The sequence below is a fragment of the Temnothorax curvispinosus genome, unplaced genomic scaffold (genome assembly GCF_003070985.1).
Source record: "Temnothorax curvispinosus isolate PA1 unplaced genomic scaffold, ASM307098v1 QBEX01009448.1, whole genome shotgun sequence".
Classification (NCBI taxonomy): Eukaryota; Metazoa; Arthropoda; class Insecta; order Hymenoptera; family Formicidae; genus Temnothorax; species Temnothorax curvispinosus.
Window position 1 is genome coordinate 99,592 of NW_020219228.1, and position 72,089 is coordinate 171,680.

Below are 72,089 nucleotides of genomic sequence, written 5' to 3' on the forward strand. Positions count from 1 at the left end.
CGCAATTGTCACTTATACAAATCACCGTCAAACTGTTGGAATTAACGAGAATTGTGAGATGAACTGCGAATATAGACGCCAAAAAGCTATCGTTATCTTGCAATTCAATTCGGAATTTGCGAATTTATGAACTTGCAGAGTCACATTCCGCTACATCCGCAAATAACTATAATCTGTAGATCTGTAAAGATACACGGATACTTACTCTTAAATTAGGCTGGATTGGAGGCATTTTATGTGACAAAATATAATGTTTCCATATCTAAGGATTGCATGAAGTATATATATGTAATCATAATGTTAGAGTAACACTAGCCGTTTTATATTTTCTATTGTATTCTTACAAAACCAATTCAATCGTATAATTCGTAGAAAGATGAACTGTTCTGATGTTACATATATCTGTTATTCTCATAAGTTAGAATAATAAGCGCCATTGTAATACAGAATCAACGGTGTGTTATCGGTTTCGAAATGGCAAAATGCAAAGCGATTCAAGTGAAAGTTAAACAGAAGAGTCGTCATTATTAAAATATATCGAACCAATCGAGAAGGTATTCCGGAGTGCTGGCTCGCGTGACTGCAGCCTCTTTCTCTTATCGACAGGATCAATTTAGAGCTCGTTGTAACTCTTCGGAAAGGTAACGCGATCGCTCGCAAAAACTGAAGCTTTCCAAATGAAAATTCGACTGCAAGTAGCTTAAAAAGTAAGATTTTATTTGCTCTCAACCCAAAAAGCTCAATTCACTGACCGTACATAATCCGAAAATGATCAATGCATGAATATTATCGTAAAACAAGGGTCTAATACCTATCTATTTCTTCGTGCCGCGCTATTAATTTATCTAAAATTACCTCACGAAATGCACTGTTATACGTTCCGGTAGCTCGACAGTGACTTACTGCTCTTTTACGATAAATTATCGTGACATTGATTGTTATTGTGCCGCGAACGAAATGCACGTCACGGCAAACACGGATCGAGTAAGTTCCCGAAAACCATTTCGTATCGTCTCGTGAAACTCTCCTCTTTCTCGTCTCTCCGATCTTCCTCTCCGACACCTAGGCTCTTTCTCCTTCAATCTTTCCCTCAACGACTCTCCCGTTCCTTTTTGTCTCTCTCTCTCTCTCTCTTACCATCGCGTCGTATCTACGGGTCGTTGATATCGCTCGCCTCGTATTTTTTCAGATAACGTGCATGCAGCGGCCGTCTACGAAACGCGGCACGCACTGCGCACCCGTGATAATAATTATTGACAGATGCGACCGACTAATGCGGCTTTCGTCTCGCTAACGCGCCAGTTGCGACGGCTTGTTTTACTGATGAAGACGTTACACGCTTGGCGTGAAGCCACGTAGAGAGACCGTGGAAAATTAATACCATAATTTCGCAACAACCGAATACTATATAACAATTCTCGGTGGTATAACTGGTAACGTACAATATTAGATTACGGAATTTAATTAGTAACAAGATCTTGATAATTTCGAGTGATTCTCGAGTGAGACGGTATATTCATGTGCAAATTATTTCGATTGTTTCTTTAAAATTGAGAAGCATACTACTGACCAAAATATTCATTATAAAACTTCTTCACTTTTTAAAATTTATGTGTACTTGTACAAGGAGTAATAAATGTCTGTTGAATTTAGTACTTTGATCTTCAAAACGGATCAATGATTTAATGAACGAGACAGTATATTTCTCTATAGTGTAGTATACTAGATATATTGCATCTAGATACTTTACTCACCCGCCATTATGAATCCCGTATCGTGAATAATTGAAGAGCCCGAAGCAATACGTGCTAAGTCCCACGAGGGAAAATTTAGTGAGCTTATCTCTGTCTACGGTTCCGTTATAATTTCGTCCAAAATATTCTCATCAATTTCGGTGATAAAGCAATAAGATATTATTAAGTAATAATTAATTATTAAGATTATATTCGCGTAATTTTTGCTGGATTCCTTCAATTAAAGAGATAATATGCCGGACTGTGTGTGCAAATTTTAAATGAAATTTTTATTCTCTCTGTTGCAGTTTATGAATTTACTTTTTGCTCTTGACTGTTATGAGAGAAAACGTCTTTCGTGAGTTATAATTATAACATTAGATAATCATCCCGTAAAAAACAAGAGGAATAAACGAGTGCGTCTCTTTAATATTCTCATGGGTGTTACGAATAATTCAATTAAGAGATAGTTACATTTCCAGAGTGTCATTTAAGGAGGATACAACAGCACACCATTTTTGAAAACATATCAAACAGAACGTGACGGATTTCGCTCCCTCGAGAGAGATCCATTTTCGTTATGAATTCGCCAACAGAACTGCAGCGAACAAACAATCTTTTCATACCATGTTAGGGACATGAATGTTTGAGTTGTTTGACTCATAGCTAAGCTATAATATAAAATGGATCATTTTTTAAATTTCGTCGATATTAATTAATAATTTCATACGAGAAAACTGTTAGCTGAAAATAAACGTGAGCAATGCAAATAACATTGGCTTGAAAAAAAATTAATTACACACGGTTCTAATAGAGCAATACATTTCATGAATCATGAATGTCTTGAATTAGCATAGTGATTAAAATCGGGAATTAGTAAAATATAATATTGAAATATATAATTATAACAATATACATTAACATTAGATATATGTAAGACTTTAATTCAAATTTTCGTCATAATTTATGACGAAATGCAACTGATTCACAACGGGACGAAAATCAATATCGAGTTAACATCAAATATTAAAAATTGAATCAGCCGGTCTTAATATTCGTGACGGAAACGTTTATAACGCAATTTTCATCGCTCGTATTCAAACGCAAGCGTGAAAGTAGGAAATCATTTTCCGTCGCGACTCATTATACGAGAAATTGCTCGTCGTGAATAACGTCGCGAAAAGAAGGACCCGTTTTTCTTTCGGGGACTTTACGATTCTAGAAACGCAGTAACGGAAAACGCAATTGGAGACAAAAAAAATTAAATAAAATGTTCAGTGACACGTCTTTTCAATAGCTGAAGACAAACTTTAAAACTGTTTTTCATTCCTACGAGAACAAGTCGCGGGCTTGCGAGCGGCAAGATAAGGCCATCTTCTTTCGTTTGTTTTTCCGTGATAAAAAGCGAAAGCCCGAGGAATTAAATGACTCACGGAAACGATCGTGCAAACTGTGTGGCTTTCTATCCGAAACTGATAAAATTTACAACTCGCAACGAAACATAAAATAACTTTGTTTGAAAATATTTGAGAAATGTCACGTACTTGTAGAATAAAAGAAAAAGTCTTTTTTAACGAGTCGCACATGTGCCCCTAAAATAATTAGTATTAAAGCAATATGATTATCGTGTTAGGAATTAAATTGAGGCAATATAACTGAAGTTGAGATATAATAATAAAGAACGGCAAAAAAGAAAAAAGAGAGAGAGAGAGAGAGAGAGAGAGAGAGAGAGAGGTTATTTCCGACAGTATATTATATTATAACCCATTGCCAAGTTTTGTAATAACAAAAGTCAATGAATAAACGACGGACGATACCTATGCAGGAAAAATATTATGAGAACCCACATATCCTCCCGTTAAATGCAATCGCCATAATGCACACCCCTCTCGGAAGTAAATTAAGGTTCAACGTGCGCTACGCGCGCACTCATTCATGGAAAACCGTCTACTGCAATTTGCATTATAGCCGTCTAATTTATAATGTGCCATGTCATTACATCAAGTCCACTGCTAAATAACGATTACTCACTATTATACGCGGAACATTCCGCCTAGAATGAGAATTGGCGTGTGTATACTCCTTTCAAATTTTCATACTTGCTCTACAAAAAGCTCAATCAACAGTTTAATCATGACATTATTTAAAAGCAAAAATCCAAGAGCCATTTCTCAAATGATGTTTCAAGAACGTAAATAAGGGGTGAAAATTTATTTAGCGATTAACTTGAAATTTCGACTTTGCTCAAAGAGAAAATTTAGATTGCGCAATGTAACTTTAAATTTATTTTATAAATTTAATATTTTACAAGAAATAATTTAAACTTTAATTAATAATACATTACAATATAGAGGGAAAGCTTGTAATAAAGTTTCAAGCACTATAAGCACTAATAAGCATATAATTTGTTCTTTTAAAAAGATTATATCTGGAAATATTGTTGCAATTGTAAATTAAATATAAACAAAATACAAGTTTTCTAACCGTAGGAATATTTGCGGTATTGCTATTGAAATCTCATGACAATTTATCTAGCAGTGACTATAATGCTTCGCAATGCACGATGCACTACGTATACCTCCGTGTTCGTTTTGCTCGCTTGCTAATGCGCCTGCATTCACTATACAGGTTCATTTCACAAAGCGAATCAACCGTTTCGGAACCGCCAGCTTCGGCCAGCAAAACGCCAACGATAAATTCTGTCTAATGTGCCCGTAATTAAATCAATTCGCGATATATCTAAGTTTATTCGCTGTAAAGAAACGACCGCGTGCTACCTGCTAAGTATCGTTATACAACAAGTACGTACGTGCTTCTTTGAACGCACGTTAACCTTGTGCGAGCGAAGAAACGGACGATTTTAATGTAAGGAAAAAAAAATTAAACGCCAGTAGGTTTTGTGCTCTTGGAATTACAGACGTCGCGATGCCTCGTTAATATTTATACGAATAGAACTGAATTCGCGACGCAACAACGCACAAGTTACACGGTATACATAATATAGTAAATGCGTGTTTAAATTTAAACTTACTCGCTGATGAAAATTTTGTCGGAGAGGTCTAATTAACCGCGGGTAATATTATTAAATCTTTCCAAGAGATAAGCTTGACTTTCGAGGGTGGAGGGTAGCAACAGCGGTGCAGTTCCCGAGATTAATGTAACGGGAAACGTGCGGTAGGTGGGAAAAAAAAAAGCTCGCCTGTTGCTGAAGCGAACGAATATACGAATGCAGCTCAGCGTGTACGGAGGCATTACCACACATCGAACGTAATAGTACGGTGTGTACACAATGGTAGCGAAGTCATTCTGCGCTCCGAACATTTGCGTGACAAATGTACGCGACAATGTTGTGTGTTCAAGTCGACAATACTGATCGCCACAATGAATCAACTCGCCCCCGCGATACCGGTGTTAGGTGAAATGTATTCGCGTATAATAACATTTTCTCGCGCGTGTATTTACAAGTGCACCGGCGCGGCGCGGCGTGCGTTTTGGGCGTTTTATATACGCTGATATACGAATGCATATTCAAAGTCGTTTGTCGGGACGCTCTGAATATGCATTTTTCGCCGATACATTTTGTCCGATACTTGTCCAATTTCCCAGACACTCGGGCGGTGCTTTGTTAATATAATTACTCAAAAGACAAATTGCGCGTATTCTCAGCCGCAAATACATTTTAATTTGTCGGGCTCTCCTTTTCTTTCGAATATTTGATTCGATGTAAATCATTCTAATCCTACTCATCGATAAAAGAACTACTCCCCTACATTTCTTTTATGAAAATTCAATCTGTCGGTCTCGACTATTTTTAGTAAAATTTTGTCTCTTTCTTTCAAATAGAATTAGCTGAATCTTTCTAAACGGTAAGAACTGTTCCTCGACATTTCTTTCACGCACTCGACTTGGACACAAAACGCAAAACGGACGGCACATCGAGCTTACCTTTCTCGAACGCCTCCGGCAACGAATCGTCCTTCCGATGGGCGTCCACTTGCAACTTCCTCTCGCGCACCAGCGCAGCGCGGTGTATAGTTATATATACCGGTGCAGTCCGTCCGTGATAAACAAAAACACAAACTCGCGGCTACTCCGATCTCGTTCCCTCCTCCGAGAGGCGGCGTATGTCTCTTTCTCTCGCGGTATCAATCGCCCGCCGATTCTCCTTCTTCTCGCATTCGCTCGCGAGAAAACACGCGGCGCGCGAGCGAGCGAGCGAGCGAGACGACGTAAGACGGCCGCGAGGTGTGACGGAGGAAGAGGAGGCCGACGGAGCGGGAGATGGAAAAAACGCGCGCGAGGAACGGAGACGAGAAATGATACCGGAGAAAGAGGAAAGAAAGAGAGAGAGTGAGGGGGGGAGGGGAGGCACGGGAATGAGCAGAAAAAAGGCGAGTGATACTACGCAAGGAGCGAGCGTGATAAGGAGCGAGCCGGGCACCACAAATCACAATTTCCTGCACCGCCACCGCGAACGGGACAGGCGGGGAGGTCGCGTGTCCGAAGTCGGCGCGACAATCAATCCGCTTCGGCGTCGATCCTCGAGCGACGATGGCCCCGCGATGACGCGCGTTTGCCCCGCTCGACGTCAGTCACATCATCACATTTCTGCCGCTCGCGGTCTCGCGGTGGTGGTCGCGTGGCGCGGTGCGCGAAAAACGGAGCGCGCTCCGAAAATGACTCTCGAAGGACGTGGTGCGCGCGCGCGCGCGCTCGCTCGCTCGCGAGCGCGCGTCGCAACGGTTGCGGTCTCCGAGGGAGGGCCGCGCCGAGGGAAAGAGATCGTCCTCTCCTCCACCTCTTCCTCCTCGTCCGCCGGTATGTTCCTGCTCAGGATCCGATCGAGCAGACACTGACCCCACGAGACGACGTCGGTGCGAAGGAGAGAGAAGGAGAGTGCGAGAGAGATGGGGAGAGGGAGAAGAAGTACGACGAGAAGAGGAACGAGTGGAGCGCGAGGGAGAAACGGGATGGAAGTCGAGTGAGAGGAAACGATAAATAATACGGGAGGAAAGGATGGTGAGAAGGATGACGGGGAGGGAGCGAGGAATCGGTGGTTGGATCGCGAGAACACGAGATCCGTTTCGAATCTTCACTTTCGTCGCGACATTTTTCCCCTCGCGGCTCTCGGACACGCGCGGCTTTTAAAAACTGTGAGTCACGGTCGCGGAAAGTGAGGAAGAATGAGAACCGGAGCGCTTCTCCCGCTTATCGGTGCCGCGCACTTAGTTTTTCAAATTTCATGTATATGTCCGTGGCACGCGTGAAAAAAACGCGCGATCTTATCGTTCGAGATGCATTATCGGGGAAGAGAGAGAGAGAGAGACGCTGATCGCGTCGTCGGCGGCGACGATGCGCGATGGCGGCGCGCTCGCGAAAGGTAAAACGTGACAACTCGTATCGCGCGCGCCTGCTTAACATATACTGAATACGTCTCGGTCTCGACCGGACTGCCGGAGCGCCTCCGCTGTACTGACGCTCGGCCGCCATCGGCCGGCCTCGGCGACCTTCGGCCGCGCAGCCGATCGCGGCCGAACCGACTCGTCGCCCGGCCGACAAGGCCCGCGCTCTCACTCGATGCACTCGATCGCTAGCTTTGCACCGTGCAGGTCGACTTACCACGTTCCTTACTCGCTCCGATTTGCCTCGCTACCTGTTAAGACATCATATCGCTATGCTTTTTAACGTTCATTCAAAAGAGTTTTTTAAAAAACGGTAAGTTATATATGAGTAAATTATGTATCTAGGACCCTGCAACGTGTTTCTCCTTATAAATCTTTACGGATTATAATACAGATAGTGCATGTATATAATTTACGTAGTGTTGAATGTTTTATAGATGAATAAGCAATGTAATACGTATGCTTTTCTTTCGTTAAGTTTATTTAATTAAATTTTAGGAAATTAACATAATCCTTTTCGCATTTTAGAATTTAATGCATGTTTAGTTAATGCATATTAGCATATCATGAATAAACAAAATCTATCAATACATATACTTAAGAAATTAATTCTCTCGAACTGACCTTACACCAGAATAAGATTTTTGTTACGTGAAAATCACTTAAAATAATTCATAAGTCAAAATTATTTAGTAACGACATAAACTTATGTCAATTAACAAAAATATTCTCAAACGGAATAAATAATATTTACTTCGCCAGTAAATATTCTCATGTACCTTGCAATTGTGTATTTAAATTTTATTTTATCACTATATTCTTTTTCCGAATAATTTATTACGAACGGAATTAATTCTCGCTGTTTATTTTCTTAAAAGATCAAAGCACGTGGCTAGTGAGGAAAAATACCGTATGAAATACAATATATCATTGTAACAACATCGTTACACACGGTATATCGTTACACGACTCGGATATACGTGATACATTAATCGTGCGTTATTAATCGTCGTTACCGGTCTTGGACGTAAAGCACGACAGTTTAAATCAGTTTCCACCTCATTTGAAAGTACATTAAAACAACAGAACCGTGTCCTGCAGCATCATTAGTTTGACAATCGTTCAGTACTTCGAGAAACTGGTATAAACTCGCTTAAAACGCGGACTCGTTAAAGTTTGAAACGCTGAATTGTTTTACAAGTACAGAGAATTGTAAATCAATTCAGCACATAATACGATTATAAGGTCTTATTCGCGGATGATATCGATTCCTCGTTCTGAATTAATTTAACACTAAACATGATTTTATTATGCAAGATTTTATAATTTAAATACGGGTTTATAATTTTATTATTCGAAAGAGAATCTCTCTAGTCGACAGTGTGCTAACCGCGCACATCTTGCATCTTTAAAATACAATTAAATTTTTTATCCTCGCGAACTTCTGGTCTTTTCAGCGATTTTATTGACGTTAGCGGACGTCAATGATACTTCCCTATCACTATATAAAGGCAACTCCGCATCAAGGCATTGTCAAGCATACGCGTTCGCGTGTATACATTATGCAAATTGATTCCATCGATTGGCCGTCAAACTCACTGCGCGAAATATATAGACTTGTTGCACGTTTCAGTAGCTCTATCCCGATCTCTAGAGCATGCTCGTTACGCGCGTAACTTGTACTTACTACGCAATTTCAAGAAAATAACGTCATATTAGGAAAAAAAACTAATGTGACAACGAGTCTTCCAGCAGTGTCTAATTATCCCATATTGCGACACTTTGTAAGCGTTGTTTCTGTAGAATATGATTTGCATCCTGATTTGAATTGCGAAAATAAAAAATTACCTACCCGAACGTAAAAATTAAGAGCATAATTGTATCAAAGTTATAATTTTTGTAGAAATAATATAAAAATTTTACATAAGTTTTATATCAACATTACGGCGGATTATGAGATAGAAGACAATTTTATTTCCCATTAGGGTTCCATACTTGGAATTGTAGAAAATAATAGTTGCTGTAAGAAAAACGAGGCCAAAAATAAAATAATAAAACAATTCATTTCTATGGAAAATTGCTAAAATTGCTAAATCGTTCGAATCTTCTATTATTTATATCATAGTGTATATAAATTTCTTATTCCCCTATAATGTACTCATCGCGAATGCGGACGGTGCTATTTCGGTACGATCGATTCATCGATCCCATCGTTTTGATGATAGCGTTTCTCCGATCGTTTCGATTCCGTTATCGATTACTAGTCGCACGCAATTCACCGAGCTGGTAAAACCAGCAACATTTTCTCCGAGTTTACAGACGATTAAGGACCGTCATAATTATTTTAAGAGGCTTCTTCGTGGGAGCGGTGCAGTTGCCGATTACTGTGTCGCCAACGACGGCGCCGCTCTTCTCGCTGACACTAATGCGAGTGTCATTATGCGCGATATGTAAGCACTTTTCACGATATTATCTAATGCACTTTTATTTGACTTAAAAATTTGCACGAGAACGAGTAATTCGTAAACACTTTAAGAAAAAAAATTATTTTATAGAAGTTACGAGCTGTAAAATATAATGTCATATTTTATTTTCGTATTTTTTTCATTTTGCTCGCATTCGATAGGTAGATATTTGCGCAAAATAAATCAGAATAAGATGAAAATCGGCAGCAAAAATAAATTATTCGATCTAGTTGAGGATCGATTTTTTTAAACCGAAAATTTAAACAAAGATAACAATTATCGTAATATTTTTATTTTCGCCAAATACTTCCGCTTTTACATCTTTCATTAAATATGTTTTAAATATAATAAGTAAAAAAGATAGAATGTCAATTATATAATATTTGGTTTTCAAATTATAATTGAATAATTATTCTTAAGCATCTGTTCGTTTATTGCTTTTTAATTTAATATTAAATTAAGATTAATGTTGTTTGTAACTCTTTTATCGAGTGAGATTCAAATGTCGAAGAGATGGCGCGTGCTAACGCGACAAAGAAAAAGAACAAAGCCGATGCCGCAGATTTCTTTGTTGTCTTCAGTATCTCTCTTTCTTTAAACCAGAACTATAAAAAAACATATTTTTTTATGTTGTAATAAAAAATCCCTTAAAAATATGTCGTGCGAGTGCGAGAACACATTTCTCGCGAAAACAGTCAGAAAAGAAAAAGACCAACGAAGAAAAGGAACAAGAAGACTATCGTGTTTTTAATGCAAAAAGCATACTGAAGAGTACCTATTACGATTCGCGGTAAATGATAGGTGGAACGACATCATCGATCCTTATCGCGAGCTCAGCTTTGCTAAAAAGAGCAGCAAGTCGAACGAGTTACCTTGCTGCCGGGTAGCCAAGAATCCTACGGGATGATAATGAGAACCCACTATTTCATGCCAAGCCAACCATAATTAGCTCGTTGGTAATACACGGTTGTCGTCGGCGCGATTAGTGCCGTCTTTTTTCGCGAGTTATCTCGTTTTATCGCAAATTGCCGGAATTGGGTAACTGAATAAGAGTTCTCTGATTGCGCGAGCAGCTTTTTAGCAGTCCTACTAAACTTGCTCAAAATAGATGGAATTTTCTAAGTATTATATATAATAATCTAATAAATTTATTTCGTCGTAATAACAATTATTAATAGACATTTTTCGCGCAAATTTGGATACGTTAAGATGATGACTTCGTAGCAGGAGATTATATACAATCGATCTATGACAAATCTTTTTGAATTTTATTAATTTACAGAACACTGCCTTTTTTCATATATAATAATAATGATGTAAATCGACAATTACAATCGTAGTAACTAATTAGTAATTACAATCGACTTAATTAGTAATCGTAGTAATTAGATACCGCAGAATTTTAAGAGTAGAATTTAATTGTACGATTTTTTGATAGAACGCGCTAAAATAACATTTAATGAAATCCTGTGCAAGTGCCTATAGCAATATATAAATAAGTCAATATAATATATTTTCATTGGAGCAAAGTCCATGTTGAGATTTTGCTCCGTGTTAAATATTCTTTATATTACTGGAAGGAATTGCAAAGGAAAATGAAAACAGGATGTATCAAATTTATTTTAATACTGCAATGATCTTTTTGTTTGTATATCATCCAATATCGTTCTGAGTTCTTCGTCTTCTAGGCGTCCTTCGAGACTCGGGATAAGAGCTTTCGCCTCCTCTGGAGTTTCGGGACACAAGTTTGCTAACGAGGCAATTTCAAATTTATGTAGCTTCTTTTGCATCAACAAACTGCAAAGTAAAAATATTACATTTCGCATTATATTTAATTTATATATTTCATGATGTTATAACATATTACCAGCATTTTCTATGTAAACTTCTATTTTAAAACAATTTATGTATGTACATTAAATAACTGAAAAATATATAGCTACCTTCTAACGGCTGCGATCGTCTCTTTATTTTTCAACTTTCCGAATCGGTTGGTGTATGTCAAGCTCTTCATGAAAACTTCGGAAAATTCCTGTTCTTCCTCAGCTGATTCATTTTGAGCTTTTCTGTGCTCAAGAAGCATGTATACTTCCGATATCAACAATGTCTCTGCATTTTCAAATTCTGTGAAGGAATTTAGCGCCTTCGTTATTTAATTAATGACGAAAATCTTAATAAAGATAATAGGATGAAGGAAAAGAGGACTTGAAATCTATTTCACAAACTTCCCTAAATGTAAAACTTTATTTATCAGAAATTGTTAAAACTTAAAATTATTATTTTTTTAATATTATTATAATATTATTATTATTAAATACCGAACATTTAATATAACTTAATTTGTACTATCACAGTATTCGCGTGTTATTGTTATTTCTGTATCAGTTACTTTAAAATAATCATTAAGAAGGCTTATTTATGTATTCCTTTTCCACCAGGAAGTCATATATCTTTCGCGTTTTGTTCACGTCGATTTTTAGGAGGATACGGGCCTGGGCTAATCTAAGATAACCGTTCTTCTTGCTTTCCAATATCAAGAGCTGCTTAAAGTCTAAAAAATTAGTAGGCACGATTCTCACGACGGAGCAAAGCTCTCTCTCATCAGCGCTCAGTTTCTCGTATCCTGGTAAACCCTTTATGGCAAGAGGGGGCGCAGTTTTACGTTGCGACGCGCTTCCGAGAATCGGACTGCTGCAGCTAACAACGCTATCGGGCAACAGACTTCTCCAGCTGTACTCCGGATTGTTCAGATACAGCTTCTTTTCTCGCTCGTTCTCCTGTCTCAGTTTACTCAGCTTTTGAAACGTGGGTACGCTGTAGAAGTGCTTGAGACCGTTTCGCCTGAAGTCCAGTAGCCTACTGATATGATTTTTCAGTTCACCGGCGCGGTTAAGACCCTCCATGAGAAAATCAAATTCCATCCCGTCCACAAGCTGCATGAATATCAACAGTCTCTCTGCGAACGGTCTCGTTATCATATTCTCATATCTCTGTATCGACGACATGACCTTGCGAAATGCGATTAGTCCGTGGTCACGTACAACTCTCCGTCTTCTCATGCGTTCTTTTAATCTGTTGTTATATGCTTGCGCTATCGCCGCTTGCAAGGCCTGCCCTAACTCGTAATCGTTGTCGCCCGGTTGAAATTCATCCAATTCGAGATCGGATACCAGCGATTCCGCGTAATGATCGAAATTTACTTCGAAATCTGACCTAGCCGCGTTATAACCCGCCAGTAGTCTGCCGTTGAACGTGTTCGGGGCGAATCTAGGAGGTTCTTCCAGATCTTGCAACTTGTACATGTAAGGAATCGGTTCGCAACCAAATAAACTCGCTCTGCTCTCCTCAATCCTCGGCAAGCCCGGCAGAGTCTGATTGTCTATGTAATGTTGCAAATAATGCGTCTTGCATTCTTCAGCCGACTTTCCATGCATCCTACGTCCCACGTCTATCCAGTTTCCAAAGCCGCATTGTTGAACAACATTCAGCAACTCGAGTTCATTCTTAGCTGTCCAATTGCTGCCGTCGATCAGAGGAAATTCGTTCTTTATAATCACGTAATCGTGATCGTTCTTGTGTTCGTTGATCTCACAGCCCTTGGCGAAACAAGGAGGGCATATCTCAACATCGTCGCTGCATATGGCGCAACGAATGTATGGTTCCACGAGAGTAGACCTGCACACGCGGCATTTTGGATCTGAGGCAAAAATTTTATCCTTCAAGACTGACACCTCGACTTCTACGTCATGCTCAGACTTGTCTGTTGGACTCAATAAACAGTCTGAAAGAGGAAAATCGTTACCTTAGCCTTGGCCGCTCGGATGTGCAGGTATTTTAAAGTAACGTTAACGCAAAAAAAACGAATAGTTAGCGAGTTTGTTTAAAACTGCGTGTGCTTAAGCCTCATAGTATAAACTATAAGTCAAGATTTAAAAGTAACATTAACATTAGCATGTTAACATGTTAGCACCGCTATTACAGCAGCAGATTACATTTGCATTTACTTTCTTTCTTTAAAAAATAAATATCAGATAAATATCAGTAGAGTCAGAAAATAAGATAGCTGGTTAAATTTGCGTCTTTTAATACAATTGTAATCTATCTAAAGCTCGTGTTATTTCGAAACCCACGCGATTAACGTCACATTGTCAACAAGTATTACAAAAGTGAGGTTAGCTACAGCGTTTCTGCAAATTTCCGTATAACGATCAGGAAATAAATGTACCTTTCGGAAACTGGAGATCCGCCGCATCCTCCTCTGTCATATCCGTAAGAATAGGATTAGCCATGACTGACTTTTATTGAATACGTCTCGTATTTACTGTCGATTAAAAGGACGCTGTGCCACGCCAAACACTCCATTCATCTCGATTCGTCCTCCGTCTACGCACGATCAATCGCGTGCTACACGTGGAGCAGGAGTGCTTAGTGGCGCGATCAAGTGACGGAATAGTGAACGTTTGTAGAAGATTTTTGATCAGCCGGTATAAAGATCTCTCATTATTTTTATATTTTTAGAAAATATATTTTCCTCATATTCTATTTTTTTATATCATTTAGATTCATCAGATAAAAATTCCGCGTGTTTAATTTGTTAAATTTATTCATCTGAGTGTCTCGTTTTGTTATAGTTTACATTTAAAAAAATCACGTTGTGACCGTGAACACACATTGAGAGACACACGTGATTTTTATTAAAAAATAATACGTGCAAAAACGTCCGCAATTTTTTATAACAAGCTAAATGTTTGCAGTATACAGTCAGCAATTCGACACTGAATTTAATTAAATTGAGTCACTTAATTATTTAACTGGCATACTAGCTCTGATAACTCTGTAAAATGCAGACATTGAACTAGGTACGTCCTGAACAATAAACCAAACGTCGCTTGAAAATGCGGGATAATTAAGGTCAAATGCAAAGCGATAACATCGGAATACCTAATCGAGAGAATCCGCGTTGAAATCATTAGTATGCACATTTGTCACCTTTCAATGAGAAACAATGAACGTGAGACCATGAAAAAAAAACCGTCAGTACGGTTGTCAGCGAAGAGAAATCATTATCAGGATGCATGTTATTATATCGCGATATTTTCTAACTTTCGCTTAGAAGCGAATACGTAAAGTATCATTAAACGAACATTGTCGCAAGAAAAGTGAAAAGAAAATGTTAAACAATAAGAATTGCGAAGAAATTCACTTATAATATTGTCGTATTAGATGAATAAATAATACGCACGCGCGAACAAATTATGAATGAAAGTCTTCCTACATAATTATCTTTTCTCTATATGACTCATTAGCAAAAGTGAAATTTTATAATGAAGAAAAAATCCTAATTAGCGGTATAAAAATTTTGTACATGTTGCAGACGATTTTGTCAAACTTTTGCTACTATTAAAATAATTTTTGCATAGTGAAATGGATTTATAATTCGCACCTATAACGAAATGGTTTTATAATAAAAAAATATGATACTACTTTTCTGTCTGCTTTATAGAATTTTACTTTTATTCATTATATTCCCTTAAATATTCGCGTCAGTAAGATCTTCGGAACAGCCACTTTGCAAGTGCATACGTAACAATAGTATCATTATGCGCACATATTAGCCGAGATTTTGTGAAAGTATCGGATAAAACGTTTTAAACATGCTAACAGCTTTCTATACCGAAAATGTGTCGCCAATAATAAGAACGGTAATTAACCTTTTGCGACTTTGTGAAAAATGGAGATATCTTCTCCAATCATTTCTGCATCGTTGAACCGTAATTTGCAAATGCTTCTTACATTTTTAGCATAATTCCCTAAAAATTTAGCTTTCTCTTGCAAGATTATTCAACCGAATACGATAACTCACTTTTTTGAAGGCGTGCGAAAATTATCTTACAATTAATTGAGAAACTGAATATAGAATAGTTTTTACGAATTTATTAAAAGAAACAAATTATTCCGCCTACAACAGCTCTAACAACCGTTCAATTCGTCCGGGATATTCTGTACGTTAGAACACGAGGAATACTGTTTATCTTTTGCTTCCTATATATGCCTCACATGCGCCCTACGAATGTCTCCCGAACCGCACCGTCCTTCACGCGACGCGTGTCCTGAAAACAATAGAAACTCGAGCTATACACAAGGGAAGTTTGTTCCGTGCAGTTCTCTCGCGCGAGCGTGCATTTAATACGCGAAAAGCTCGTCGGTCGGTCGCGGTTGCGGGTAGTGTCGACGAGTGTTACACGCGAGAAGTCGATTTCCGTGTTTTCGACGGGATACGCAGCCTCCTGCTTAAAAATGGAAATAACGCACGACGTGGAGCCGGATTTCTCGAGCGCGAAGACGCTGCATTTCCGCGAGCCGATAGACAAGATTGACGAGGATCCCTCGACACGCCTTAACATCTTCGATACTGTTTACAGAGCAACGACCGGAATGACAATTAAAGGGTAAGATTTCATGTAATATATCGTCTGGCTTGTCAGAGAAATTAGAGAAATACTGGAAAATTACTCGGCGAAACTCAAGGAGTTTTATGAACCTTTTGTAAAAACAATCATTAACCTTCATTGGTCGCAGTATATTTACTAGATAAAACATAACAAGTTTCAAATGAAGTTTATTTTTTTTAAGTTATTATATTTAAAGTTATAAGGTTATATATAGTTTTTAACGTGCCGTCAACCTCTTTATTGTAGGTTATATATGACACTTCTCTCAAAAAATACTTTAATCTTTTCGATTAAATTAAGGTTATATTTAAGAAAATTGTAAGGTTATATTTGAGAAATAGATAAAATTTTACCCATATGTATTTTCTCTAATTTGTAGAGAGTTTGAAAATAAGAAAGCGGAGCAAAATATTTTCTGCTCAAACAATTTTGTCCTTTGGTTACATAAAAACATGCTATATAGCAGCAACTGATATTGACTAATTATTTATAGCAAATTTTAATTGTTACATACGAAAAATGGAAGATATATAATTCTTAATATATATTTCTTTTTACGTTTTAAAGGGTAAAATTTACTGATTTTAATAAATCAAGAAAAGAATTAATTATTACATTTTTGCGCTAATTATATTTTATTTTCTTAGGGCCGGTTGTTCCAACCTGTTGGTATGCTAACTAATAGTTAAATCATATGTCTATCTTTGTCTAATTAATGTAAAGGATAAACGAAGACATATCTACATATGATTTAACTATTAGTTAGTTTACCAACAGGTTGGAACAATCGGGCCTTAATCTATCAAAATCACACAATTTTATTCTTTTTAGAACGTAAAAATTTGACACAAAGTAACCAATTAATTATACATTTTTTCGATTATAATAAAATAAATTTTTTTTCTCCAAATGTCAGATTTAATATACGATAATAACCAATTAATTGAAATTAATTTGAAATGCAGATAACAAAATTTTCGACTTACGTTTATTTTGTAATATTTCATGTGACGACGAAATATTTCAAGTATCACAAAATATATACAAGCTATAATTGCCATTCTCGGTACGGGATGGCTTACCGTTGTTTATATGTATACATGCGGTTACCTCGAAGTCACTGCGCAATGAGACTCACGATTAGGTACCTACATCATATTAACAATTCGATTGTGTCACGTAGAAAAGTGCAATGGAGATTCATTCGATGACAATGAAGCAATTTTCACGGTAATATATCATATGATAATAAATCATCTTTCACTATAATTAACTTTATAAGAAACGTCTCAATGTTTTCAGCTGAGTTTATTAAATTTCTAGAGATTCGACGAAACGAATAAATGCAAATGAAGGCCGTATTCTCCATTGTGTTTAATAATTACGAGTGTGTTTTATGAAACGTTTTATGAAAGGAGTTGGTAAAATTTACATGCTATATGATTTATACTTAAAGCATCGGCGAATAATGTTACGTCATCGTAAATTACATTCATAAACGTAAAACCGGTGTGCTGTTCATCGACGAGAAAAAAATTTCAACGAAGTTTCAACAAAATCTTGTCTTCCGAGTGTCGAATATCGACATTAATCATTCGATTTGACGACTCGTTTATATAAATCTATTCTTAATGGTACAATTGAAAGGCGATGTCCATGTGAAAAAACAAATCAAATATGCAGAATAATGAAGAAACTCCATATGTCTTCGACACATTGTTTTCCCCTTTTTCAGTTATATTATTAATAACAAACCGTTCTATGAAAAACTGAAAAGTTTTCACTGGAAAACTACCAACGACTCTGATTAACCGGATTCCGAGATATCGATTGTTAGTGACAGCATCGAGAGAGTTAATATAGATAACTAAGTTATATAGAATTTTATATCTATGTGAGTAATCATGATATTTTGTTAAAATGTCAAAGCTAACTATACCAACCTAATAGACACCTATTGTCAGCGTGGATCTTCAATCTTACGACTCCGTAAAATACACAACAGCTACAACGACGTCAGTTATATTATCAATAGTAGACTGTCAAACGCATTCTAAAATTAATCACGTACGTGATGTCTGGAGCCTAGAGATTTCGTTGCGAAAGAATGCGATGGGCCCGACAGACTTGACATAGCGAGTTTGAAGAATATCACGACGCCTCCGTCTTCGCTTGAACATTAAGAAATAACATCTCTCTCTCTCTCTCTCTCTCTTTTGATGGAGTTATTCAACCTTTTACGGTTCGGTTACGACTACAATTTATCTCATTAACATCGCCGCGAGCGTTTTCACATAACGGTGCACTAGCGCCGGTCTCGATCGCGATGCAAGGCACTTCATCGCGCAACCAATTTACAGCCGAAGCTGCATATCGTTAGTTAGTATTGCACTTATCTTTCGGCGTCCTACTGTTAATTCCAAATTTATTGACGTGTTAATATTTTACTCTCGATATATACAAGCTTCTCGAGAAGAGCGAAAGAGAATAATTCAAATAAATGCAAAATATAGAATAATCTTTTTATGATGCTTATGAAAAAATTTTAAATAACCGTCGGATGTGCGTGCATGCAGGATGCATTATAATATCTATACACTGGGTCAAGAAATTTACATTTGTATGTATAATTTATAATATCGATCGCGTATTGCGCGGATAGAACGTGATCATATCTTTATTATACTTAATTTATATGCCAAAAAAATCTTACACGTGCCGATTTGTAATTCAAGCGGAATGTAATTCTATTATAATAGTATAGAATTCTAAGAAGTTCTTCCTGAAGAACCACTCAATCATGGACCTTCGAACTATCTTCATCTAATTTCAGGCATAGGCAGGTACCACTTAAGATCGATGAATCGATCGGCCCTGCCTCACAAACATGATTTCTTCTTAGTTTGCGATCGCATCTTCGTTTCGATCATAATATTATGTTCGTCTATCAACGATCACAAAGCTCATGTAAAAACTCTTTGGAAACTCTTTAAACGTCTACTCATTTTAAATGCAACAGGTTAAGCAAAATAAAATTAATGAAATAAAATAAGGCGTATAAAATTAAATTTTATGAAATATGACTTGAGAGTCGACGTGAAATTTTTATCGTTAAACTCATCGACATATTATTGCTTTTTATTTAAAAAAAAAAGATTCCGTAATTTTGAGAAGATATTTAACGTAGGTTAAAATGTACCTTAAGTCCGGTCTTATTAAAGTAATGTCGATGAATATTCATGAAGTTACTTCGGTTGAATCCTACCGGTGTTCACGGACGCTACGATTATATGGCTCCAACGCAAATTACGATTTGCGTAAGCTATCGTGATCGATGATAGCGAGGTCGACTTCACCAAAATGTAGCCTCGCAGAGAACGGATAAAACGACGAAAAGGCATCAGCTGGCAGACGTCGTAAATATATTCAAAAGTGTACAGTTTGTTGAAAACAGCGCTCGGTAAAACCCAACACTCGGATAACCATCAGCGATCTCGTCAAGAATCATTCTTTATTTAGCATCCACTTTCTTCTTATTTTATCATCAAAAATCGCGCTCTAGAAAGTGGAATTTCTAAATATCATTGCAGATGAAATATCGCATTCCAAAAGTTTCAGTTCTCTCGTAAAATAAAGGAACATTCTTGTAATATAAACGTTTTTTGATAATCAAATTAGATATTACGATTAGATATCAGGAATATTCTTACAAAAATATGTCTCAGTTTTTATCTAACTTGCCGTTTACATTTGTAGAAATATAGAAAATTTGTATAATATTACTCCATTATTTTAAAGTTGAATATACAAGAATTTTTTTTATGTACTAATTCCTTTTTGCTAAACAATAAGTTTCGTAGAAGAAAGAAATGTCATACATATTAACATGAAAATTATTATATACAATTTATATATCCAATCAGTAAATTCAATAAAACTAAAAATATATTTTTGCAGAATTTTAATTCTTTCTTTTAAATTTCCTATATTTGATCAAAAATTGTGATGACTTCTAATTCTGACAAATATTTCAACATGAAAGAAATTGTTAAACTTTTTATTATATTTCATTTTCTTATAAATATTATTTGACAATTCATAATGTAAAAATAATGTTTCATATGCAATGATCAAACAATTTGACAAGCTCGAATATTAAGATACGATCATTTAACGCGAAAGGAAAAATGAGACGTGTATAATTTTGTTGTGCGCATAAAAGACATATATTTTCTTATGCTGCATATGTATATAGATAAGTCCTTCGATCCACGATAGACTGTCATTATGATAATTTAAAGAGTATAGGATTATGTTGCGAGACATACATGACGATGGAGAACGCGAAACTACTTTCACCAGTCGTTAATCGGCGACAAACCTTTTTGCCACTGTTCGGTCGATTAAAGCAACTTAGAAAGTTAACAGCAGCATCGATCGAACGCGCGAATTGCCATAGTTTTGTCCCAGCATAAATAATTCGTTCTCGCACTTTACTCCATTACCGCACTTAGCGTGAAATATTCTAATTGTGAGTCATTAACAGTTCTTTTTTTATCTAATATACAGACTGATGACGTAAGATACTAATTAAATCACGATGAGTGGGTCCATATTCTTGCTTCTGTTTGACATTACATTTAGCACTAAACGTGACCGCGTGATTTAGAGTTTTGTTTATTCGAAATGACTGTAGTTCCAAATTTAAACGTGAGACAAAAGAAAGATCCAAAGTAAGAGCTGGTTGTCTTCCCTGCAATGACAAGGTATTTTCTTCGCTGTATTGTCTTCGCTTACGTTGAGAAACAAGGTTTGGGTACTCTGAAACTAACTGTCATGTCCCGGAAGCAAGAATAACTCCGAATAACTCTAATTTTGTTGCGCAACGTCATTCGTGATTATCATGCGTGCATTCGGTTTGCTCTTTGCGGATGTATACGGAGACGTCAAGCATTTTTCATGGCATTCGAGCAATATCCGAGACAAAATTTAGAACGTGTAACATTAAAAGAGTGATTTGTTTAAAATTCGTGAAAGGTATGATAATAGTATCATTTTGAAAAAACCTGAGTTCAGATATAATTTCTAGATATAAAGTGATCAGATAATATTAAAATAAAGTAGGAACATAAAAAAAGCCAACGTAGAATCATATAATTAACTGTTAATATTTTACATATAAACTGCAAATTTACATTAAACACCGTTTAATTACATTGATCTATACTCTCACTAAATTTCATAGTTGATCGTTTAAGTATATTGCACGCTCCGCTAATTATTTCGAACCCTAATTATTCTTCGCGGAAATTCTAACGAAATGTTAATAAATCGTAGCGGATCGTTGTTATCGTGCTCGTTAACGGTCATATGACTCCAATTTTCTCAACAAAGAGAATATTTACAGATGGTCTTCGATAAAACCGCTGCACATTACCTGAACCTAACGGTAAAATAAGACCGATAAACATTGGACCACACTGTGGTAGTGCCACTCCTAGTCGACTGCTGCATACGTGAGATTATGCATCTTGCACGTATGTATACATCCTTCGCGTATCCTGCGTATATAATTGACCTGATCCGATTTAATGTGTATTAGGTCAGATCCTTCTTTGAGAGAACTAGACATATCGTTATTAAAGTCTAAAAACGTGTTGGAGATTGAGAATCTCAACTTCCGTTTAAAATATCTTATCAGAACTTTCCCTTTTTTACTTATAAGTATTAAAAACGCTTCGAGTGTATACATAAAATATGCTCGTGATATAAAATCACAAACAAATAAAAAGAGAGAGAGAGACTGTTAAAGCCTAAGCACAGCAAGTATACGTGCGTAAATATTTAGTAATGCCTCATTAAGAAATACACGTAAAAGTCAAGCGTATATAATTTAAAATATGACTGCGTAACGGTGAAGCTATTTTACGTAAAATATTTCTATTTTGACAACAGCTCTCGTCCACAATTTGTGCAATATACGAGTAATTTGAATATATGCAAATTATAATGACCAATGAACTTTCAAAAAATCCCGAAGATTTTTGGTACAGTAAACGATTATTATTATAATATATTTCGCGAATCAAGATGAGTATTCATACCTTAATATCAGAATACCGACACCAAGTACTTATAACTGTTTATAACACGGTATATCCAATCGCATTATAGCAAACATATGAAAATGATTTAAGCACTGAATTCTACAACGTGTTATTTATGACCTCGCGGCCGGTTTATGATTATCGAATAGGCATAAGTTATGAGACTGCCGATTTTAATAAAATACTATTATGTCTCATATGTAACCACAATTCTCGGATTCCAATAACTTATGATAAGCGATGATTTCTGCGAATGCTAGATATGCGAATTACCATATCAAACAGTATTGATCCTCGAATTTTCTCATATGCCGAAATACGTCCACAAAATAAACATTCAAATCGAATCGAATCATATCGTATCATAAATCGTCAAAACTGTTCGCTGATATTATTCTATCATTTAATCTTCCAAATAACTTCCGAAAAGTTTTCGGAATGATATAATAATCATTAGTCGACGAATTAGTTTGTTCACATGTGTGCAATAAAAAAAAAAGAATAGAAGATTTTGATGAGATAGAAAAAATAGTTATATTGGACTAGCAGCTGAAGTCTGTCACTCGGCGGCTCAATAAATAAAATGTTGATTCCTTCTAGTCGCAAACAAGTCCATTTGCATTGATCTAATTCGAGAGAAATGGAACTCGAACGGCCGTATCAGATCATCGTTAAAATTTGACTTACTTCCAAGCTATGTAGCAGCTTGTAAACCGGTAGGCAATATTGAATACGATATCTTAGTCATTGGATTTTTCTCGGATTTTTACGAGTGCACCGAGACAAGTCAAGTGCATATTTTTGCCGCGGTCAGTCTAATCGGTTATCATTAATAAACTGGTTCGCGCGCACCGACGATTGCCAAGTGGAATGAGATGACATGGAACACTGACCGGTTGACTCTGTTTTACAAATAGAAGCTGCTCGAGACGTACGATAGGCGATCGGTGTCGCCGCTCGGTTGTATTAGGAAGAGCGACCATTAACGACTCCTCGATATCGTTTGATAACGCGTGTGGCGACTGGCCGCCGCGACATTTGCATATCTGTTATACGACGGCGCGACGTGTACATCACCGCCGGATTGCCTCGGGAGTCGCAAACAAATCTCCGACTAGAGAAACGTATAATACCTACGCTTTATAATCGAAATCGGTTATAACTGTATTCCAAGTGTCACGCCGAGTATATTTTCATATCTGATTGGGCGACGGGTAGTGTGTCCACTCACCGACCGAAGCTTGATTATCGCGCGAGTGGCGATGCAGGAAACCGGATATACCGTGGAAATAAAGGGCGTGCTCGCGGCGATTATCCTCGCCATCGTGTATATTTGCCGTATCAAGTGTACCTCGTATAGAAGAAATACCAGAAATCCATTGCGATATTTGCACCGTTTCGCAATCATAGTCTCGAGACTATAGATTCTTAATAGGTACCTATATAATCACATACATGCTTTAAAGTAAATGTTATTTTATATTTATATTTGAAAAAACTTGCTTCATATTTATATTTTATATCTTTTCTCTCTTTCTCTCCAAACAAAACATTATGAAATGTATTCATCACTCACTGCAAGATTCGTTAATCATTTTGCTTTTCAATGAAATATTAATAAGCGTATGTGTGATTTTAGGAAGAAGATTGATATTTTTTATTTTAACGAGTAAGAATTAAACAAAAGCTTAGAAAACCTGTATTTCGAAGACGAGACTAATAATCCAGGAAATTAATTTAAGGTAGGATTAATGTCCTACTTTTCAAACTTCGGGATGAGTTTATCGGGACCTAATTTTGTTCAGATTTTTTTAACGTGTATTCGCATTCCAATCGTTTAACTAATGTTAACAAGTATGCCAATAATGTTTCTTGTACGATCTGCGTCCCAAATCGAAGCCTACCTGACATATCGATCTTTTAATGTCACGCGCTAACGGTATATCTCGTATCTCCCTGTTTGAAGCGCTATCGCACTTGCGGGGATAGAATTGTATTTTTATTCAAAAATATCGCGTAAAACAAGAAATATATTATCCGTCAACTCCAGGAGGCTTATACTTAATTATTGCAGATTGATTATTTGCAAGTCTGTGTCGGCAAAAAGCGATCGAGAAATCTTTATATATAACCGCGTGTATTTATTTATTCTCTTATTAACTGATAAATATTTCATTCTCTCGTTAAGTGAAACAGTTTATTTTGCCACGCTATATCGTTTCGCGTGTATCTCTTGCAAAATAAAGTACTGCAGCACTCGAAGTTACGTATAGGCAGTAATTCAAAAAAGTCGCAAAAATCTAAGCTGATCCTACATTAATCCTGTCCGCAGCGCGAAGATCACGACAGCATCTGGAACGGATGTTCCATGTTCTCGAGAATATCGACGCGGCGCGATCTATCAACTTTTTCCCTTCAACGTCGTCATTGTAAGGCGTCGTCAACCGAATAATCAATGGAATTTCCTTAATTAATATCGGCACACTTCCACACTACCGTTCACTGACTTTATTCCAGCTCGACTTTCATCTCTCGCAGACGTTTCTTTGCCGCAACTGCACCGACGCAAATCTCATTCTGCTCGACGACAACGATGGCGACACGAAGAATGTCATAATGGTCCTCAATTGGATCCAATCTATTATTTTTTTTAAATACTTACAGAAATTATATACGTTGTTCGCTTTCTCTCTCTTTAAATGCTTTATAAAACTAATCGATAGGCCAATACGCCAATTGACGGAAATAATCGTGTATCAAGGCATTCTGATCTTTGCCTCGAATGAAGTAGTTTCGATATCAGTAAGTAAAGTTCGATATACGAGCAGGCAGTTATAATATTAAAATAACGTACGTATAACGTTGAATTGAGTCATATTTCAATCCGGGAACAAAATTTTGTAACGTTTATTTAATTAACACTCGGTCGAGTCATACTCTTCGCTTGAACGAAGTGTGTGTTTTATTCGTAATGAACAAACACAAAGACACGTGCAGAAACGATGACAAATTGCAAAAGCATTCCTCGACGATCGTAAAGGTTTCTACGAGGTTTCTACTGCACGCCGTGTAACCTGATTAGCATTCGCCCTTGGTCATTACCCTTAATAAAACTTGTACCGACTGTACTCGTAACACTCGTAAAGAAACTTTTGCCACGTGGAAACGAAAGAAGGTGAAGGATGAACAGATCATCAACCGCGATCAAGCGCATCGATTGTTTCCCTTTGAAGCAACATGCAGCTATTCACGTTTATATAAACTTACATATACAGTCTACGTACAATAATTCTAAAAATGTTTGTTTGCAAAGTAAATAAATAGTGAATTCGGGCGCTTGCACTAGTGCACACTGAGTGCGCACTAAGGCTTGTTCTTAATTAATTGTTATATTTACAGATCATCTCAAATACTTCTTAGTCTGTAAAATAATTTGTACAGCATCCATATAGATCCATATACAGATTGTTTTAGTCGCTAAAAAGTTTTTAAATGTGTATTTAAATGACTTTAAATAGTTTAAATATAAGAATAGATTATAAACAAGCCTTCAGTGCGCACTAGTGCAAGCGCCCGAATTCGCTAGAAGACAACGAAAATTAAGCAAAAATTTAAGTAATTATTAGTATGACATAACACGCAAATTGTAACAGAAAAACTAAGTACATAATATTAATTGAGTTCCATATATATTATGCAATTTAAGCGACACTCCTTAACACTAACAAAGTTTATTTATTTATGCTCTTCTCTCTTCCCCCCCTTTGTCTCTCTTTCTCTCTCTATTTGCAAGGTGAGAGAAGTTATCCTTCAAATTACGAAGCCATTAATCGTTCATTACGTCCTTGCAATCAACGATTGCACACGCGACTTATGTACGTAAGTTCAAGCCCTACTAACTGAGTTCTGAAAAGCGAGATTTCCGTCCTTGTTCAGAATGTTCAGAATGCGCTATTGAAGAGTTTCAAGGTTGTTTCTGTAACGGAGAACTACTTACTACTTACGTATAGCACCTACTGAGAAGTTCGTCGAGCCAAGTTTCCCAAACTCGGCCAAATTCAGTAACACTATACTATTCATAAACTCATTTGCTGGTCATTAAACCGGTCATTAAACTTTAACCTTCAACAAAATTTTTTTTTAATCCCATCATATTTAAGGAGATTTGCGTGGCTATTGTAAATGATTATACGTAACATTAATTATAATTTTCCTTGCAAGTTTTGCAGCTCAACAGCATATATTTTCGCGACGATTTATCAATATAACTTCATCAATTTCACTTATTTAATATTTTATCAGAATAAATAAATAAGTGCATTAGATGTTTCCCGAATCAAAATCAATCAAACTTATCGCGTAATTAAACTGAAGAATTATATCTTGATATCCTTGTCTAATTTAATATACTTATGATGAATTTACAATATTTAATTGATATTTTTAATATGACATTTATATAAGGAAATAAAGATTAAATAATCGGTATACTTTGCCAAATATTCCGAGACAAGTTAAGTACGTACAATTGTAGACGGAAACGTAGAATTCTTGGAACGTTCAAAATAAATTACATTGTTAACAGTTCTTGCAATATCACGACATTTACAAATGACCACAATTCTGCACTTACCATAACAGATTTCTCAAAGTGCTCATTTGTGACATGCGTCAGATTCGTCGTAACGTTTCTTACCGACAAATCGAAATCGTCAAGCGCACTAATGAGGAAGTATCCCCTTGTTATTCAAATCGACTGAATTAGTAATATCCAGAGCTTAAACTCAGAGTTTAAGATCTACATTTTCTTTCACGCTTTCTTATTATTCTATCTTTTATTTTAATTGATGCATGGATTTGCTCGTTATCGTATTTGATCGTTAAGCTTACATAGTACAAGTTACCTCCGAAATTCATAATAATACAAAAGATATTATTTAAAAAATATTTACAAGACATATAATTATAGAGAAAACGAAAGAGAAGAAAGAAAAAAGGAGAGAGAGAGAGAAGGAAAAAAACGAAAAAGAAATAAATTTTTTTCACAGAGGTTTTTTTCTTCGAAAATGTCTTATAGTGTATACTGCGAATATTTCTTCAAACGTGTCTTTCATTATATGATCTCAAAGATACAAATCCAAAAAATGGTCTGTCTTGCCCAAAAAATCATACCTTCTTTGTGTCTATTTGCCTTTTCTTTTGGGCTGCGAAATAATGGACACACTGAGTACATTTTCCTCAGATTTTCATGGTAATTCGACCATACTGGGGAAATATTCTCGCAAGGGAAACGCGGGAACTTGCATGCGAGAGAGAGACAGAGTGAGGGAAAGAGAGGACGCGGCATGGAGGGAGAGGACGTTTAAATACAAGCAGAAGCGCGCGCGCTACTTCAGTCCGACGCTAACAGTCCAAACTGATTGGTATCTGGATCTCGGAGGAAGGCAACAACCTCCCTCTACGATCTCTTCTTTTCTCTTCGATTTTCTTCGGAAAAGGATCGTCGAATAGATAACGGAAAAATCGCGAGAAGAACGAGGAAAACGTAGCGTGGCCACGAGAAATTTCCGGTTGACGTCCCGGAAACGATCGCGGCTCTCCCGGCTAAATTAAAAGCCGGGACGAAAGGAAGAGATACGGGGCGGAAAGAAAGAGTGTGTAGTTATGTGCTAGTGAGAATCGAGAAAGAACGTACCCCAACCAGGCATAGAGAACTCGAGTCGCGATGACCAACAGCATGAAGCAAACAGTTATTAAGTGAGTTACCGCAATAATTATCAGATACAGCAATAACTATCCTTTACGAGAGTATTTATTCCTCGTACCTCGTACATTTTTTTCACTCGAAGTGCAACTATCTCTAGTTTCAAACTAACATGATGAAATTTTCATGACGCACTGACATGGAAAACTATTCTACTAACTATGTTACAGTTAAAGAAATCGAATGCAGATAATGCTGTTTTCGTAGAGATTAACTTCTTCATAGAAAATGATGATAGAAAAATGACTTTTATGAGATATCGCTTCGCATTATTTGCTGAATTGTACAATTTATATCGACATTTAAAATGCAATTTATCATTTAACAGAAAAGATAAAACAATATTAATAGTATTATATGAATAATAATAGTTGAAGTTGCAGAAACTTTTGGCTGTTCTGCATCAGAATAGATAAAGCTTTTGCAACAATTGTCGTTGCGTGATATTCATGTATTTTTTACTGCATATTGATTCGTTTACTGCATATTTATGTCTTTTGACTGCATTTGACTGCATTTTAACCATTTATTGCATATTTATGTTTCTTTTACTACATATTGATTCGTTCACGTATATCTATAAATCCTTGAAACAATTTATAATTTTTGTTTCACAAAATGTTACAACGCTAATAAATCTTTATTTTTTAAGTGATTACAAAGTTTTTCATGAATTAAATTTGAAGCGCAAGTAGATAACAAAAAGTTCTTTCTTATTATATTCGAGATGAACTTTGTCCTTTTTTTTACGCAAACTTCCAGCGGGGATAACTTTTTAACTTTTATCTATAAATGGAAAACTTTTATACATTTACATAGAAAAGACACGTGTCTGGCAGTCGTAAACGGCTGACGCGCTACTCATACCGAAACACCTTTTACGATCTTTTTTCCTTTTATCATTGTGTATTAGTAAAGTTTTACCATGGACTACGTGCCCGTGGCTTATGCAACGTTGTTAAAAACTGGTCGTTCAATGAAACTTGGTGAAATAAATGGGAATGGAAGAGTATTTCATAAGAGATGAAAGCGTTCTTAAGCCCCTGATAACGAATCGCAATTATTATGCGAATTATATTATTGATCGATATCGGGGATTCTCTCTTATCGTTAGGTGTGTTTCACTCTTCTGTAGTACAATGTCTTAAATAAGAAAGTAAAATAATTTCACGAAAAATATAGCGATACTTTTATGGCAAAATACATGTCTTACGCTTACAGACATTGACACAATTTTATATCGAATGTGATCTAAATCCGAGCTTCAACTTTATTTATCCAATATGCAAATCGATTCGATATAAAATGAGTCTAAACGTCCAGTTCAAACGTATCGCTAAGTTCAATTTAAAGGTATTGATGCTATGCAGTGTACAATACAGATACTCGCAGACGAATCGTTTTCACGTTGCTCCGATCATATCATGATGATTATGTAAGACATTGTTTTGCAATTACAAGCTTTGCGATGTGTAAATGTGGCTGACACGAGATCTGTCGACATCTCACATCTCGCTCTACTCCAATTTGTTATCATGATTTATAGATCAAGATACCAACGTATTATCCATATTTCATATCTTTTTGTAAGATAGTTCTACAATTCTTGTTTTTTTAGTAATCTATGAAATTGATTAGATAGCGTAGTAGAATTTCTATTATACGAATACCGTTTATTTGAACGTTCGATTATCCAAACACGTCATTTAGAAAATGAAAGTAAACATTCGAGTTGAGACTAGCAGCTCAGAATAATTGGAAAAATAGAATCGACGATGAAAAAGGCTGTTAAGTTATTGCGTTGTTACATTTGTAACTACTGAATAAATGAACTTTCTTTAAGACATACTCGTCCGATTATCTGAACATCTTTTCGCTCGATTATAGCTTGAATAATAAATTCTACTATATATTAACGGAATAATCTAATATTATTTATTATGTTTAATAAATCAGATATTGCAATTAATGTGAGTTAAAAAACAATGAGTTATTGTCAAATCAAGGCAATCACTCAAGAATCATGATAATATTTTAATCAATCTAATTAGTTTTAAATTATAATAAAATCGATGCAAACACGCAGTTATATAATAAGTTACTTTTGCTTTCGAGCTAAATTACACGTCCCATCTTACTAAATAAATTTCTAGTAGACTGGCATCCGCATCGGATCTGGAGCATCATAACGTTTATCGGTTACCGAGGCAAATCGCGATATCGACACGAACGAGTCTATTAAGGCTGCGGTTCAGCTATGCAGATGAAAGAACGTGACATTTTAGCGCAACGAGAAATCTCGCGATTTCAATGCACGCGCAGGGACAGCCAGTGATAAAACGTACCAGGCGTTGATGTTACGCTGAGAACCGGCCGGCCATTGCGCCGCACAGACAAAAAAGAGCGGTCGAGTTGTAAAAAAAATCCTCTTCTTCGAAAAAGTATCAGCCTTAGCCGGGATTCAGTTACGTTAATAAATATTCATATAATTATGTATCATGCTATTTTCCTCGACAATCTTGACCTTGCACTTGACTGTAAAGGATATGTCATAAAACTCAGCAAAATTATTCCTTAACAAGTTGTGGTGTAAGGGTGTGCCCGGTGTGCCTCGTGTGGAAAGAGACCGTTTATTGCACGAGTATACAGAAAAACGCCATGACTCGTAAAATTAAAATCGCGTAACAAATTGCAACTTTTATTTGCGGGCACAAAAACTTTTTTTATGATTTGCGCGCAGTTGCAATTTGCACGTAGCACATGGCGAATGAACTTATGTTTAACTTCAACATTGTAGTCATCAAATGCAATTATACATCATAATGCATCATCATATCCTCATCTTTACGATAATCATGTTCGACGTGCTCTTGAGCGCTGCTTAGCGATCTTTAACTCTGCAGTCGTCTACGTATAAAGTCTATTGGCACAGTTGGCAGTTCAAATTACAGTCATGCTACACTACATAATAACACTAACGTAATCTACTCATTAGTAATTTATTTGAAAAAAAAAACAAAGAAAATTATACTATAATTTACATGTAATTATATATGTATAATTAAAATGATACGATCATTTTATATTTATATGTAATTGGAATGAAGAATGTTGCACGTTTGTATCTGGTCTGATTGTAAATATAATTGAAATATTTTTAAAATGGATGCGGGATGTGATCATGATACGGATACGGAAGTAATTTAATGTTGAGAGAGAAAAAAAGACAACGTGTCATGCAATAAAACGCGTATAGTGGCAAAATCGAACCAAATTCATGAGCTCATGAGTTATATGTGTATGATTGGTTCGCACGAGGTGAAAGTCTCTTACGAGATACGGCGAACATTGGAAATGTTTACGGCTCATGGTGCAAGTTTACAAACGCTTGTATCGAGTTATTATGATGTTACGAGAGCCGCGCCATCGCGACGCAATATGTATGTAAAATTCGCGCGATCCCATTTAACTTCCTGGTCGGATAAACCGACTTTCGGATAAATCGATTTCACGAAAGTGTAAACTTAACCATGGATTTTGTCCGCGGCACGTAATTATACGAATATTTTGTGCATATAAGTGTACCTAAATGCACGCAATTCGCTGCAATAGTATAAGGTATATTTAAAATTTGTTAAATGTAAATTACGCGCTATTATAAACATGGCTTGCGTAAAATTACTTTAAAGAGATGATAAAATTATAGGGGTATAGTATTTTGTAGTATTATACGTATCTCCACGCATACGCTTATCACTCGTTATGTATTACTTATGCAAAAAAGTAAAAAAAAAAAAAAAAGATTATGCTTAGCTTAGAAAAAGCATCATGTGATAGAGATAAATCCTCGAGGCTGTTTATCTGCTCTACTTAACATAATGATAACTGGATGTATTTACATTTCTTTGACCTGCATATTTATCCCCGAAACTTCGACGGAAGTTTTGATAAAAGATCTAAGTTTCTCTTCCAACGTATAGCAGACATTGTTCCCTGAATTTTAATGTACTTATTGCTTCAACCAAGTAGTGTACTTTTTTTACGTATTAGAAAGTCTAACTATCAGATTTTCTAACAGACAAGAAAAGAGCAAACGAAATTTTATTCACGTTGAGTGATGATTCAGTCATGTCCTCTTGCGAAAGAATCTCGTGAAAGAATCAACTCGTGTATAAGAATCGCTGACTGAACGATATTTTCACGTGGCCCAGAATTACTAATATAGTGACATAACACGACTTATAAAATAATTGGTAACTCATATTTTTTAAACAAATTAATATAACAAATTTATAAATCCTATAAATTTCTCCCTATTTCCATATAAATATTAAATCACATATTTATTATAAGTACCTATATGTATTCGAATTTTTTGTATTCGAAATATTGTAGATTATTTTATTAGAAATTCTAAGATTTACACTACGAAAAAATTGTTACAGTAGGTTACATACACATCACGTTATTGATAAACGTAAATAGAACACTTAGATGTTAATTTTCGGAACACACATCGACCATCAACGTCGCGGCGTCGTAACAGTTGCCGTGTATCGAGTTTCATAAGAGATACGTGTCCGGAAAATCGTGACTTTTACCAGCATTCCTTCAGATTTCGTAAAATAAGTCAGGCGCGGTCGAATTTATATTCCAAACGTGTCCAGAGAATCCGTCACATTCGCGATGGCCCACCAACAACGAGAATCGGAATTATAAATTTCACGGGCTTAAAGGAGGTCTTCCTCTCTTACCTTGCGATTTACGCGAGTCGTGAATCGCCAAAGGTCGGCTGAAAGACGAAAAAGTCACGCTAATCCCCACGCCAACTGCCATAATTTGATAATTGGTAGTAAATTGAGAGTAAGCCCGGTTCAGCTTAAACGCGACCTTCTCCGATGCGAAAATCTGCCGTTACGCCGTCGTCATCGTCCTCGTCGTTAACGTTGTCCCGCGCCCACTCAAACTGGCCCCTAGTCGACCTCGTTGTCGTACAACGGGAATATCGAAAACACGCGAAAGCTCATGACACTTGTCGTCCATCAAAAGTACACCTCACCTGCTGTCCCGTTAAAAAAATTTGCACACACGATACTCGCATACACGAATTTTTTAAGTCAATTTTAAAAGCGCTTCTCCCAACACTTTACGTCGAAAATAACATGCTGATACGATAAATGTGAAATTTTTTTCAATCATTCACTTCATTGAATTATGACAATTGGCATACGATTGACTCGAGAAAACCATACGTGTACTTATTACTGAAAAAAAAAACACGATTTAAATTTATACAAATTTATATAGAAATATTTTGAATTAGGGTATAACTTTCTTAATTATCTTATTGTTACTTTCATTATATGTGTCATATTTATTGGTTTTTATTTTAATCATACAAAAGTGCGTTTCTGTAAGCGGTATTGCGTGTTAAATCAGACAACACTATTATACTATAATTTTGAGTTAATGAACAATTAAAAGTAGTTGATTTTTTACCAAAGTGTAATATCAAGGTGTATTGCTGCGTTTCCTGGCGTAGAACCTGAAGAATATCTAACATGAAGCATATCTAAGCGACGCATTGGTGGGGATTGATTATCGCGTGCATTATAATACTCGCGGAGTCCGGCAATGTGCTATCGTGTAATTTACGAGAATTGGAAAATGTACCGTCATCAGAACTGCCCACGAGGAGTCGTGCGATGTCGCGAGTGTGAACGGAGTGTGAACGGAGCCAAGGAATGAGACGCGAATGCATAAAAAGATAGATCAATGAACTATAGCGTACGATCAGTCATTTAAAACGGAGTCGTAAAGATAATAAGGCCACGATACTGAAAATACAACGCGTTGGCCAAGATACTGAGAAATGAACGTTCATAGAGGCCGAAGGACTCGGAGATTACGAGAAAATCATGCACAAACAGAAATTTGAGCAACCAATAACTGTTTCAAATAATAAGAACTCTACCGATAATTTTCAATAAACTACTTATAACAGAGAATAACACATATTGTTACAATTGTAACGAAAGATTAACGCACCTTTATCTTATTTTCTTGTTAATACTAATCAAAACATTTACTGCGATAATTATGAATCTATAGTGTTAAAAATTTCTCAAAGAGAATACTGAAGAAAGATGCAAATCATCAAAAAATTATGTCGACTAATTCAATATAAGTATCGGAAAAATATCGGCCGTCAATTCTGTCGTTGATATTGATTAATATTTAGCAGCGTCGTGTTCTCATTTCTAAGAAAGGAATAATTATTTATACGATTGTAGAGAGGTAAACGCGGACGCATCTATTGTGACTCACTTCCATTCCGGAATTAACGTTGCGACGTTGCGTCAAGCGACACAATGTGACGGCACGGTATTCTAACGTATAGAGGGAAGAGGGTCAGGAAGACGATTAAGAGGCGCCAGGTCACGGCACGTGAAGGCGATGTCACGCGCGTCTTTCTCGCGCTCGTGCGTCTCTTCATTACGATGCAGCTCGCGCTGCTTTGCCTTTCAGCCGGTCCTGCGGCGACACAGTTTCGCGGTCGCGGTACTCCGCCGCGTCGGGGCACACCAGGGCACACCAGGCCGTCACGTGCGCCGGTGAACGTATCCGCGAGGACATAGCGCGCTCGATGGAGGGCAACGGGGTGTTCCGATAACACCTATACCTATACCACGCGAATCGATTTTCCATGCGACGTGAGGCGTGACGCCGATTACGCGAGCAACGGGAATGGAAGTTTTAACAGGCACAACTTTGCTACGGGATTATCTTCTCGTTTTCCAGGAAATTCAAAAATTACACTCGGCGGTAATATTGTTCAAATTATATAAATCATAAATCGTGATACGATCGTGAAATAATCTTACATAAAAAAACCGACTTTATCTAAAAATTCTAACTTGGAAATCTCAACAAATAAATTTTTTACTGAACATGTTTTGTCCCTTTTCTTATATAAATACGTGAATTAATCAAGAGGAAACTTATATAAGTTGAAAATTCAACCTCATTCTTCACTTCGTGCCACGATTACACGATTACATGAGTATGCAACATCAAAGTTTATCACAGGATCGCTAAAAGTATATTCATTCTCACGTTCAATTATGTCGTCAGGTGATGCTGTTTGCAAAAGTGCACGTGTCAACGTGTCTGAGAAAATAATTATATCCTGTATCATAATGACTTTGACATTGCATCCATTAATCATCACTTTTATCTCTATATGATATTATTGAAACCGGAATTTATCGTAATAGATCTGTAAATTTTGTATAAAGAAATGTGAAAAGTAAAGTTAGAGAAACGTTATCAAACGATTTAATGAACACCATTAATCGGAAAACGCATATATCTACCCTTCAAATATTGATGCAAATTATTGCATTGCACGTGTATTACTTTTTCTTATTGACATGGTCGTGATTGCATACGTACACATGTCAAGTCTTAGGTCATTAAACTCGTAAACTAAAATATTCCACAACGCGAATATTGCTATCAACTCAATTGCGATACAGATACGATCTTATATGTACGTAAATTTCGCATATAGTCGCCTCGTCGATCAATCCATCGCGATACGACGATGAGGCTTGATTGCTTGGTTAGTGACGCGACAAATATGGAATACGGACCGCAATCTCTCGCCGAACCCCGGGGGTAAATACCGCAAAATCAGAGGATAATCATCCTCTAACCCTTTTCCACGACCTTCCGTCGTTGATACGTTGATGCACAGTTATTTAGAAGCTTGTAGTATAATAACGATATAGAGAATAATGAACCGATAGAAATTATCTACGGCCTTTTCTTTTTATTCAACGTAGCAGTAATATACTAATTTTTCTCACTTATTTCTGCGAGAGAGAGAGAGAGAGAGAGAGAGAAATGCCTAATTTTATACAGTATCTCAAAACAAATATCACGTATGAATAGCCAATTTTTTTTTCTTTAGCTATGTCATTAAATCATATAAATATTAAGTCCTGTTAAGGGCCTATTTTGTAACTCTTAACGACTGTTTCATTATTGTCATATTGTCGTTGCGCAGCTTTTTTATCATATATAATTGTATAATATCTGCGCAACGACAGTATAACGATAACGAAACAGTCGTTAAGAGTTATACAGAATAGGCCCTTTATTAAATTTATAAATTCGTTCGTATTGTCAGGGTCAAGACCGTGCATCAGATGTGGACGATACGCGGCATTGACTCCGATATTACGCAATGGGGGATACTTCGGCGTGTGTCGCTGCATCTCGATGAGGTCAATACACTCATCGTTGCATTACACGCGGTATGAGTTCCATTATGCGCTCTCTATCATCCTAAGTACACTCGATGTATTTACGCGCGCGTGCGCGGATACGTCGCGCATTGTCCGCGAGACAAAAATATGTGCGACAAGAATCCATAACTGCTATTATATATCGATTATTTCTTACGCAAGTGCAGTCAGTAATTGCACTTTCTGATTGCCCATATCAATGTTGATAAACTCTAGATGAACTTGATTTTTTTTTATTTATTGTGTTCATATACGGATATTATGATGTAGAGATGAGAGGGAAAGAGTCAATTAGCTAAGATCGCGAACGCGTAGTGAAGTAGAATAAACAATTGTGCGATAAGAACGATAAATTCAACGATAAATTATGACTTTTGATGTTCAAGGCAAATCGATTCTAATTAATTGCCGTCATCGGCAAAACTTACGTAACTTTTGTGGCGCCGTGAAGAAAACAGGAAAGTCTTAACCGTTAACATTATTGAATCTATAAAGATTAAAAAATACCTATATAATATATAGTACTATCGTTACGGAAACCTCCGTATTACTGAAATGTTGCAAAAATCTTGCAAAAATCTTGACGGTAACTCGATAAAGTAGCATTGCAAAATTTTCATATACACTCGATTTCAATCTGTTTGTATTCCTCAACGCGTTCTCGGACAAGGTCTCAGCCGATTATGCGAGAAACTTAATGCGCCACGATCTCGCAAGATGATCGTAAAAATAAAACACTGAAATGGCGCGCGGCTGGGACGAAGATAAAAATCCGACTGCGGTTTGCCTTTCGCTCGCTGCGCGAATTGTCCGCCGGTAATTCTCTCGGCGGATAGGAAAAGCAATCCATAAATTCCGACGTGCTTTAGATGCAAGTGGCATTTTACTGCGCGACGGCATTGAACGTATACGTACACGCAATATAAAAACATGGAGAATCGATTTTACGTGCGAAATCAATCTAAAATTAAAAAAAAGTACCTTTAAACATGTATAGAATAATATTCTATGCATAAAACAACTCTTATTATCACACAGCAAGAAAATGACTAATCTCTTTGTAATACCCTTATTTACATTATGTAAACGATATGTATAGTTTCTATGCACAGATATGTATAATATTTCTTCGTAATATGCATAAAGATGATAGTATATGGGATACAGTATTCGATAGCATAATACATTATTTATACATAGACTATACGTAGATGATCAGTATTGTTTCACGTGCGATTAAACTCGGAAACACAACACAGAAATAGCATAATTATTGTGAGGATTGCAGCCAGAGGATTTTGCAGTTTGTATTACAAAGCGTAGATACTATTCAAAGCAAATCGCGCCAATATCTTGTACGCGACTGTGGACACGTGCAGTGCAACGCTCAAATAATTGCATAATTCTTAATTTCTGTTAAAGCCAAGTTTATAGAATACGAGAAATAAGCAGATTCCCTTCCCTCAGTTTTACACGCAACAACGCGAAGAAATTATGATTTTTGCAGGCCAATACAAAAAGTATTCCGCGGAGAAAAGTGCGAAATTACCTTGTTATATTGATACTGATATTTTTTTTAATGGCTTTAGTCACATTCTTAGGGATAATGTAAATTTTAATTGTTTTATTTCTTTCACTTTATGATTTTCGTGCAGAAACCCGACATGGTGGAAGAGGCGGTCCGGTTTGGAACGCGGATTAACGGTGATAGCGGTTTCCGGGTTTCTCTTGTGCATCGCTTTGGCGGTCGCCCTCGGAATTTTGGCGGCTAACACGACATGCAACACCACATCCAAGACCGGTAAGAGCACTCACTTTTATAGCGCAACCTACAGTGCAACACGAGCCGTTCACCATGCAAATGCAAGCATTGTTTGAGAAGCACAGAAGCGAGACCAGCACTTTCCTCTTTTTAGAGATTTATGTTGAAGTCGTAAAAAACCTCACGCATGTGATAGCTTTGAACGGATTGCTTGGATCTTCTTTATCTCAAAATTGAATCATCAAAAAATACTGAATGTTAGTTTTTTTTATACGTTTTTATCTGGAAATGATGCACGGTAAGATGTACGGGATGAGTCACCAGGGAGAAACAGAAACAAGATACTTAAATATCTCTCTTGAGTTTACAAGTGGAAGAAAGAAACCTATAGGACGCGATTTACATGATTCTGAATGTCTCGAGGATTCTAAACATTCAATATAAATTAAATAATGTATTTTTCTGTTTTTCTCAAGATATTCATTTATTTTGCAGAATAAAACTGTAATCTTTAAACGAAGAAGATCTAAGCGTATGAATTTCGTATTTATGTTCTTTATTTGTGAAAGTATTTATGTTTTTTATTTGTGAAAGCCTATTACATTTCTACGTATGTAAGATCGGGTTTATCTTAATAAAGCCGCTTCCCTTTTGCTTTTAAGATTTTCTCAATTGTGTAAAATATGAAAAATATTAATATAACACTTCTTCTTTTACTTTAATGATGCTTTTGTAACGTCCAAGTTTTCGAAAAAAAAATCTCATTTTACCTATTCCTAATTTATGTATATCTATAAATCCGATCCCGCGCATGTAATAGCAAAGTATCATCCACCGACATCCCAAGACGTACATCAGTCTCGTGTTGCGACAAAGACATTACTTAACATCATCCAATTGCATTAATGCCTGAAGCGAAATTGCTAGTGACGAGAAAATCATAATTCCTCGCGACATGGCAATGGCAGACTTCTGTAATAGCTTACGCGGCACGGAACTTGCAACAAAAAATCTGAGGTTTAATCCTTTAAAGTTTAAACGACTATATTTTCAAATCCTGATCTAACGAAATACGAAAACTTTACGTAAAAAATTTCATACAAAATGACAAATTTCTGATGCTTTGAAACAGACAGAATTTTCATTCTCTTGTGTGTCTGTATTGTTGATAAGAGTTGATAAGAGAAGAGAGTCATTTACAAATTAAATGCTATTTGGAGGAAGAATATGTGAAACGCGTAGTAAAAGTTGCTAATAAAAAAGTTAAATTCACTTTTCGTATTGGGAAGATGTTAATGGAGATTTTAATGGAGGTACTTAAATTATACTGTTTTAATTGCCGTTAGAAGTATCGTCATGATTATTTTATCGGTACTTACAAATCCATGTATCGTTTTTCTTTTAAATTTCGAGAAAAGGATCCGCGCTTTTTAACGCAGCAACCGATGAATACATTTACGATCGAAGCCGCTCGGTAACGGTACGTACTCGCGTCGTAAAAAATTTTAACTGTGCGAAAGTAAGACGCGTAATTGCGGTGCGGTCGTCGTAAATTTTATTTCTACGTTGGCGCCTCGTACCATAGTGCTCCACCCGCTCATTAAACGGGTGAAAGAAAATTGCGCCACAAAAATGCTTCCGCATTGGGTTACAAGAAGCTCTATCATTTGATCGGCAACGTATATTTAATGTAACGACGCGTCTTAAACAAATTTGCGAGGAAGTCGGTAGCAGCCTAAAAAAAGTAACGGCGAAATTCATGACGTGCAGCTCGAAGTGACGTCAACGAGAGAGTGATTCTGACGCATTTTGATATTTCTAGTGAGTAAACGTTGTTTCTGAAAATTACTCATTCGCCGTGCGTGTGTGTTTGCGCTAATGTAACGAGCCGTTAAACGCGTAATCGCGCCGGTTTACGACGCGCACACCCCCCGTGATCTAATATTTTGATTGCGCGTCGATCTGGCGTTGAGCCTCGTTACTGACGCATTCGAGGTATTTTCGGAGAGTATTTAAAAAATCGACGGGAGTACACGAAACCTTAGTCAGCGCTCGGTGGTTTGACGTTGCCTTTTCCTATAACGTGAACATGTGTAGTGATTACAGGCGTCATATCCGACGAGAAATAATAATAGATGAATCAGCACGCGACGTTTACGAAATCGAGCGAGAGAATCGCAATTATAAATCTTGTTCCAATCTGCGAATATACTTAATAGAAAAATAAACTCTCGCGTTTAACGCGCGTTTTATGATAGAGATATTTTTAAAAAAGTTGAGAAGGTTGGAATAAATCGTTTATTCATATGCAACGTAATTCTTGCATCTGACTTAGAAAGCTGTTATACCGTTTTTTTTAAATGAAATATACATTTTCTAGGATTAATTTCTCCATATGTCATATCATTATATAAATGTATAGTATTGATTACAGATATAGATAGTTGAGCGAATTTTGTTAATACAAAAGAATTATATCTTCTTTTCAAGATATGTAGGACTTTTTTTTTTTTTTTTTAGAGAGAGAAAGAGAGTTCTACATTTTTGACAAAGTGGATTAATTATTTAATCATATATAAAAATATACACCACATCGCATGCTAGCAATTTGAAACGGAAATGATATCGTTGTATATGCAATTTAAGTCTTATCGCAGCTTGTGTGCCCCGATGCTTCGCGTCCATTAATTTGTCGCTGTTATGCATTTTTTTTCGCACCTGCAAACGCACCTGCATCCGCACGAGAACAGATACTGTTAACGAGATGCTACCATCCACAGCCGAGGCGTTAAGCGGTTCGGAATCATCAAAGAACATGATATCAAAGAAAACGAAATGCGACGATACATGTTTAACACCTGGATGCGTTCACACAGGTTAGTAGAAATATACGGTAAAAAACTTAAATTTTCTATCTATCTAAATATAATTTTTTCAGCAAGACTGAATATCGTAATTAATATTAATATATATTTTACTAAAAAGGAGTTTCAATGTATGTAATATCTATAATTTTATATTAACTTTAAAATATTAAATTCCAAATTAAGTTAAAACTTAAATAAATAATTTTAATTAAATTCCCTATCTTAATAAAAAATAAATAATTTTATTGTGTTCGGAAAAAAATAAATCATATAGTCAGTATTAAGATATCGTATCTTTTTCATTCGATAATCCGTATATTTTTCTTTTCGATATTATTTATTTCATATATAACACTTGGAAATTTTGCACACATAAAGCGAATACTTTTATCTTTATAAAAGTTACTTTCGGTAACAATATACGATATGTAATAATTGATTTAGAAAATATTTAGATACTGTTCAAAGATATTTCACCAAAAATAAACTCAGATATTCTATATCTTATATGTGATAAATTAAATCGTGCCACTCGAAGACTAACTATTAGAAATCACTTCTCATAGAGATATTGGATTGTACTAATCTGCTCAACATATACATATCACAGCCGCTAAAATACTGAAAAACATGGATCCTGATGTGGAGCCCTGTGATGACTTTTACAAATTCGCCTGCGGTGGCTTCCTCGAATCAACGAACATTCCTGACGATAAAACTAGCGTGAATACATTCTCTATTATCGTTGACAACCTCGAGGAACAACTACGATCCAGTATCGAGCAGGAGAGCCCTCCGAACGAGCCGAAACCATTTAAACTCGCCAAAGACTTCTACAAGGCCTGCATGAACAAAAGTAAGTAGCCGCGAGTGCCGCGACATGAAATTGAGAAATGCGACAGACCAATAAAATTCAATAAAATCATAACAAAATTTAACGAAATCCTGCCAAACTATATTGATCCTACATTTCTCTCGAAAAAAATATAATCTGTAATTGAGATACTTTTAATGCGTAATAAATTTACACAAAATAAATGCAATGCAGTTGTTCTCTCAAATTTATTCTATTTTTAAAAGCAATTATACCTATAAACGCCGTTGAAGAAAAGATAAAAAAATAAAAAAATTTTTTTTTATTTTATTCTTATTTCTGCTGTTTCTTTTAGCCGCTATCGAGGAGAAAGGCTTGACACCATTACTGAACAACCTAAGGAAACTCGGTGGCTGGCCCGTTCTGGACGGCGAGAGATGGAACGAGGGTGACTTTACGTGGAAAGATTCTGTCTACAGATTCCGCAGACTGGGCTATTCCGTTGATTACTTCATCGATTTCGGCGTCAGTGTCGACTTGAAGAACAACTCGAGACGTTTGCTCGACGTAAGCATGCACATAACAATTTATTGTAAATATGGGATTTAGAACAAACGCTGAATAAAGACCATAATTTATAAGTGTAAAATCATGTAAATGTAATATTAAATGGCGAGCAAAGTGATATAAATCATTATCTTTTCCTAAGCCAAATATATGACATTTGTCTCCAACCAATACACGCTAAATAAAAATTAATAATTTTTACAGCTTGATCAAGCAGCGCTCGGTCTCTCGCGTGAATATCTGTCAAAAGGCTTCAACGAGAAAATCGTTCAGGCATATTACAAATACATGGTGGACATCGCTGTAATTCTCGGTGCCGATCCAGACCGAGCCCGCAGAGAACTAAAAGAATCGCTTGAATTTGAAATCAAGCTCGCGAATGTAAGTTATCTTCAGTTGTTAATCGATATATGAGATAACTTTAAATAGAGCCTTGAGAAAAAACTTTTCCCCTCCACCCCAAAGTGTCAGTCGATTAAAGATTAAATATGCACGTAGATCTCCCTGCCCAATGAGAAACGACGCAACGTGACTCTCCTCTACAATCCCATGACTGTGAATGAGCTGTCCGCGGCCTATCCTAGCATACCGTGGTGGGAATACTTCAACACCATCCTCGCGCCGCAAGCACAACTAAGTCGGGACGAGATAGTAATCGTAAATGTGCCCAGCTATCTAAAGGACTTTGAACAACTGATCACCATGACGCCGAAGAGGGTGCAGGCAAACTATGCGTTTTGGAGAGCGGCTGCTGCGTCAGTCAGCTATTTGACGGATGACATCCGGAAGAGACAACTAAAATATACAGTGGAGTTAAACGGCAAGACAGAGAGAGAGCCGAGATGGAAAGAATGCGTGGATATCGTTTCCAGCAGCATGGCAATTAGCGTCGGCTCGATGTACGTGAGGAAGTACTTTAAGGAGGACGCGAAGAACACCGCGCTCGAAATGGTCGATGATATCAGGCAGGAGTTCACGAAGATTTTAAAGAAGGTAAAAGAGAGAATACACAAAAGCTTAAATTTAAAATTGTAAAGAAGATGAATATTGCGATCGATGCTTTGATTTTCTCTTTATCTAGGATTAGAATCTCTTAAAAATAAAAGTCTCTCTTTCATTCTTTCAGTATTTTTTTCTTTATCTGAAAATTACAACAAATTAGAATTAAAGGAACAAACTGAAAAAAATAAATCTCTTGTGTCAGATGTGTCTTTATCAATAAATTAGAATGTTAAAAAATGAAATTTTAGTTATCTATGCTTGATATGTTAAGGGATATATGTTGAAGATATTAATTCAAAAATCGCTATCATTATACATTTTGAAAGTTTTTAAGTTTTATAGATTACATGTATATTTTTAGGTGGACTGGATGGATGAGAAGACCAGAACAAACGCTTTAGAAAAAGCAGCCGGCATGACTTCCCATATTGCCTATCCAAATGAACTGTTGGACGACAGAAAGCTCGAGAAATTTTATGAAGGACTTGAGTTAAGTGCTGACGACTATATAGGAAGCATTTTTAACTTATCCATTTTTGGAACAAATTTCTCATTTGGTAGACTGAGAAAGCCAGTGAATAAGACGGAATGGATAAGTCATGGAAGGCCGGCTGTCGTCAATGCGTTTTACTCGTCGATCGAAAACAGTATTCGTAAGTATTTAAGCACGCAAACAATCCCATATAAATATATCAAAAAATAAATATCATTAGATTACTGTCTTTGTGAATTGAATAACTGATGTATCTATACTTCAATAATAAAATCCATAAAATTATATTAATTTGGCTCCTTATTCTTTTGGTATTTGTCGCTGTGTACTGATTTATTTATTTTTTCTTTTAGAATTCCCCGCGGGTATATTGCAAGGTGCATTCTTCAACAATGACCGGCCACGCTACATGAATTACGGTGCCATCGGATTTGTCATTGGCCATGAGATCACTCACGGTTTTGACGATCAAGGTAGACAATTTAACAAGGAAGGTAATCTCGTGGACTGGTGGGAGACAGAGACGAAAAAGCGTTATCTCAAGAGGGCCGAATGTATAATTCATCAGTATGGAAATTATACCGTGAAAGACGTTGGATTGAACGTAAGATAAATCTAACATACCTGTTTCAATATTTATTTTCTTGCTACGTGAAATTGTTTTCATATTTTTCGGCACGAAAGAATTTAATTATAAAGATATATAAAGATAAAATATGAAGAAACTTTAGCCGTGTTGTTTTGCAACTCGTAATTATTGGTTTTATCTTTTAAATGAAATATTTCTTAATAACAATTAAAAAAAACAAAGCCTCTATGAGGAAGCAATATGGTCATAATTACTATAATACCTTTCATTATAATGTATAATCTATTCGCTGTAAATAATAGATAAAAACGTTATTATTAACGTTTTAATCACCGCAAAAATAATTATCGTACGAGTCAATGTTTATTCATCGTGTTGCAATACTATATATAGAAATAAATAGAAATTAATTACAATAGAATGTTCATGTGCGATAGGAGTAACGACAGTGATAAAAGAAGATTCGTAATGTTCGCACAAAATTATAAAGTCAGCAAACTAGTTTAGTCAGAGAAATATGCAACATTTAAAAAATACGCTGCGTCTTTAAAATGTCTATACTTGTCGCAGTTCTACGCGAAAAAAAACACATATTAGAGAAATTAAAACGCACGAAACAATTTAATTGTCAGTAAAATTGTTGAGTTATTCATCCTACAATGTAATGAGTATAAATATAGCAATTAATATCACAGACAGTACACATGTCTAAAAGATGTCACAAAGATGTCTTTTAGACATCCGTGCTGTCTGGAGATAACACATAAATACCGCGAATGTTTCTACAATTGTTAATGTATGTGTGGAGCAAATTAACATTTTACGATATTTCCCCGTAAAAGCGGGCTAAATATCGAATTCTTTTGCATAATTTTATACAAAAATATTTCCTATATTGAAACTTTGTTGCAATATATTTTACATTTTTACAGTTGAACGGAATAAACACCCAGGGTGAGAACATCGCGGACAACGGTGGCATAAAGGAGGCCTATTACGCGTATAGAGAATGGGTCAAACGAAACAAGCCGGAGCAGAGACTGCCGGGTTTGCCGTTCAGCCCGGAACAGATGTTCTGGATAAGCGCGGCCAATTCTTGGTGCAGCAAGTATCGACCGGAAGCGATGAAGCTGCGAATTACGACAGGCTTCCACAGCCCGGGCGAATTCCGCGTCCGTGGACCGCTGTCGAATATGGAGGAGTTTTCGCGCGACTTTAATTGCCCGGTCGGCTCCAGGATGAACCCCGAGAAGAAATGCACCGTGTGGTAGAACTCAGGTGTCGGCGAAGTACACCGCGAACGACACTGACCGACTCCGTTTTTTTTAACCTTAGAAGTTACAATTTTGCATGCCTGTTACTTCGTTGAAACGATCAATTTTATTCTTAGCGGCTCAACACTAAAGAGACTTACAGCCGGAATGAATGCCTGATTTTCTGCTTCATAAGAGACAGGATTGGGTCTCGCGGCTACAAAACTGTTTTATCTTATTTATGAAATTAAGTGATTTATTTCTTTTTTTATTTCTACCATTTCCGAGTATTTATACTATACTATCGCTTCTGAGGTTAATAATGAATGCAATGGAGTCGTCGATCTCATACTAGCAGGATACGGAGGTAATGTGTTTCCCTCTTACAGTATCCTGCCGTACGACATTGCCGCAGCGGAAAAAAAGTATTTGTCAGTGACGCTGCTCGAAAGCAAGAACTGAAATTTCGCGATAATAACGAGCATGGAAATGGGGAGCGCTCTCCACTGGGAAATCCAGGGAGATCGACTCGACCCGCGCGATCTTAGACATGTTGGGATATACGCATACATTATGTATCATTTTGGTAAATTTTTATAAGGAGAAACATGTCGCGGGACGCGCGTCAAGTGTAAATAGAATGAAAATGAAAAAGGAAATTAATTGGTTAAACGGAGTTAAATTGCTTAACTGTTTTAAACGAGGCATTACTGATTCTTGTGCCAATGACAATGTTTGTCAAAGGTTTTAGATCATTACAGGGAAAATTAAGTTAAATTGTGCTCTAATGTAGTTTCTAGTTCGAGGATTTTCATTGTTGACACGTATGATAAAAAAATGTTGGCAGCTTTGTTAAGAATTCGCTTTTTATCCTTTTTTATTGTTGACGACTTTGTTAAGTCTCGCTTTTTAAAGTAAAAATTTTTAAGTATTCTGTTGACGCGGAGATGAATAATAATGGTGCACACTATATAGGATAATTCGCAAAATCAGCAACGAGAAAGAAACGTGAATAGAGCGGCATGAATATTCTTCGATAAATTTGATAGCTTTGTTTTTAATGAAGATATTGGAAGCTATCGTTTGTTGCAACTATTTTATGTTGAGTATTATTTTGTAGTATTATCAAGTAGCAATTAAATCGCAAGTTAAATTTACAGTAAAACGAAATCCACTTAATGTAATAATTAAACTACGCTAAAAAAAAATCAAGGTGTCCACAGTTTCTCCCTTGAAAGATTCACTGGGAGCATCGTGACGTCAAGTAGCATTAAAACGATTCGTAATTGTCATCTAAATTATCAGATGCAAAAAAAAATATACGATTCTCAATATTCTTAGGACCTACATCTCGTATATATAGTCGTACATTTATCGGTGTGTCTGCGAATTCCGATAATTTAGTGCGATAATTTTTATTCTTTGTCGATCGTAAGATTGTTAGTCGTAGAGAATTAAAAGATTACTTAGAACAACTTGTTACAAGTATTAAGCGTAGCTATTTAATCGCGAGCGATTCAACCGCGACTTTCGCAATTGCTTTCCACCGTGTTATCCCTTACATCCGCATACACATATTACATTTTTACCTTGCGCCATATCTCCCTCTCCCTCTTTCCAACCTCCTCCCTTAGACGCACTTCTCGTATTTATTACGGATGGCCGATAAGTTAATCATCGAGTTAATCGCCATAAGTTTAAGCAAAAACGTATGTACCTTAAGGTATTTTTTGTTGAATGTAAGAATTTAATACAGGAAAACTTCACGTAAACATCGAATTGTACTTTTACACACTTCCTAGGAATCCTAGAAAGACGCTTTTTTCCCGGAAAGTAAAACAGGTAATTTTCAGTTTGGCTGCGCGAATTGGCGCGCACAAAAATTGAAAAATATCGCGAAGCAACACTTAACGCTATCACTTACCTCGTCGTCCAATATCTCGTCCAGCAACTCCGCTACACCGCCGTCCGATGCCCTTTTGGCACGACGAGATAACGAGATGATCCTTCCGATTTCCTCGCAGTTTTCCGACGGAGATGATCCGGCTGCCGATGTCCGGCTTACGGCGACGCGAATCGCGGCTGCCTTCGCCCGTCCTCGTCCTCGTAGTCACACGGATCGACCGACACTGAACTCGACACTCCCGACGCTCCCCTCACGCGCGATACGCTCGTAAACGGCAACGACTTCGCACCGTGTCCGAGAAATACGAAAAATTATTTTACACAGACAATTACCATCGCGCGTTTATTGTTCGTCGAACGCTAGATTTAATACTCCGAAATCGTGTCGCTGCATATTTTCAAACGGATAGACTCGTGGAACGACGCGACGGCCAAACTTCGCGCCAATTACGGAATGGAAAGTTACGCACGTCAATTACCTTCGAAAAATAGTTCATCATCGCACGCTTATCATTGCTCCATTGTTCACACACATTCAGCACTGGATTCAACAGTAGCCGACATTCGTGTCCCGACATGCGCGCTATGTTTTTTTGAACGGACGAAGAACTCGAGACGACGCGCCGCCAACTTCGCGCCGATGCCCGAGCTGTTACGGAATGGAAAGTTACGCGCGTCAAATCAATCATCATCAAAGAACGGCTTTTATCATTGCGCGCACTTATATATTGTCCCATTTGTCCGTCCAAAACTAGATTCGACACTCCCGACATTCGCGCACATCACGCGTTTTCAAACATGTTAAATTCGCGGTACGACTCAGCGGCAACTTCATACCGACGCCCGAGCCGAGTACGGCGCATTACGCACACAGTAAAGTCTAAAAACTATTTTCGAGAAACAGCTTTTGCCATTACTCACTCATTGTCCCACTGTCCAGCATTGAACTCAACGTCTCCGGCATTCGCTTCGTGCACGTGAAACTTTTTGTCATCGACAGACGCGAAACGACTTGGCGGCACCCTCGCGTCGATCACTGTGACGAGGATCAATCTGAAAAGCAATTCTCGTCTTGATCGCATAATCGGCATAATAACATCTTCTAGTTCATATTATGTTCAATATTACCGATCCCGTACGTGGATACCCTTCTCCGACGCTCGGGGTGTACCTCTTGTACAAGCGCGACGCAATTTCTTGGTGCGAAAGCACGGAGAGAAACGCGGACGATCCGACGAGCACGGAGGAGCGCTTTCGAACGACATACGACATCAAGATGGCGGCTGCGCGAGCCGTGCCGCACCGGTTGCGCGGACCGCGGAGTACGAGGCCGCGCGCATGCGCGACTCCGATTGTGCGTCTGTCATCGTGTCGCGCCCCGCGCGGTCGTCGCGGCTGATCGCGGATTGTGGAACAAAGGAGCGCGCGGCGAGAGGAGTGGGTCGTGGACGTCGTGGTCGCAGGTCGTGTGTGTCGCGCGAGCCTCGCCAAGTCTCGCGAAATTAACGGAAATCGACCGGGGAAACGTACACGGATCGCGCGCCAGCATGAGCAAGCCGCCGTACAAGCTGAGCAACGTGCTGCTCGGCCACAGCGCTGACGTGAGAGCGGTGACGACCTTCCTCGACGGCACCGTCGTGTCCGTCTCCCGGGACAAGACGGCGCGTGTGTGGAAACCGACCGGGTTAGTAGAGTGCATACGTAGATCCTCCCACGGGAACTCCTAACCTCTCGATCTTTTCCCGATTTTCGATCCCTTTCAGCAGTTAAAAGAGAAAGAAACACGTTTCTCTGTGTACGCGAGGTTAGACGTACATAGACAGGATTTTAAACTGAATGTTGACGTTAAGAGTTACCTTTAATTGCGTTGAATTGTTGGGGATTATACCGTATAGTGATACACCGTGTTTAAAACATCTCACTGACGCTTGGAATTTTTGCAGGAGAGGCAACGAGTACGAGCAAACAGCGACGTTAACGGGCCATACTAACTTTGTCAATTCGGTGTGCGTTATAAATCCGTCGGAGAGAGATCCCAAGGGTTACATCATCACCGGGAGCAACGACAACACCATATGTGTCTATGTGGCGGATGAAACGGTGCCTGCGCATACATTAACGGCGCACCAGAATAATGTATGTAGTTTGAAGACCGGCAAGAAAGAGGGTACGTTTCTTTCGGGTTCCTGGGACCTCACTGCCAAGTTATGGGACGTGAGAGACTTGAGTAAACCACAGCTGAACCTTGCGGGTCACGCCGCCGCGGTATGGTGCGTAGCAGATTTATCGAACGGCAATATAATAAGTGGATCGGCGGACAAATTGGTAATAGTATGGTCGAGGGATGGTTCGGTGCAACACAAATTAACGGGACATACCGACTGCGTTCGGGATATAGTTGATATTAAAGAGGACGAGTTTCTGACTTGCGCAAACGACGCCACTATAAGGCACTGGAACGCCAAGCTTGGGACCTGTTTAGGCTCTTATTGTGGCCATGAGAATTACATTTATAGTATAGCAGCTATCCCGAATGGTACATATGTCTATTCGTCTGGAGAAGACAGGACTATTAGAATATGGTTTAATGCGGAACTGCAGCAAACCATCGTTCTACCGACGCAATCGATATGGAGCATTGCTTTGTTCTCGAATGGCGATATAGTTGCCGGAAGTTCTGACGGGGCCGTTAGGATATTCTCATGTGATTCCGAACGATACGCAAATGCGGAAACGTTGGAGGCATTTGAGAAAGAAGTAGCGAATACAACTCTGAATGCACAGCAGGTAATCGGAGACATCAACGTAAAGGAGTAAGTACTCTTTATTTTGAATAAAATAACCTTTTATTCATACGTTATATTTTTTTTTATTTTTACTTGTAATCAGTTGTAATAAATTTTTATGTACAGTTTGCCAGATGCAAGAGTTCTCCTACAGCCTGGCCAAAGAGATGGCCAAACAAAAATAGTAAACGAAGGGGATGCAGTTAGGGCATACAGTTGGTCGCAAAGCGAACAACGATGGATAAAAATTGGTGACGTGATGGGTGCGTCCGGCGGTACCGCGGCCACCTCCGGAAAACAACTTTACAATGGCATAGAATACGATTATGTCTTTTCAGTCGACATACAAGACGGTGTGCCACCTTTGAAACTTCCTTATAATAAGGGCCAAGATCCCTGGCATGTTGCACAACAGTTTCTTCATGACAATAATCTCAGTCAATTGTTTTTAGATCAGGTACAAATTTTGAAAAGTATTTAATTTTATAATGTCTAATTATAAATGTAATCTTATTTACTGCTATTAAAAAATCATTTATGAAATAGCAAATCTGAAAGGAGAATGAAATTTGTATATTTCAGGTTGCAAATTTCATAGTAAAGAATTCTGAGCCAGCCCCCATTTTAAATGCTGGATCGCAATACGTAGATCCTTTTACAGGAGAAAACCGATACGTTCCCGGATCAGGAACATCGTCTAGTACACCCGATGTTAGTGCGCAATCATCAACATTTAGTTCTTCCAACACACCTGCATCTCCCTCCTATATACCTCACTCGAGGTATTTAAAATTTGAACAGGCAAATTTAACTGCTATTTTGGGTAATTGAGACTTATTTAAGATGATTAGATACAATGGAAATGCAACATAATTTTGCATTATTCTTTGTCAGTAACGCTTTTATAAAATTAATTGCAGGAAAGTTACACGAGTTAAATTCTAAATTGGATACTAAACAAGAAAATGTATATAAAATACCAAAGGAGAAGGAGGATGCAATAAATGAACTTATGAGAAATTGTAATCAAGTGTCCGAGGAAGTTAGGACCAGCGCTATCGGCGCACTGAAGAGTCTTGTAGATTGGCCGAACGACACGGTGTTCCCAGTTCTCGATATAGCGAGACTCGCCATACTTCACAAAGAAGTAAACGATCAACTATGTACGGAGGAATTGCTACCAGTCATACGGAGGCACATAAAATCCGATGCATCTCGCTGCAATCAAATGCTCACCTTTCGTCTGATAGCCAATATGTTCCAGCATGAAAAGGGAGAAAAACTCGGTTTGGATTATAAGGATGAGATACTCAAGTCTCTGCTGGACCTACAGTCCTTTGGAGATAGACACAATCAGGTATGCCACACCAATTATTAAAATAATAATTAAAAATGAAAGAGAGATTTATACGAGGGCCTACTCGCATGAATAATTGATAAAATAATCGTTATAAATGCAACTCTCTAAATATTATATACTTTTATACTTTAGTATGAAGTAATATCTTCCTGCATGAAAAACCGGAAACGGTATAAGATTTGCAAAAGGATGAGCTTACAAATTGCGATATTATATTACAGGTTGCAATATCGACTTACGTATTAAATCTGATCGTAGCGCTAAGTAAATATAATGACGCACCTGGTAGAACGAGAGCTCTAAATGTATTATTTACTATATTGCCTAATTTGCGTGACCCCGAGGCAATATTCAGAGCTTTAGTTGGACTAGGAACGTTATTAGCTGCTACACTAGATCCCAATGATCGTAATGAATTAATTAACGCTGTGCGACAATCCGAGACTGCTTTGAGTGTTCTTAGAACTCTATCAGAAAGCGATCTCAATACGTCAAACAAACTGGTAAACTGTTCCAAACAGATTATCGATTTAATTCTCTAAGCAGTGGGATACGCTGCTTGTAAAATTATGAAAAAAAATAACTTTGCACGTGTATCTATGTTTTGCAGCTCGGTTGCTCAATCGTAAGAAATAAATACATTTTTACAATTAACATTCATCATTTACATATACTACGCCCCTCCATATAGAACATCCAAAAAAATATAGATTTATATAATAAAAATAAATAAGTATCTTATTACAACGGTTACACTATTTTACATTTGCGAAATATATAAAGATGTATCTATATAATTTTATATAGATATTATATGGTTTTTTTTAATTACACTATATTTTTGCAAGATTAATAAGCAGTACCTGTAAATATAGTTTCTATTTATCCAATATATACGCAATTTATTGGTTAAATTCATACAATTAAAGTTTTAAATTAATATCTTAACAATTTATTTATGCTCAATTATTCATTACAACGGATCAAGATAAAGTTATTCGACATACATATTGACTGTTTCGGGACTAAGATAAAATGATATGTGCTTTAGTGCTTTTACGTACTTTTTTAATTTCTTTTGTCGTAAAGCATACATAAATATTTCTTAGTAAACGAACATGTTGTCAAGAGATACATAATACATATTTTTATAATATATATCGATAACACAAAATTCGAAGGAATTATTTCTCCAAATTTTATTATCGATTTTACATCAGAAGTACAAAAATGAATTAATTAACGTGTTTGCAATATAGGAAAAAATTAAAACGACTGTTACACATTCAGATAATAGAAATTGAATTAATTATTACTATTACCATGGCAGATATAATATCTCAACGTAGAGAAATGTGTACAACGCATATCTATTTCGTTTCATATCGTCGAACAAATTTGGAAAGTAAGAGACAAAGTTACCTGCATGGAATGTAAATGACCTGCTTAAGTGACAATCGATTACTTACAGTTTAAGTAAGATAAGTTGTATTTCTAATGAAAATTAGTTAAAATATATATACAACGATGAATATAAAATAATAATTTATATAATATACACATATATTTGATTAAATTTCTCGGGCACACGCACCCAGTAAACATACAACAGACAACAGTGTAATAGTAGAATATTGTTATTACATTAACGTCAAATATATATATATATATGTATATACATATATATATTTCGATAGTTATATATCAATTTACTCCCGCAATAGCCACGAGTTATTAATTACCGCAACTGTTGCAGTTAATTATTACACCAAAAATAACATTCATTTGTATACACTCATATTAACTTCAATTATGCTCAATGAACGATACATATAGTAGTAGATGAAAGATAGTTACAGTGTCAGGCCATTTTGGCTCGGGAATGTGAATGCATTTCTTTTCTTTTATAAAAATAACTTTCAATATATATCTGAGATCTGTAAGATAATAGAAACAGTGCTGATTCATACAATTCAGAATCCAATTTAGCGCACGAGTTATTACTAGCAATGTATAACTAGATGCGTTTTCATACGAAAGCACAGGCCCAACGTCCTCGTGTAGAAAAGTATCTATGTAAAAAATCCGAAGTTGCTCTGATGCAAAAATGTAACGTGCAGGAACCATTATCTTTCAGATTTCTGTATGTAACAGTGACGACGGAGTCTGCTTGACAATAAGATCAATTTCCGATATTTGAAAGCGTTACTTTAATATTATAGTAACATTTATCTCAGGTAAAAAAAACAATTGTTAAAGCGAAATTAATAAAAAACTTTAATTTAAACATTTAAACATTACATATAAATATATCAAGAAATCAACTGTGACGAAACCAATGAGGAAATCAGAGTCCGCATAGGACTTCATATTGAAAGCTTTGGCCCATCAAGGGCTGTGATGTAACGAAACAAGAGATGTTGAGATTTTTATAAAATAAGATCTTTAAAAAAAATCGGAGCACCTTTCTACATACATTTTTAGTAGGTTAAATATACCTACTATTAATAATAGCATACTAATTTCAGTAATTTCAAAACCATATGCCTTCCGAATTGATAAAGAACAAGATTTTAAAGTAACGCCTTCATGCACCATTTCTGAGTAACTTGGACGCAAGTTCCTTTAACTCCGTTAAAACCAGTGACAAGCCTAGTTTTTCTTATGAGCAGGAGAGAGAGATTCGGAATGCCCTACAGAAATGCACTGATTCCTAAGATGTGTCCTCTCTTAAACTTAAGTTACTGGCATATGTACCTGAGGCGACGTGCATATACCTTTCGCGCATTTCGAAGGTCAGAATGCATTGAGGCAATTACCCGATGTAAGTTACTTTATAGTGTGTTGAAAAACTACATCGAAAATTACTCGTTACAAATGTCGAGTTTTACTTTTTACATAAACTATAGTTGACTACAGTTGAGTAGAAGCTCAGTGGCGGATTTAAGAATCAGTTGAACGGAACTTCGTCCTTTACTTGAGTCAGACTTTAAAAATGCTAGTTTCTGAAAGAAAATATCTGCGCTTTCTTAGTAGCTTACGCGAATATCACGAGTAAATTATCGTTTTTTTTTATCGATTTCGCGAAACTTTAAATTCGCCCCTGTGTGTATAGAACCTCCCTTAATTTTGTACCACAAAACTTAGCATACTAAGCGGTGATGTTTATCTTCGACTACTTTTAATTGCCGGGTGGGAACTCGTCGTTTAGAGATTACTTCGCGCATGAAATATCGCTTGCAGTAAAATAAACACAGCCTCATTAATTGAAGGATTTGGGGAAAGAAGTATTAAAATATATATATGTATATATATATATATATATATATATATGTTCTAGAGCTCTCTTGAGGTATGGCGGTATGCATTATTACCTCGCAAATACACAGTGCTTGAATCCGATATATCTCGCATACCGTTTACAATCATACACGCTAAAGGTTTCTCAAAACTTGGAAGCATAACATCAGAATGTACAATTACAATTGCGCGACTGTTGCGCGATGAGAAATTACGGGATCTCGTTTACAAAATACTTTCAATGTCCTTTGCTGCCACAACAATTCAGAAAAGAGCATTATAAACGTTGCTTCTTCTTTTTTTTTTTTTTACAGAAGGGCATTAACAGCCATATCGTTTACTCTTTCCCTAAGTCACAACACGACTGCATTATATTAGCGTGATTCGACGGCGTAACATAACGTGCCCAAATTTTCGTAAACGAAAATTTCAAGATAGACAGGCATCGTCGCTGCAGGAATATATCGAAGCATATTATTACTGAACGCGTATGCTGAAAAGCTAATCGTCTAACGAAGAGATAATTTCTTTTCTAATTGATATATATTTTTCTTTCTCAAGTATTAATCCCCTCATTCCTAAATTGTCTCTAAATTTTGGCAAAGGTATTCGTATATTTTCTTCTATACGTTGAGTATTAAACAAGTGTTGCGATACGCACGCGTATCCTTGGAAACTAATCCTTTTAAAACTCAATTTAATCAGAATTTAAATAATTTATATATCTTTAATAAACGTAGCTATACGTAGCTACACCAGGAATGAGGCTCGAAAGAAACGAAAAATTACGAAAGGGAAGTGTCGGCGCGGTAACTAACTTCGGATGCCTCTAAAATCTACATCTCGGCACTCCCCAAACGCGTCTGTATATTCCATTTCATCTGGAAATATACCGCGGCGGGGGCGGACTTCAGTGCTCGTCTCGCATATCAAAAATGATAAAGCGCATTATCATAACCTTCGATCAGGATTTCCCTGATAATGCGTACGACGGAGAGACCTAAAATTTGTATTGGGTACCCCCAAGTTCGTTTCATTCGGCCGGTGTGCTTGCCGCCCACCTGTCAAACTCGATTCCCGAGTCGGGACTGAGTCCCAGATCAATGGGACTCAGGAAGCTGGGCGCTGGACAATTGCAGGGCCCATTGGGTCGACATGCTCCAATGCACCTCTGGTCGTTACTTTTGTTTTCTCCCCCTCGGTCCCTCAACTCCTGCTCGAAGCTGTGCAACTGCTCCATAAAGTGAAAATTCGGTGAAACATTGGACTTTCTACTACGTACTAGGTTGAAAGCATCGTTCAGGCTGAGGCTGCACTTGTGCATGAGATAAGCCACGGTGATCGTGACAGATCGAGAAACTCCGGCCAAACAATGTACCAGCACTCCCTTATCTGAGTTCCGTGCCTCCTCTGAAAAATACGTGACACATCGCGATTTTAATCCTACAATCGTTAACTCGATCAATTATTACACTGACATTTAACATTTATTTGCCATATTTCACGCAATAAGCAAAATATAAGCTTATTTTATAATGCCTTGCCAAAGTGCGTAACGCGGATTTCTTGAATCAATTGATATAGGAAGATTGAAAAAATACAATATTTTAATATTAATTTTGTTGAAACATTGAGATGCAACATCATTATTTGAGAGCTATTATGCAGAGTGTCCTAGACCTGCCACCCGTTAATGGCAGATACCTGAGATCCTAATAGAATTTTCGTCTCAAAATGATCTCCGGTACCTGCCATACCTGATGACAAGTGGCACGGCAGGTCGTGAACGAAAATCCTAATACCAAAATGCCGAGGCTATAATAATAGTTTTTAAATGAGAAAACTTCTTTTTGAACACTTCTCATTTAAAAACTATTATAACCTCGGCATTTTGGTATTAGGATTTTCGTTTCAAAATGATCTCAGGTATCTGCCATTAACAGACCTGGGTAGGGCAGGTCTGGGACACCCTGTACAATGAAGATTATATGAATGGGAGATACTAATTAGCGATTACGTCAGCTACTATTCTTCGATATATTCAATGCTCATTACTTAGAAAATTATGATGGAAATGCTAAAGAAAACAATGCGTATCATGACGAATTCGTTTAAATGGCGCTAACAAAGGAAAGTCGGATTGCCAACATTGCAATGCGTCGGGACAGTCAAAAGTGCCAGACCGGCTCAATAGCAGTGCCAAACCTCGCCATTCAGGCTTAAGTATAGCTCTCGGCCTAACCGGACATCCGTTGTTTAATTGTCTAGTGCGGCTTGCCCGCCACGTGGGAAAGTTTCTATTTAGGCGAACCTATTTATAAGAATGCCCCTTTCAGAAGCTGCGCGGGGACCTTCTTAAACAGGAAATCCTGTTTAAGAAGCGGTCAGAACAAGATTTTGACGCGGAAAAAGCTCCGATGCGGTAAATAAAGTTCACATTATTCGCGCATTCTCATGTACGCATGTTAAAATAATATAGGACATGAAAAATGTTGTATCAAGAAAATCTTTCTTTGCTGATATATGACACACGAAATATTTTACTTGAATTCTAGATATTATATATCACTGTTATTAGCATAATTTTTATAGTGAAGCACGCATGTGGATAACGAAATATTCATTATATAAAATACCAATCAATAAGCTGAGAATTTTCTTTTTCGCGAGAAACGCTTGCTTTTTTTACGTTTCATGTAACGAGTTAAACAAATACACTACCTACAAAAATGCTTACAAAAAGCAATTTATTTTAAAAATAATTCTTACTCGAATTTACATAGTTTTTTCAATAAAAATGCTTCACATATCGGCATGCTGTCACTCACCTATAAATTGAATCGCCTGCGGGAAGAAACTAGCCAAGTTCTGACTCCAGTGATCGCTTATCGGTATCTGCATGTACTTTATTGAGCCGCCACTTTCAAATACGTTTGGCAAATCCGGTGTCACATTGAGTATGTACTGTATCCTGTGCCGCGCTAAAGACTCGCGATCCTCACTATTGGCCGCGTTACCGAGATACAAATGAGGTAAAATTTCCACCGGAAAATCTTTATCTTCCTCGGGACCTGTGGAATACGGAAACACGAATTCATTATTATTATTATTATTGTATTACATTTTTCTCTATCATCATATTCTATTTTTACATTATAGTATTATATTATTTATGTATTATATTGTTTTTTATTAATACAAATTATCGTTACATGATTCTATTTAACTACAGTAAGAATATATACACTAAATATCTGCTCACCAATTGAATCACACGTGCTGTCACTGTCAGAATCTGAATAAGATCTGGTTGGTGGAGCAGATATTCGAAGGGATCTAAGGCCCATTAATTCACCATCGTTATTGTCCTGACCTGGGTCACATTCATTAGTGGCTTGACTACCTTCGCACCACTCGGGATATTTATCTTTAAATGCTTCAAAACCACCTATAAATAAATATAATAAGGTAATAATAATTATTTGAGATCAAAATCTATTTCAGTGGGTCAAAAACTTTCTAACACGTATATTTGTAAAATTTAAGATATGTATATGATAATTTTATTCCACACGATAAACAAAGTATCAATATTTTCAAATTTCAATTCAATAACTTGCTAAAATTTTCAATAAACTCGTCATTAATCAATTGACTTGGAAATTAAATTTTGCATATAATAACATTCAGAAAATTTTAATAATTACACAAACACGTTCATAACTCTTCAACATTTGCATTTTCTTCAAATACTTATTAACAAGATTATGAAACAAAATTATAAAATAAGAAAGCAACATTTCTATTTTGCGTACAATGTACATGTATTAATACATTTGCAATCAGTAAATTTCTCATGTCAAAACAAAACGTTGAATGAATAGTTTTATCTAAAGCCTGATAAAGGCTGGCTATAGAATTAAGTGTCTGGCTCTACTGGAATGCCTCCCACATAAATCAATATTTCATTCACAACCAGTCTCTATGCTTTGACTGTTACTTCTGAAAGCCTTTCTATACCACACGTACCATTGCTGCCTGCGCACATACATATATGTGACAACAAAATCATGTGAATGTGCAGAGTTATAATTAGCAATTATCCTGTCCTGTTTAATAGTTAAATTTAGAAACATCTATTAAAATCACGCCATTAATTACACAAATTGGTTTCTAAAATATTGTCTCGTAAACATAATAATTTAGCAATAATTGGAATATTGATATTGGTTTGTTTGTTTGCAGGTCTCAAATTCACATTTACATTCAATTTATCATTCGGGAACAAAACAAACGGACGTATTCCAGCACTCCAAATACAAACACTTGACGTCTGATTAAAATGGCGTTTAAAATGTCAAACGTTTGAAATGTCAAATTATATCTACAATCCTAATGGGAATCGAATTATAATGGGATTACGTCATGGGGTAAAAATTGATCTCCCTTACCGATTAAAGCGGCAACGTGTCCACCGCTGCTCTTAAGTCTCCGGCTCAAAACTTGTAAGGTTTCACCCTGATGACCTGCATCCGTCGAGTCGCCGATTAGTACAAACGTCCCCCTTCTGTTCTCGTCCCCGCACAGAAACATCTCCACTCTGTTTCTCAGATCTAAGCACCGTATCGTGGACAAGAGGTCCACTTTACCAGCAGCCAATCTTCGCAGCATGATACTGGGTATGGTCAGAGGTACCGAGCCTCTTATGTGGGCATCGGAGAAGTCGGAGTGTGCCCTACAGTCCAGAATAAGAAGCTTGTTGGGACCATCCTGCGATCTCAATTCACCGAACAACCATTCCGGACCGAGAAGGTCCTCTTCCATTGCGCTATCAGGCATCTCGAGTCTCTTTTGTACCCTCGCGCGCACCGTTATGTTTCGTGGTCCTTTGCGTCCTCTCCGGGACAAACGCCACTTGTAATCGCTGTTCACGCAAAAACAGCTTCCGAATCTAAACGTTGCGTTCAGGTCACTGTTTATGTTTCTCCCATAAATAGAGAGATATTCTTGAGCCTCTGCACCATCGAAGTGCCGTCATCGCTGGACGCGGCGCCTTCGACGAACGATCGACGATAAACGGCAAAACTGTGTCGGAGCGTCGCGTCGTTACTCCGTCAAGACGATTCTCGCTCGTTGTCACTTGATAAGCCTCCGGGATAACGGGGTAACTAACTAGCACGATACCACCGAGTCCACGTCCACGGTGCAACACGCCCGCGTGTCAGAATTATATCGTCCGCCGCCCGTTCGGAGCCGAGTGAGTCGTCAGCCCTGTCGCACGTTCTCCAACAGAAGCGAGTGAACGAACCGAGAATGTTGTCCGTGGCGAGGTGCGTGCACAGGCACACACACGCGCGTCTCCCTAGGCGCGTCTCCCGCGATTAATATTTAACTGGATATGATATAACTGGATACGAAAATGGCACTTGGAGTTGAGTGGCGGATATACGCGTTCCCCGGACGCCTCATCCGGAGAACGATCGCGCGCGACGTTCGCCCGTCGACGGCACGAATGACCGACGGGTTCTCAGGTTCTCACGCGTTGCCATCATTTCCTGCGATACTACGCCGCGCTGCGTATGTTACTCCGCCTTCTCCTCTCGCTTCTCTGCCGTCGCTGCCGCCGCCACCACCACTATCACCAGCACCACCACCAGCACCAGCACCACCACCACCGTCGCCGTCGCCGTCGCTGCCGCAGCCGCCACTGTAGCCGCCGTCGTCGTCGCTGCCACCGTTACCGCCGCCAGCTCGTCCCGGTTATCGATCTCCTCGTGAATCAAGACGACGCGACCAATTAACGGCACGGCTGCTGCAAAACGTTTACGCGCCCCGTGCGGCGGCAGATGCATGTGCATGTCCGTCCGTACGCGACCGCCGCGCTCGCTCCTCACTGCTCCTCACTCTATCTCGCGCTCACCGACCCTCGGGCGCTCGCGCGCGAGCTCGCCTCGTCGCCCGCCCCGCGGGGCCGCGCGCGGGCACCGATCGTTCCATCCTTGTCGCGCGTTCATTCGCGCGCGCACCGCGAACCGCCGCGCCGCCGCACCGCGCTTTCGCCCCCACCTTCAGAGCGTAGGCCCGCCGTCAGCCGTCACGCACACCGCGCACACGCTGGACCGCGTACGCGCTCACGCTCCCGCGACCACCGTACCGCGTTTCCGTATCCGTCCGATCGGATCGGATCGGATCGGCCACCAACTGCTACTACTCCGACCTCCGGCGTGTCGACGACCGTCTCCTCCCTCCCGCTCTCTCACCCGAGTCCCTCCAGCATCGCCTCCGAGATCCGGAATTCCTCGGCCGAAGGGACGCCGGAGCCTTCGCAACGATCTGAAGTATGTCACGAATCTCTTCTACCTGCCTGCCTTCTTCCCGCGCTCTTCCTCTCTCTCACTCTCTCTACTTGTTTCGTCTTCTCCTTTCTCTCTCTCTTTCGTTTCCTCAGGTCCTCCTATTGTTTTCACTGATTCGACTTTTGTCCTATCGCGCTCACTCGTCGCAGGCCACACCTTACGAACGTCCGTTCGTCGAAGAATGGAGCGACGGCGCTCGGTACGTCGCGCGCAGGGGTGAGACGCGGCCGGCGCGCGCGACGCGATTCGCCGGCGGTCACGTGAGCCCGCGCGGCCGACCAATCGCCGCGCGGGCTGACGTCAGTTCATTGACAAAAGATGTTTCCATTAACGAGGCGTGGGTAGAGGCTGGGTCGGGGGTCGGTGCTGACTGAAGTCGCCGTTGAAGCGGCTCGGAGTGCATGGCTTCGCGGCGATGAAGGGGAATGGCGGCGGCAACGGCGGCGGAATGGGCCACCGCACGTTCTACACGCGCGCGTTCTCTCACGCGTGCGTGGGCGCGTATTATCACAACCCGCGTAAGGAGGGGAGAAGCAGAGAGAGAGAGAGAGAGAAAGAGAGAAGATATACACCGCTGACATGCACGCACACTGGCGTGCACGTGCTGCTCCGCCAACAGGGCCGAACATCGACGATCCCGTCACCCCACGTTAGTTAGGTTAGTTCCTTCTCGATCCTACTCTATACCCTTCCGTCTCTCTCTCGCGATCGAATCAATATCACCACTTTCCTCCCGTTATCTATTTACCGCATATATACCGCGTGTATGCATGTCTATATAATGAACTCTTCCGTCACGCTCTGTGTCGAACGTGTCTACTCTTGTCGCAACGTATATATATATATATATCCGGATCACCGATATTATCCGGCGTTCAATGATTTCCGACCTCGTCGCGGATACTGGGTCTATTTGTAAATGGACATAATTATCGTCGCGGCGTCTGTCCGCGATCGATAAGTCACGATGTCGCGTGTTACGCGATGGTGTAATTCGCCCGTAGTATAAATCTAAATCCGTGCAGCGCGCGTAGTACGACGAGGTACACTAATGATTTCCCGGAATCCCGGATATACATATATACGACGAGAAACAATGACCTCTCCGTCTCGCGGGATCAATCCCGACTTCATGGAAGCGCACAATAGGCTTCTAATATAAACCCGTGCTCCAATATCGGGTGTAGATCTCAAAGGAGCCAGAATTACATTTACAATGATTGTAGAAATTATATAAAGCGACTAGCGCGCACAGGAATAGAAGTTCAGAATAACCTAGGAAAGAAGAGAGAAAGATTCTCGTTCAGATTGGAAAGAAATTTTCAAAATAGAAATAATTATCCTATTATCACTTGAAACTTAAGTGAACATGGTATTAGCCTGTGTATTTATAGAAAAGGGTAAAAAAAAGATATGTTAAAAGATTTAGAAGTAAAGTGTAGACTATAAAAGTATAGATATAAAAATAAGATTCAATAGTAAAGTACAAAAAATATATTAATAATTGTAACATTCATAATATCGAATAATACTAGGAAGCTTGACTTTATAAACAATCTATTAATAGAAGCTGCAACGCCGTATTGAATTATTAATTGAAATGTATTACATTGTATTGCAATATATTACCAGGAATCTATTATTGTTGATAGAGACAAACATCACAAATTGTCAATAGGGCAAAAAGTTCACATGAATAACCAGTTTTATTCTCAACTTTTGTTCTCCATCAGTTATATACAGGATGTTTTAATTTGATACACGTGCGAAAACTGAAATTATTTATCTTTAAGAATTACCCAGTGTGAACATGAATGATTATAATCGATTGCGAGAGAAAGGAATTCTAATTAATTACAGCTTGGAAACGCGAATGTGTGTAACAAAATTTTAATCTCTAGGCAATTTTATGCGAGCTTTGACTCTTGACTCATAGCATACGTAGCAAAACGTTGAAAATTATGATCTTCAGAATCTCCGTGGGTGGATAGGTCCAATTAAAAATCGACAAAGGAAAGACTGATTTCAATCTTGAATGAATTTTTGCCAAATCCGCCTACGTTGTCGGGTGCTCCCGTACACCGTTATAGATATTACGATTGCAGTTGCGAAAGGGTTTGAAGCGAAATACGCGCGGGAGGATGGCAAAATATGCCATCGAGTGATACGGCCTTGGCCCTTGCCGTTTACACCAAGTCCCCGTCCTCGGCCTCGCCCGTTCATCGCTGCTCGGCTCAGCTCGGCTCGGCTCGCTCGTTTGTTCTCTTTCACCCTGATGGCAGGAGGGGACGACAGCCTATCAGACGACTGTGCCAGGCGTAGGTCGGCATTCCATTCATTTGGACGGCTGTCGTTGAAGATTTTCGCGTTCGATCACACGGCCGCCGCTTTAATCGCGCTTAAGCGCGCGCGCGCGCTCTCTCTCTCTCTCTGCCTCGCGAGGGTGAAGGACAGGTTGAGGGTGGGAAATAGGACAGAGAGCGAGAACGATGCGGGACACGAGAAAGGGGGTAAACAGAGGGGAATGGGAAAGGACCGCGGGCGTCTGTGACCTTCCGCGGGTATCCGGACGCGTGCCGACGATGTGGATTCGATCCGCGTGGGTGCCGGGTAAGGTGAGCACCCGACCGTCCTTCCACTCGCGCGCGCGCACCCCTCTCACCCTAACGCTCAATAACGCTCGGATAGTTAGCGGAGGCTTTAACATTAAAGCAGAAGAAGGAAACTGCACTTGCAGTCGAGAAAGCTCGAATCCGTTGATTCGCTTGATATCGATTTCCGGCGTGATCGGCTCGCCGAGGGTGACTCATCGAGTCTGCATGAAGAAGGAACGGAAGGGGCGACGGGATAGAAACATGAGATGTGTGCAACTTTTTCTTAAAGAGAAAAAAGTAAAGGATCTTCGATATAAATTATAAATTTATATAAATTGTTTCTGTCACACCAGTAATTTGCAACTAAACATAACGGATCTAATTTACAAAATGTTGTCTAGTTAAAGACAGTGAATATTTCATATTTTTGCCCTCTCTCTCTTTTTTATCCACGTAATCAAAACCTTACAGTTTTTTTTTTTTTTTATTTAAAGGCGCGTATATAAAAGAGACATAAAACATATAAATATTAATTCCGCTTTGTGCAGAATTTCACTTTTCAATTTTAGTCTCGTAGAACTATCTGTCAGAGATGCTGTATGACACACGACATGACGCGACGCACTGAAATTCCGCTATATCAGGCACTATAAACAGAATTTATATCTAGACATGAATCTAGCACGGTGGAAATGTCAAATATCGGGAAACGTGAATGTTGTACAAACTAGTACCTAGGTATACAAACGCTTGTGCATCTAATAATGTTTTCTCGTATATAATAATGTTCAGAGCGCGTTTTGATGCGTCACAATGAAACGCGTGGGAGCAGCGCGGGAAGAATCCTAGATGGAAATAACAGTGCAACATGGCTAATTGTGAGACAAACGTAGACGATTATTGTCCGTCGTTGGCGTATATTTCCTACGCCAGCTGTTGCGAAACTCGCAATTAAAAATTAACGGAAGAGATCGGACGTGGGCGGGTCGCCTCTATTGGTACGCGGCGAAAGGTCTTGCACGATGAATTAGTAACGAATCTCATTGGAGAGTAGCGATGCAAAATTCATGATTCGCTCGCTCGAATGCCTCTAAAGATGATTCCGGGGAAATTATGTTATTTGATTACACAATGTAATTTATATATTCCTTGCTGCGCCGGATTTAACTTGTGCCATGCGCGTCCGCGACGTCGACGTCGACGGCGCGTTCTAAGGACGCGGAGGAGTCGCTGGTGGGACGACAAAATCCTGCTTTGCTGACTGGATTGTTTTTACATTAATATTTTCCATTAAAACGAACTGAAGAATTTTATTAAATATTATAGCCACGTCACGGGAAACGCCTACGCGCATTAATCCCGGCAATGTATCAGAAAAACGGTGCTTCCAACGGTAGTATATTTAGCGCATTTTTACGCATTGATTTTTTTTTTTTTTTTTTTTAATCGAGTATAACGAGGCATCGTAGAGAAGTTGTTCAAAAAGACGTTAAGTGTCAAGATAACAAAGTGAAAAGATAGTATCGTAAAAATCGTACGCAGCTTGCTTTATCTCTCTCTCTATCCATGGTTATGAACATAATTAATATCCAATTGTAATCTCTAAATAATTTTATATTATCGGCGGAGATAATTCTTATCGTGGGGAATTTGGGGCTCGACAAGAAACGAGGTTTTTCTTTTGATAACTACGCCCCCGTACACTCGTGACATATACGTCCGCTATAGCGATACGGTATTGTGACACGATATATAGTGGCGTCATACCTCAATCGTGACCTTTCCGAAAATAAAGTACTCTCATTCGCTATCACCTGCTATCCGATGTCAAGCCTGGGAATATACCATTCCGTTCGTGTGTGTGTGTGTGTGTGTGTGTGTGTGTGCCGATGCAAATCCTGACGTTTCGCACGTGGGCGTATAAGCGAGCGGTGTACGCTATGTGTAGAGGGATTGTCACTGTTACGCAATTGCGAACAGTTAAACCAAAGCATTTTGTGCAAACAACGATTCCCGCGAAGCCTCGTAATCCGCGCGCGCGTTTGTAAAAATGTCATTTTCAACTTCAAAAGGCACACACGATTGCCCGCGACTGAAATTTATCCCTCGGAAAGTAACTTACACGAACGACAGATAGAATCGGTCTCTTTGTGATGTCATTTCCGTTTTAAATGACATTTCGCGGTTACTAATAGGTCAGCAGGTATTTATAAGTTTGGTTTTTTACAGCGACATTACGTCTAAAAACGGCGCTTTGTCGAGTCGTAATTAGCTCGGAGTGGACAATCAACATTGAAACTGATGCAATCGGATTAGAGGTTCTCGTTTTCGCGAACATTTCTTTTTTAATGAGAAAAAAACGTGTTAAATGGCAATTTTCCTAGAAGTGAACTTTTTATCTCGTAAATGAAGATTCTTAGAGAAAATCTTTCAACTATATTCTCGCAACTAATGTGGCAAAGTGTTTATCAAACGATAACAGCATTAATTATCAATCGTTTATGGACGTTGATGCTGAATCGAGACTAAGTAGCCTATTGACTTTAAAATGAAGTCACGCGTAAACTGACATGTTTGCGATGTTGCAATCGAACATTCGCGTTAAATCTTATAGCCTCGTTCGTTTTCACGAAGCTGCTACTTTCCCCCTGATGACCATCGTAAAACGACAAACATTGACAGTAGACATTAAACCTATAATTAAACAGTAACGCGTTACTTACAAAAGAAAACGTATTAGTAAGATAATCGAGTTTTCGCATAGACGGATGAAATAATTACAATAATAAAACACTCTTTTTAACTTAAAAAGTAATTATTATTGATATTTTATACTTCTACAATAATTAAGATTCAATTCCAAGTTTAGAGAATTATTAATATCAGGATTGGTAGCTTAAAGGGGCATATACACCTATTAGGAGCGGGAAAAAAAGGTCATTTTGGGGATTTCTTTTAGAGAAACTGTTTGAATTTTAGAGTCGGATTTTTTTTTCTAGTAAAAAGTACGTACTTTTGAGAGAGTATGTTTGAATTTTTTTATTAAAAAATTTTCAAAATTAAAAAAGTTGTGACATCTTTTTCGGAGCGTCGCAAAAAAATTACCGCAAATGGTACCCATTGCCATTTTTTGAAAAATCATCTAAAACAAAAAAAACTAAAATGATTCTTAAAATAGATACTATAATCTGGTCTTTGTCGTAGCCGATTTTGAAAATATCAATTTTTGACAAAATGGCGGACATATGAATTTAACGTTGCAATTTTTGAAGGAAAAATTCTTTCTTAATTTGCCTATAAAACAAAAAGTAAGCAATGAAAAAAAAATCCTACGACAAAGACTAGATAATTATGTGTACAATAAGCACACAAAAATTCAAGGTAATCGGTTCAGTGGTTTTCGAGATGTTTTGGGTACCAGTTTGAGAAACGTGCGCGGCGCGCGTCCAACAAAGGCGTGCACTCTTTCTGCCATAACTTCGTTATTTCTTGAAATATTTACTTGAAATTGTCACCACATATTCTTCAGATCCTAAGTTTCAAGAAAATTGCGAAAACGCAAACGAAAACTGCAAAAATTCCATACACCATTCCATACACCATTCTAGGTCTATATGCCTCCTTAAATTTAAAGGAATGAAAATTAACTAGTTCTTCGTCGATTTAACATATCAGCCTTTCTACTGAAATGATTAGACCCAATTCAAAATCCAGAATGAAACGTTTCTATTTGGGCAATTAAACATCAAGTAAGGAATCTCTCTTGGCTTGTCGGCAAATCGTCACTCTACAATATAGATACTCCGAGATATAATTCGCTAGCGGTCTATAAAACTGTCGTGCCATTTCTGTCGCGTCCAGGCTTATTTAAGCACTTTGTAATAATCTCGGTTATCGATTATTTATTTAAGCAAATTAGAATACTATATCAAAATATCGCGGCACGTGTATGGCTCTCTAACGAGATCAGGATTTTCGCGGTGTATATAATAGGTAGCGGAGATTTATAAATAGGATGTAGAGTGCATCCCACGTTGTCGTTTTACGTCATGATAAATATCGCGCGTCAATTCCGGGCTCAATCGCGAGATGAACGTACGTACGTACGTACGTAAACGAAAGGGAAGCCGCGCGCGCGTGGCGCGTTACGTATACGTTGCAAGCGCCGATTACGACAGGTACGATAATGCGTACGGCGGGTTGACGTAAGCGGTAGACCCGTCTGCATGATGACCTTAACAGGTGTGCGCGTACTTAATAGGCATGGCCATTATTTCGCGATGAAGTCGGAAGTCCCGGGCTCGCGGATGTTACCCAATCACGAGTATAAAGCTCCGCACGCGCGTGCACGTTTTCGCGTATTTTTCTTTCCACAGTCCTACGCTCTTAGGATACTACGGAGGGATACTGCGTGGGCAGCCACACGCACGCGGTATACTGACACAATAAAATATAAAAATATGATGCACGAGACGCGATATGAGATATAATATCGCCGAGACACGCGCGATAAGATAATAACCGCAGGAAGTAACCAATTACAAAGTACACGTGACTAAAAGATAATACAGATGCGTGGTCGTGTTGCATAATACAGTAGTAAAAGCTGCACACTCGTCGTGCGTTCTTTATTCACGTATTTCGCGCGTTCGCGGCTCGATTCACTCGCAAACGTTTTTCACATTTGTGCCATTTGTGGGCTTGAAAATCACTTGTCCGCGAGGAAATTAACAAAAGTGACGAAACAACAAATGCTGTTGACGTTTTCATTTTTAGCTGTTTTAAAAACTGAATGTAGTTTTATTTTAAAATGGGAGAGAAATATAAAGAGTAAATTTGTTTTGTTTTCTTTATATATGTATATAATATTTAATGTTTTTCATATTTAATGTTTTTATACATTTCTGCCATTTATGTTATTTGCAATTTCTACGATTTCTGTTTGCCAATTTTTAATTTCGCAGAACTCCCACGATCATATGAGGCTTTTATTATATTATGCTGTTTATTTTACTCTCGCAACTGATCAAATATTACTTTAAATTTCACAAACGTCATTTGCCTTTCATTTAATCGCAATTTTCGGTAAAACAATCTTGGTTATAATTTTTCCTCGTTACATTATTCCTCATTACGTTATTCGATACGTCTACTTGGATGCTTCCTATTCAGTGGAAAAAGGCTGTCTATAATTTTGACATTTATTTGTTTAACATAACACCCGTCCTTCGTAATAAATTCAACGCTCATGTGATATTTAATCTTCTGATAACAATCGTTCCGCAATTCCCATTAACTCGCGCTCTTATTTACGTAGTCCGTGAAATTAATTAATTAATTACGTTGCAAAATTAATTCCTTCGTCGTCGAGCCAGGCGCCCAGGCGACGTTAACAAGATTAGCCGCGAAGAATCGCTGTCGTAGCTCCGTCGACGTTATTTATCGTAGCCAATAGATAGCACATAGAGACATGCATGGGCAAGGTCGGTTGGAAGCTATAACTGGTTTTCATAATTTATTACGATTCCCTCGTGTGCCCCGCGACCCTCCTGTTTCATTCATCGTAAGGAAAACGTAAAACGTAATGTAATGAAGAATCGTTGGCCTATACGACGCGTCCGCGCTCGCTCGCTCGCTCGCTCGCGCGCGTACACGTGCAAGAGCTCTTAGCAAGAGGTAAGATAGTAGTATTTCTACTCGTGAGTCCATTCAGACGTTTCCGTCGACCCAATCTACCGTTACATTCTATGAATCGGAAACGTCGGCGATAAGGCACGTTTATGTGGTTTTCTTTTATTGACTCACGTCTCGCGCGGCAGCCTCGCGCCTCATTGAATATCGACGCGACGCACTCGCGACGAAAACGACGTTGAAAGGCCCTCCGTAGGAATAAATACACGTCGTGACAACGTGACGGTATCCGCGAGGAATCATTTTACGGGCGATTTGCCCGATTCTGCACGTCCGCCCGGATCTCCTCCTCCGCGCCACGCACGGCGACTTGGCGTATACGCACGTATTTTTAAACGATGATCTCAGTGCGCGAACGCCGCTGTCGTTTAATCGCGCGATAACTGACCCGCCGCAACGTGCTACCGTAACGAAGAACCGTCGGTTGCAGATAACTTGCCACGCTGCTGAGGTCGTTCAAGTACGAGACGGAAATCGAATGATTGTGAAACCTGATAGGGGGACAGGGGAATCCGCGAGATTGACTTGACGCGCTTGCCGAAGAACTTGGGAAAATTAATCTCAAAGTCGTGAATATTAGATTTACATGGATTCGAAGAACTAGTAGCTAGTAAGAAAATTAATTTAATCTTATTATTTAGAATCATGAAAATTGGTTTAACTTCTTCGAGTTCTTGGACAAAGCGATTTAATGACTTCTGTGTTGAATTTTACTTTTGGACAATCTGAACATTGTCAGCAAATGGAAAGATTCCAATGTTTTTTTTATCTTTCCAAAATGTATACGTCAGCATTCACTATCAGTGAACGTAATAGGAGCTAAAAATTGTCTATTGTAGTATGCACACGATATTTAAATTGCTCAAAAGTCTGTACGATTAAGCGATTGTTTAAATTAGCAGCTTCCTCTATTTCAATACTTCGATATAAAAATACACAGATATATGCAGACGTTTAATTTCTTTATAACCTGTCACAGTTATCTCTAACAATTTTACAGAACACTTTTCATGTGGTGAATTATTACTTTCAATTATCACTTTTAATTCTGTTGGATATAAATGTGTAAATTATTTTTATTTGAAAAAAACGAACAAGGGCGAATAATTAATAGCGACATGTCGAAATTCAGTGTAGTTTTTAGCATGAGGCATGTTTTTAACATGAGGTCTGTATTTGGAGCTCCAGACGAATTGTTCGAGGAAGCGAAACATCCGCAGGAAACGTTTCAATTGCTTTTGCCTGAGTCAAAACCGTTCTGAAGTTTCAACGTTTCCACGAGCCCGAAATCGCAAGTGTGCATAATCTTGTTAACTTAGTTCCATGATGTAAAAAATACGCGAGATAAAAATTTTCTCGCATATCAAAATTTATTAAAAATAGATAGAAGGGAATTAGGAGCAAAGTTAAAGGCAAAGCGATTTCTTGAAATTACGTCACTCTTTGCTATTTCCGAATAATTGGTTTCCTGATTGGACGATATATCTCGCAGTCGTTTATAAAAGGAATTTTATTAAAATCTCTTTATTTGCAAATATTGCTTTATTGCCTCATATTTCATTAGCTGCGCAAGTCGTTTGAGATGTAATTATGTTTTTCGAGTTTCGCAAAATTGCTTTGTTATAAGAACAAGCACAAGGTTGAATCTTTTTCAATGCAGTCTTTATTACCTAAAATTATATGCCTGGGCTAGAAATTAAATCTTTTTTCCCCTAACGTGCACAAAGCCTGGAAAAAGACGGAGCGCGTCGATGGCGATTCGCGATATCTATTTTTGCTCATGAGTTGCCGTAGTGGAAAACAAGGTCGTTAACCCGGGCTACGAGTACTGGTGGATCGATATAATCCGTGCAAGAAAATGAATTCATCATGCACGAGGGAAGCCTTCGTAGTTTCCTTTTTGACGGAGTGCCTAGAATTATTTTATCGATTCCTCTTTTTCATTGGTTTCAATTATAGGCATACTTTTTCTTCACTCGTGATATACAAACATGTAATTTGAAAGGTAATTCCATGGTTTCGTCGAACTTTGTATGGACATGTTTTGTGAGTTGTAATTAAAATCATTTAGCGCCGCTTGTGATTCTTGGAATAATTAATGGAAGACAAAAGAGTCACTGTTTTACAAATAATTATATTATATACATATAATTTATTGGATGTAAAAAGATGAAACGTACATAATTATAACGGTCTCAGAAATAAAGACAATTATAAAATTTATCTCGGAAAGTCTGCATGAAAAATAATTATATATATCAATTATATAATTCGACTTTTCAGTATTTAGCTTCGCTCTCATAAGAATTACTTTTTCAAATTATATCTCCAACGATATTTCATAATTTCTCCATCTTTTATACCTTTCAGTCTTTCGTTAATTCATATGTATTAGCCTTTTTCTTCGATATAAGATTTCAAAGTATCGGATATATGTTTCACAGGAAATATCGTCCCCCCATTTTAGAAACAGGCTTGTAAGTTAGGCGCTGAACTCACGAAAATTCGTCATAGT

The 72,089-nt window shown here is 37.9% G+C and overlaps 5 protein-coding genes and 1 long non-coding RNA gene across 9 annotated transcripts in view; 3 read left to right on the top strand and 3 right to left on the bottom strand.

The window, feature by feature from the left end:
• LOC112459039 overlaps positions 1 to 7,172 on the bottom strand; it is a 104,416-nt gene extending 97,244 nt beyond the window's left edge. Inside the window, exon 1 of the long non-coding RNA XR_003041265.1 lies at positions 5,679 to 7,172. This is a non-coding gene — a long non-coding RNA (uncharacterized LOC112459039). The remainder of the gene's footprint in view (positions 1 to 5,678) is intronic.
• A 4,024-nt stretch (positions 7,173 to 11,196) lies between these two features.
• LOC112459038 (DNA-directed RNA polymerase II 16 kDa polypeptide-like) lies at positions 11,197 to 13,996 on the bottom strand. 2 transcript variants are annotated; one of them, XM_025022932.1, is made up of 3 exons: positions 13,826 to 13,985; positions 11,544 to 11,724; positions 11,197 to 11,397 (listed from the first exon to the last, which is right to left on the bottom strand). In XM_025022932.1, the coding sequence occupies exons 1-3, from the start codon at positions 13,887 to 13,889 to the stop codon at positions 11,223 to 11,225; spliced, it is 420 nt and encodes a 139-aa protein (XP_024878700.1). In that variant the 5' UTR covers positions 13,890 to 13,985; the 3' UTR covers positions 11,197 to 11,222. The 2 variants fall into 2 exon arrangements, with proteins under 2 accessions (XP_024878700.1, XP_024878699.1); XM_025022931.1 differs by lacking the exons at positions 11,197 to 11,397; positions 11,544 to 11,724 and adding an exon at positions 11,731 to 13,381 and having other exon boundaries at positions 13,826 to 13,996.
• A 1,847-nt stretch (positions 13,997 to 15,843) lies between these two features.
• Positions 15,844 to 47,354, top strand: LOC112459021 (neprilysin-2-like). 3 transcript variants are annotated; one of them, XM_025022900.1, is made up of 10 exons: positions 15,844 to 16,049; positions 37,891 to 38,036; positions 40,748 to 40,873; positions 41,475 to 41,720; positions 42,034 to 42,245; positions 42,450 to 42,626; positions 42,744 to 43,238; positions 43,609 to 43,900; positions 44,094 to 44,344; positions 45,262 to 47,354. In XM_025022900.1, exons 1-10 carry the CDS (start codon positions 15,898 to 15,900, stop codon positions 45,598 to 45,600), a joined length of 2,436 nt encoding a protein of 811 aa, XP_024878668.1. In that variant the 5' UTR covers positions 15,844 to 15,897; the 3' UTR covers positions 45,601 to 47,354. The 3 variants fall into 3 exon arrangements, with proteins under 3 accessions (XP_024878668.1, XP_024878669.1, XP_024878670.1); XM_025022901.1 differs by having other exon boundaries at positions 40,778 to 40,873; XM_025022902.1 differs by lacking the exon at positions 15,844 to 16,049 and adding an exon at positions 27,562 to 27,916.
• Positions 47,355 to 48,869: 1,515 nt separating this feature from the next.
• On the top strand, positions 48,870 to 52,287 carry LOC112459031 (phospholipase A-2-activating protein). The gene is made up of 6 exons (XM_025022916.1): positions 48,870 to 49,171; positions 49,431 to 50,300; positions 50,400 to 50,730; positions 50,856 to 51,096; positions 51,194 to 51,630; positions 51,855 to 52,287. Exons 1-6 carry the CDS (start codon positions 49,035 to 49,037, stop codon positions 52,173 to 52,175), a joined length of 2,337 nt encoding a protein of 778 aa, XP_024878684.1. The 5' UTR covers positions 48,870 to 49,034; the 3' UTR covers positions 52,176 to 52,287.
• A 275-nt stretch (positions 52,288 to 52,562) lies between these two features.
• On the bottom strand, positions 52,563 to 60,575 carry LOC112459022 (dual specificity protein phosphatase Mpk3). Its single transcript, XM_025022904.1, has 4 exons — positions 59,385 to 60,575; positions 58,196 to 58,381; positions 57,762 to 58,004; positions 52,563 to 56,343 (listed from the first exon to the last, which is right to left on the bottom strand). Exons 1-4 carry the CDS (start codon positions 59,770 to 59,772, stop codon positions 55,967 to 55,969), a joined length of 1,194 nt encoding a protein of 397 aa, XP_024878672.1. The 5' UTR covers positions 59,773 to 60,575; the 3' UTR covers positions 52,563 to 55,966.
• A 1,190-nt stretch (positions 60,576 to 61,765) lies between these two features.
• Positions 61,766 to 72,089, top strand: part of LOC112459017 (ATP-binding cassette sub-family G member 5) — a 39,311-nt gene continuing 28,987 nt past the window's right edge. The window contains exon 1 of the mRNA XM_025022892.1: positions 61,766 to 61,947. The gene's annotated coding sequence lies outside the window, so the exon portion shown is untranslated. The remainder of the gene's footprint in view (positions 61,948 to 72,089) is intronic.

What these genes read in the sequence shown, in the direction of transcription:
- LOC112459038 (XM_025022931.1), bottom strand. Translation starts at nt 13,889, where the DNA reads ATGGCTAATCCTATTCTTACGGATATGACAGAGGAGGATGCGGCGGAT. An exon ending in GGATCTCCAGTTTCCGAAAG is followed by an intron (nt 13,382 to 13,825) that starts GTACATTTATTT and finishes TTCCTCTTTCAG; the next exon opens with ACTGTTTATTGAGTCCAACA.
- LOC112459021 (XM_025022900.1), top strand. Translation starts at nt 15,898, where the DNA reads ATGGAAATAACGCACGACGTGGAGCCGGATTTCTCGAGCGCGAAGACG. An exon ending in TTGAAATCAAGCTCGCGAAT is followed by an intron (nt 42,627 to 42,743) that starts GTAAGTTATCTT and finishes ATATGCACGTAG; the next exon opens with ATCTCCCTGCCCAATGAGAA. An exon ending in TGAAAGACGTTGGATTGAAC is followed by an intron (nt 44,345 to 45,261) that starts GTAAGATAAATC and finishes ACATTTTTACAG; the next exon opens with TTGAACGGAATAAACACCCA.
- LOC112459031 (XM_025022916.1), top strand. Translation starts at nt 49,035, where the DNA reads ATGAGCAAGCCGCCGTACAAGCTGAGCAACGTGCTGCTCGGCCACAGC. An exon ending in CGTGTGTGGAAACCGACCGG is followed by an intron (nt 49,172 to 49,430) that starts GTTAGTAGAGTG and finishes GAATTTTTGCAG; the next exon opens with GAGAGGCAACGAGTACGAGC. An exon ending in GGAGACATCAACGTAAAGGA is followed by an intron (nt 50,301 to 50,399) that starts GTAAGTACTCTT and finishes TTTTATGTACAG; the next exon opens with TTTGCCAGATGCAAGAGTTC.
- LOC112459022 (XM_025022904.1), bottom strand. Translation starts at nt 59,772, where the DNA reads ATGCCTGATAGCGCAATGGAAGAGGACCTTCTCGGTCCGGAATGGTTG. An exon ending in ACACGTTGCCGCTTTAATCG is followed by an intron (nt 58,382 to 59,384) that starts GTAAGGGAGATC and finishes ATTTATTTATAG; the next exon opens with GTGGTTTTGAAGCATTTAAA. An exon ending in GCAGGCGATTCAATTTATAG is followed by an intron (nt 56,344 to 57,761) that starts GTGAGTGACAGC and finishes CGTATTTTTCAG; the next exon opens with AGGAGGCACGGAACTCAGAT.